The sequence below is a fragment of the Helicoverpa zea genome, chromosome 2, assembly GCF_022581195.2.
Source record: "Helicoverpa zea isolate HzStark_Cry1AcR chromosome 2, ilHelZeax1.1, whole genome shotgun sequence".
NCBI classification, from domain to species: Eukaryota; Metazoa; Arthropoda; class Insecta; order Lepidoptera; family Noctuidae; genus Helicoverpa; species Helicoverpa zea.
In genome coordinates this window covers 11,133,404-11,194,351 of record NC_061453.1, presented here as the reverse complement: position 1 = coordinate 11,194,351, position 60,948 = coordinate 11,133,404, and the positions used below count along the sequence as shown (strand labels likewise).

The 60,948-nt window shown below is 34.4% G+C and overlaps 5 protein-coding genes across 5 annotated transcripts; 4 read left to right on the top strand and 1 right to left on the bottom strand.

The window, feature by feature from the left end:
• The first annotated feature begins 830 nt into the window (after nucleotides 1–830).
• On the top strand, nucleotides 831–6,651 carry LOC124640236 (gustatory receptor for sugar taste 64a-like). The gene is made up of 9 exons (XM_047177917.1): nucleotides 831–932; nucleotides 1,215–1,401; nucleotides 1,671–1,880; nucleotides 2,106–2,210; nucleotides 2,418–2,602; nucleotides 5,035–5,198; nucleotides 5,672–5,840; nucleotides 6,124–6,213; nucleotides 6,538–6,651. The coding sequence occupies exons 1-9, from the start codon at nucleotides 861–863 to the stop codon at nucleotides 6,640–6,642; spliced, it is 1,287 nt and encodes a 428-aa protein (XP_047033873.1). The 5' UTR covers nucleotides 831–860; the 3' UTR covers nucleotides 6,643–6,651.
• A 1,584-nt stretch (nucleotides 6,652–8,235) lies between these two features.
• Nucleotides 8,236–12,487, top strand: LOC124644954 (gustatory receptor for sugar taste 64a-like). Its single transcript, XM_047184652.1, has 9 exons — nucleotides 8,236–8,307; nucleotides 8,688–8,874; nucleotides 9,244–9,456; nucleotides 9,825–9,929; nucleotides 10,142–10,326; nucleotides 10,601–10,764; nucleotides 11,146–11,314; nucleotides 11,803–11,892; nucleotides 12,394–12,487. Exons 1-9 carry the CDS (start codon nucleotides 8,236–8,238, stop codon nucleotides 12,484–12,486), a joined length of 1,278 nt encoding a protein of 425 aa, XP_047040608.1. The 3' UTR covers nucleotide 12,487.
• A 1,344-nt stretch (nucleotides 12,488–13,831) lies between these two features.
• On the top strand, nucleotides 13,832–22,274 carry LOC124644943 (gustatory receptor for sugar taste 64a-like). Its single transcript, XM_047184642.1, has 9 exons — nucleotides 13,832–13,971; nucleotides 14,361–14,544; nucleotides 15,475–15,684; nucleotides 16,636–16,740; nucleotides 17,601–17,785; nucleotides 18,907–19,076; nucleotides 20,919–21,084; nucleotides 21,706–21,795; nucleotides 22,221–22,274. The coding sequence occupies exons 1-9, from the start codon at nucleotides 13,927–13,929 to the stop codon at nucleotides 22,272–22,274; spliced, it is 1,209 nt and encodes a 402-aa protein (XP_047040598.1). The 5' UTR covers nucleotides 13,832–13,926.
• Nucleotides 22,275–26,992: 4,718 nt separating this feature from the next.
• LOC124640254 (gustatory receptor for sugar taste 64e-like) lies at nucleotides 26,993–42,978 on the bottom strand. Its single transcript, XM_047177939.1, has 12 exons — nucleotides 42,915–42,978; nucleotides 39,802–39,965; nucleotides 37,985–38,141; nucleotides 36,493–36,614; nucleotides 35,997–36,176; nucleotides 35,558–35,706; nucleotides 35,117–35,239; nucleotides 34,550–34,704; nucleotides 33,938–33,991; nucleotides 31,945–32,107; nucleotides 30,357–30,446; nucleotides 26,993–27,116 (listed from the first exon to the last, which is right to left on the bottom strand). The coding sequence occupies exons 2-12, from the start codon at nucleotides 39,956–39,958 to the stop codon at nucleotides 27,018–27,020; spliced, it is 1,449 nt and encodes a 482-aa protein (XP_047033895.1). The 5' UTR covers nucleotides 39,959–39,965; nucleotides 42,915–42,978; the 3' UTR covers nucleotides 26,993–27,017.
• Nucleotides 42,979–46,149: 3,171 nt separating this feature from the next.
• On the top strand, nucleotides 46,150–49,692 carry LOC124640225 (gustatory receptor for sugar taste 64f-like). The gene is made up of 10 exons (XM_047177906.1): nucleotides 46,150–46,292; nucleotides 46,606–46,724; nucleotides 46,881–47,066; nucleotides 47,500–47,660; nucleotides 47,921–48,049; nucleotides 48,251–48,402; nucleotides 48,813–48,860; nucleotides 48,948–49,110; nucleotides 49,303–49,389; nucleotides 49,464–49,692. Exons 1-10 carry the CDS (start codon nucleotides 46,150–46,152, stop codon nucleotides 49,578–49,580), a joined length of 1,305 nt encoding a protein of 434 aa, XP_047033862.1. The 3' UTR covers nucleotides 49,581–49,692.
• Nucleotides 49,693–60,948: the final 11,256 nt, after the last annotated feature.

Here is a 60,948-nt window from a genome sequence, read left to right as displayed (position 1 = left end):
ATTATAATACTTCTACTTCCATCCTCAAGACGAATTTTTTTAAATGAAAACGAAAAGGTCAAAATCAAAAATAGAAAAAAATAGCCTCAAATAAAATACAGTAATTTTAATCGACTGCCATAATAGTCTGAAATAAAGTTTTAATGTTATCAATTCCAATGGTTATAATATTTTAAACTCTATGAATAGAATTTACCACAACATTATTTGCATAATAACATGTACAATGCTGAAATTCCAACAATTCCTGTAGTAAATTCAAATTGTGTTTGAAATCATTAAATTGTTATTGTCGATTCCCAATGATTGATAACAATGAGTTGGACGATCGGATCGCGTGTTGTTTTGCAAATAATATGAAGCCAGTATAATTTGACCCGTTTATTTTTGTTGCTTTTGAATTACTTTGAATGCTTATTTTGTCACAAAAATTGTGAAAACCGAATATTTGGTGACGTACCTACGTTTCGTGAAATCATGCATAAATGACAAATAGTTGGTTGGGGTTTTCAAAAATCGACGCCAATAATAAAGATCTTTAATATGATATAATTTAGGTAAAGGCAATTCGTGCAACGAACTGCTAAAATTGAAATGATAGAGGAAAACACAATTTTCGCAACAAAGCAATAATCATGTCTATTTTATAGGTACCACAGATATACACACAAAGTCATATAAAAACAAACACCCTGTTACAGAGCTCAATAAAAAATGGTCGTTATAAACCTTTCGCAAATAGAGAAAACCGTTTATCTACAATCAGACAGCGGTTTTTTCACACGATATCTAAACAGCTCTATTGAAATAAACTTACTGATATGAGTACGTTAAGTGATTTGTAATTTATACTTTTTAAAATGTCAAGTCGAGGGTTCGGACAATTTCTTCGGGATGGAAATCTACTTCTGCCTGAACAACCAAATCATGACGTAAGTATAGTCTATTTAATTCATCTCGAAGGACAAAAATACTGGCACCAATTATTAGGACTTATTTCCACATCATTCTCACTGCACTTATCACAAATTCTTACTTGTGTTTGGCGTAGTACGTCTTCCCCTTCCATATTTCTCGATCTGATGTTATCTCACGAGTGAAATTATTTCAAAGCTTCCACCAAGATCCAAAATGGACAAAACTTTTAGAGACCTAACATCTATTATGTAGGCGCCTTTGATGATAAAGCTTTTAATAATTTCACTTTTACTTAGGACTTTCTAACAGTCATGGAAAAGGTGTTCAAATGGTCTTGTCTAATCGGAGTGCTGGGTTCCAAGCGACACATCAACTATGCCTGGAGTGGATTCATACTCTTAGTGCTACTATTCATGGAGAGTCAAGCTATATGGAAGGTCATAAAAGCACTCGCTGGATGGGCTATCGATACTGCTGGACAAAGTAAGTTGGTTTACATACCTAAGCGCCTGGATACAAATGCAATTCGTACGAGAATTTCAGAAGAGTTAATGATTTAATATTCAAACTTTGAATTGACGAAGGAGTTCAAGAACATGATTTAGATATGATCATGAGAAGACTGTTTTAGGAGAAGAAGTACTGAAATTTAAACAAACCTAGAATTTACCCGTAGTGAGAACATTTAAAGCATCCAATATCATACATTTTTTGTTCCCACTTATCTATTATTTCCTCTTGATGATTTACAGGGAGCGTCACAGCCCGTTTAGCAGGGACCATCTTCTACACCATAGCAATTTTATCCCTGGTCTTGTCATCAAGGCTGTACAGATCTTGGGGAGAGCTATCAGCGTTATGGGCCAGGGTTGAGAGGATCATGGCTGTCAAAGCCCCGCCTGATAAGACCTTGAAGAGAAGAATGTATTTCTTCTTAGGATTTATGACCGTGTGTTCATTGTGTGAGTGTCTACTTATAATTGTCTTCTTGAAATCAGCTTTGTTGATATTTTGTACGTAATTATGATAGTAAACATATTAATCGTTATCTCAAATACTATCATTTATGTAGTCAAGAGGGAATTTGGTTTTCTTTTTTTCTAGAATAACCTTTGTGACAACGATATAATGTTTACTTGTTCTCTTTTAGATAATGTATCTGATTTCACAATTGATTTCTTTTCCAGTGGAACATCTTATGAGTGTTGTTTCTGCAATAGGACTGGACTGTCCGCCAGCTTTGATAATAAAGAGATACGTTTTGATATCACATGGATTTATGATATTAAGACGTAAGTACATTCCACGCTAGATATCCCGGCTTGATAGGCGGGTCAAAAGAAAATACATCAAATGTGTCAATAAAATCTGTATTATTAAAAGTAGTTTAAAGAAGTCAATCCGCGAGGGCAAACAATTAGTGCAATGCCTATTATTTTTGAATGGTATAGAATATCTATTTAAGAAGAAAATAAACGCATTTATCATAAAAATTTCAGATGAGTACTCCGACTGGTACGCCCTGCCTCTAATCTTCATGAGCACATTAGCTTCTCTGCTATGGAACTTCCAAGACGTACTAATAGTACTGATCAGTATGGGTCTAACCTCAAGATATAGCAGACTAAACCAGTGCTTGGCGAAAATCTGTGCACTAGAGAGGAAGCAGATGGATTCTGATAAAGTAAGATATGGATTTGTTACTTCTTCAAAAATACCGTAGCAGTTGTCAGTATTGTCTTAAAAAAAAGTCGAAGGATTGAGGGATGTAAAGATGAATCGGGAAGACTAGAAGTTTCCAGGGGGCCCGAAGCGGGACAGTTCAGGCCAGGGAAAAACAACAAGTTAGAGAAGAGCGTTTTTAGATGGGGATAATAATTTGACAGCTAGAAATTTGATCTGATAGATAACTTTAGGTTAGGAGTACTTATATTTTTTGTTCACACTCTGTCAAAAATAATAAACGTAGTCAACTCTTGTGTACAACTTCATCCATTTTCTTCCAATCACGGCTGTCGATCACGGATCACTACGTAATTGTACAATGTACATATGGTTTTAGTCGTGTTCTCAATAATTCAATTTAAATGTCTATATCAAGCCCACCTTCAATATTAATCAATTAATTTCCGTGTTCACTAGACCTTTCTACATAGTGGTTTTGATGGCGAAACTATTTGAGTAATCTATTTTAAGATCAATAACCTTTGACTAGACTTGTGACATTTATTGAGCCATGAAGTTAATTGTTAAGCTTAAAATAATGTACCTATATTTATTAACATACTACCTATTCCCGCGGTTACACCCGTCTGTAGGAACTATTCCCCACATCCAGAAAAAAGGTTATGTATATTTACTTATTTACGGGAAATCATCAAATGACTCCTCCCGCTGTGGGTTAGCAGCGGTGAGGGAGTATCAGACTCTTAGTGGGAAACTATATGTTTTCCAAATGGCTCATTTCGTGCAGCCTTTATGTTGTAAATGAAAAAACACAGAAAAGTCACAATTATAGTTTAAAATATTTATTTTCTCATAAAAAGAATACCTACAATTCAAAAGGGCTATGAGAAAACCAGATGATTTGTATAAAATATATAAAACGAGCATGCATTTTCTTATACCAGGTACACACCATAATCCCCGATCACCAGTACTTCAAATAAAGCTGTCTGAATTTATTCCATGGCTTCCAGTAATAAATGCCGGTACTTATCAACATGGGGGTGAGGAGGGGGGGTGTAATGGACCTCTTCGTGACAAATACATCATTGAGCCAGGCTCTTTGCATTTCTGAACAGATGTTCTGGGGGTTCTATGTAGATGATTTGCTTTGTGAAGTTGATTCCTGAATGTTTTTTTTTCTATCTTCATTATGTTTTTTTTTGTCAGTATCTTGCTCTCATGACACCTATCAAAGTTTGTTGCTGTGCTATCCATAGCTATAGATGCATGAAAACTTCTCCATAAATATGTTAAGCTGCATTATTTAACACTGTTTTGTTTTTATTTAATCTGATATCTCTTTAATTCTAACAGGTCTATCAAATAAATATATTCCATGTCTGTTCACTATATAGTTTTGCAATCTCAAATTGATATTACATTTCAAAATAAATTAAGTTTTAATTCAATATCAACAGACACAATTCATCAATAATAATTACAACAGCTTATAGGTATCAAAACAAATCCATCTTGAAATCTCACGTGGACTGTTATATTGAAACTTATGGGGCTCAAGGGAAATCAGGGTAACCGCGACTAGATCGAACTAGAACTAGTTCTTCATACGTGTTTCTAGGTACTATTGGGTAATCTTTAAGACTATTTTCACCTTAAGAGAATCCTTACAAAAGTAATGAGCGAAATCCTTACTAATATTATAAGTGCCATAAGAATGTCCATTGTGCTTTTACAATACTACTGAACGCATTTATATACAATTTTTAACACAGATAGTATAGGGGATCAAAAAGAAAATAGGCTACTTTTTATCCGGATATCTTCCCGTATCCGGAGTTCACTCAGGACGCGAAGAGAATCGGGGGAATTCGAGAACTCCCCTTCAAGTTGAAGTATTTTATAATCATCATCATCCTCCGAGCCTTTTCCCAACTATGTTGGGGTCGGCTTCCAGTCTAACCAGATTCAGCTGAGTACCAGTGCTTTTACGAGAAGCGACTGCCTACCTGACCTCCTCAACCCAGTTACCCGGGCAACCCGGTACCCCTTGGTTAGACTGGTGTCAGACTTACTGGCTTCTGACTACCCGTAACGACTGCCAAGGATGTTCAATGACAGCCGGGGCCTACAGTTTAACGTGCCATCCGAGATACAGTCATTGGTGTCTAAGATATACTTAGAAAGTACATCCAAACTTAAAAAAGTTGCATTGGTACTTGCCTGACCTGGAATCGAACCCGCGCCCTCATGCTCGAGAGGTTGGTTCTTTGCCCACTAGGCCACCACGACTTGGAGTATTTTATAATGTTGTCCATAAATTAATCATGGGCCATATCTAATAGTGTTTAAACCGTTTTTCATCTGCCCTCATCCCGCATCCTGGCTTGTTTATTTTTTTCCAAACTTCACACTTTTCCTTTGTTTCAGAAAAACGAAGCAACAAAAGTATACGCATGGCGCAAATTAAGAGAAGCCTACGTGAAACAAGCTATGTTAGTTCGCAAAGTGGACGATGCCATCGGCGGCATCATTATACTGTCATGCTTTTGCAACTTTTACTTTATATGTTTGCAGTTATTTTTGGGAATTACGTAAGTTACTTTCCAGCCAATTTTCAGATTTTTAAGATAAACAGACAATAGTTTGCTAAGCGATTTATGAAATTGGTGACATATATTTTAAATAAAAAGTAGCCTTGTGCAAAATGTACAGCGGCTAACTATAAAGATTAAGCTAATAACGAAGTGCAACACACAGACAGACAGCCATAGTCTTAAAAAAAAAATTACTTGCTGCCACTTCCAATCATCTTAAATAATTCAAACTATCGAAAAGTACGAAACTTCGGAAAAGCTCTTCTCAGAGTGCTAAAACACAAGTTTTTCAGGAAAGACAGAACAGTTTCGTTCGTTCCCCTAACAGAGCTAATAGGTAAATCAGTTGTGAAGGTCAAATTGACTGTCGCTCCATGTAGCATCACTGGTACGCAGCTTTATCCAGTTAGACAGAAGACGAACAAAGGCCACTTTTTAATACCCCATACCTTCTGCATTTTTGTCCACAGTCAGAGCAAAGCCAGCGAGCCTATCAGGACAGCCTACTACTTCATGTCATTAGGCTGGATTTGCTTCAGAGTCATCTGCGTTGTGCTAGCTGCCTCCGACATCAACGTCCACTCCCGATTAGCTCTCAAACACATCTATACTCACGACAGTCATAGTTACAATATTGAGGTGGGTGATGTCAATTTTTTCTCACTACAATGCAAATGGCCCAGTGCAGTGACTATGGTCAAATCCTCCCAGCTTGGTGGAGGCCTTCATCCAAAAGTTGCGCCTCATCTTCATCTTTTCGCTGTTACATCCGTTCCGAATATAATTAAGCTGATAATAATATGATGATAGCAATTTTTCATTTATTTTTTTCAGAAACTCTTTTTTTCCTGCATAAGGTTTTGGCCAGAACTCGGGCATAATAGCTTGGGATAATGCAATAACAGATTGTTTCATGTTACAGATGGGACGTCTACAGGACCAGCTGTCTAAAGACTACGTAGCTCTGAGCGGCAAGGGATTTTTCTATTTGAGCAAAAGTATTTTGCTTCAGGTCAAGTATCTCCTCTCCTATTTACTATAGTCAAGTATATTAAGTGCAACCATTTCTTTTAAAGCCAATTAATCATCATCATCATCTCAGCCATAGGACGTCCACTGCTGAACGTAGGCCTCCCCTCAATTAATCTGTAGACACAAAAAGATTACCACCTACTTTCATTACCTCTATCTTAAATCCAATCTAATTATAACCAAACTCATTTAACGAACAAATTGTTCGCTAACCTTTTCCAAAACAATTGTATCTTTGTCTTCTATTAACCATTTTCCTTTTCGGACTTACAATAATTATGTCTAATCCGATTTGTTATTACAGATGGCTGGCGCGATAATCACTTACGAACTTATGTTGATACAATTTGATGACCAGGGGACTGATGATGTTCAACTGAATTTGACTAAAAATGCTATTGGAGTATAGATTTTCAGCTTTATTGTTGTTTCATTTATTTACCCCCTTACCATTATATGTATAGGTGAGCACACTTGACAGTAGGGTTAGGTTTAGCGTTATACAAATATGTAGAATATATTATACAAATATAAAGAAGAAATTAAATAAATAAGTATGACGCCTTAGATATATTCAACGACTTTGTACTAGCTTAGTGGCTAGAGTGGCCATACTAACGTATAATTTCGTTAGCTACTATTTGCTTATCCTGGCCCGGAATTCAATTTCTAGGTTATAAAAGTTAATTAATGAAGTCTATAAAAACATGCAGAATTGTTATTTCTGTCTGTATTTACCAAAATGCGATTAAGTTAGTTGATGAAATATTTTAACATAATCTGAAGAAAAATATATTGTTTTCATAATATCATAAATGTGTTAAAATCTAAGGATTCACAACTAAGCTAAGCCAAAGAATACTAATTTACGTGATCAAACGTTCAAGAAAATCATTTTAGAAAATCTAAAAATAAAAGTCATTGCACATAGGCCGTTAAGGATATGGTGATTGGCAATATGAACACACTTTGTAGTATGAATTTCAAAGTCAAAATCATATAAAACCAATTCAAAAAATAGCATTCCAGCAGCATTTCCGTTGAAATTTAACAAACCGCATTACAAAATCCCCGATCAATATCAAATGCACACAAATCGTTCTAGAAAGTTCCAGTCATCGTGACGTATACCAGCTGTTAGTGCCATAAGTTTCGAATAAAATATTCAAAACGTCATTAAATGCACGATTTCAGGTATTTGATAAAAATAAATCCGACGATCGTATCGCGTGTTTTGTTTCGCAAATAGTGAGACCAGTGTAAATTGGTCCTTCGGGCCATATGTAAACTTTTTGATGTATATTCTTTACTGCCAAAGATAGCTTTTTTTCATGACGTCTAAAATCATCAAATAACCCCTCCCGCTATGGGTTAGCAGCGGTGAGGGAGTGTCAGACTCTTACTGACTAAAAACCGTCGTGTTCCGTCGTAGGCCTCTTATGTACCAGGGATGCGATAACTCTTTCGAACAATCCCGCAGCCCCGCCAAAGATAGCCTGACGTTAAAATTCTAAAAAATCTAAATAAGAGGAAGTATTAAATTTCGGCTTTAATTTATTCTCCGTTGACTAACACAGTTGTTAGAAATCAGAGATAGATCCTGGACTTAGTTGTGCTGTGATTTTAATTATGACGTCCAAAAACTTTGCTGTTCAAACAAAAGATTGTGGTGATTTTGGGAGATATCTAAAAATGAAGGCAAGAAAACTGTGCAACATTTAGCAGACGAACAAACATTTTCCAGAGCACCGGCAGCATATTAAGGTAAAATATTAAATCAATAACAATCAGCTTTTCATAACACAAGCTATATTTATATAACAGAGCTCAAACTAAACTGGTCGTTTATTCTAAAATTGAAACCAATAACAGCATATCTAAAATCAATTATCATTTTCATTCTAATAAGTTCTTTCCGTGTTGCCATTGAACTGAGCTAATAGATTTATGAGCATACTTTAAATTCATTTCATGTATTTATGTACAAACTTTGCATTGAAAAATGTCGAGCAAGGAATTCAAACAATTTTTGCGCCAAAACAAATTGCTTTTACCTCAGCAACCGATTCATGATGTAAGTTTTGTTTTTCTAAGTTATTTGTTAGGAATTCATTTATTAATACCTACTGCAATGGACATCATATACATTGCCTATTAAAACTTTAATTTGATCAAAATTATTTTGTACTAACCCTTCTCTTCTATTATTCTTCCTTTGATAGTGATTTCGATAACATAATACTCAGTATTTCCATAACCCTGGCAGGGCTGCGGGGTTGTTCGAAAGAGTTACCGCAGTCTGGATACATAAAGGGTTTCAGAAATAACATGATGGGTTTTAGTCAGTAGGAATGTGACGCTCCTTCACGCTGCTAACCCATAGCGGTTTTCCCATAAAATAAACTTAGGTATTATTCTATTTACAATTCATCATTATTATTTTTGTCTACACAGGACTTCTTAGACGTTATAGAAAAGGTGTTCCACTGGTCTTGCTTCTACGGTGTATTCGGATCCAGGAGGTTCATTAGCTTAATATGGAGCACTCTGATACTGGGTTCTTTGGTCATCATCGAAGTCTTGGCTATCTGGAAGGTTATAAGAGCACTCGCTGGCGTTGCTAGAGATATGAGTGGGCATCGTGAGTATTCTGTATACATATTTACCTACTCGGATTAGTAAGAAATTAAACTTATAATAAACTATGCTCTGATGATAAGAAGACTTAAGATGACTGCAGTGTTAGTGTTGTGCTTTTGGAAGCAAGCTGCCGATATTTCGAACGGAAACCATTCCATATAAAATACATAAAAACTAGTTGTGCAGGTGCAGTTGACAGTTAGCTTCCAAATCTTTAGTTCAAGTTCCAAAGCACCAAAATAAATATTTGTAAGGAATAGTGCCCAGGTAAATAATGTCTCGTCTAGTTTATTATATGAAAGTTATATCAAAATATTTTTGATACGATCGAAGAACGTTAACTTAAAATTAACTCAACATATTTTTTTAGGAAGCGTAACAGCCCGCCTAGCAGGAACCATCTTCTATTCCATTTCAATACTATCCCTGGTGCTGATCTCAAAACTTTACTACAATTGGAGAACTGATATAGCTGGAGTATGGGGTAAAGTGGAACGCTCTGTTGGTGTTAAAATTCCGGTGGATAAGACATTGAAATGTCGCATGTCTTTTGTCGCTGGTCTTATGACGTTCTGTTCATTCTGTAAGTAATTTTAAAACTGCGTATGAATTGATTATTCTTCTAGCCTACTTGAAATCTACAAGTTTATTTACACACAAATCTTAGGTATTAAACGTGAGCGGTGAGTCCGTATAGTATAATGTGTAAACTACAGGAAATATGCCAATTTCGTGGTTGTGGCCGGTGGCCGGAGGCCAGTATGCAGCAAACCTTGAAATCGAACACAATACTTTTAATTTATCTGATTGTATAATAAACAGATAATTGGTATACAACCAGAGGGAGAACTAGTACTATATAATATTATTTTTATGAAAACTTCTTTTTTAATCACATTCTTCCCATAGTCTTGTTCGAGTTTTCTACTTTCAACTTTTTTTGTATTACAGTTGAACATGCGCTGAGCATACTAGCATCAGTAGGATTTGACTGTCCGCCATCTTTGATACTCAAGCGATATGTTCTAGTTTCACATGGATTCATTTTTATGGGACGTAAGTACTGTTTGTTTGTTGATGTACTTTTTCGCACATTGAAGATATCATTTGTTGTCTATCACACGCAGCCAGCTCAGCTATCAAAGGTATTAAAACAGCATTTTTTTTACAAGCCCAATATGCCTATAATATTAACTTTTGCTTTTTGATATTGTAGAAAGTATCTCCCAAAATACAATATATTACGCCAAAATTATTTAAAATTCCAGAGGACTATTCGGAATGGTTTGCCATGCCTCTAGTCATTATAAGTACCATAGCAACTCTTCTATGGAATTTTCAAGACCAGCTGATAGTACTCATCAGTATGGGCTTAACTTCAAGGTATAGAAGACTCAACGAATGTCTGGCCAAATTTTGTGAATTGGAAAAGCAGCATATGGATTCTGATAAGGTAAAACTATTCTTATAGAAATTAAACAAAAATAAAATGAACCTTATTTAAAGCAACAAAAGGCAAGACTAGACCATTTTTTATATATAAATAGGTAACAAAATAAAAACTGGATGCAAAAGCACTGTCATTTGCTTAAACCGTACCTACATGCAATGGCTGTCATCCATTGCCATAGTATAAAAAGGTTCTCATCAATACAAATACGAGGTAGCTGCTATATTTCTATTCCAAAATACTTTCTCTTATTGTTTTAATATGAAATATATTTCAGAAAGTGGAAGCAGTAAAAGTGTACACTTGGCGCAAGATAAGAGAAGCGTACGTGAAGCAAGCGATGCTGGTCCGCAAAATTGATGTCGCTCTCGGCGGTATTATCATCCTGTCTTGTTCCTGCAACTTCTATTTCATATGCTTGCAAATGTTTCTGGGAATTACGTAAGTGATATAGTTTATATCGGAAGATTTATCTGTAGTTGTATTTACGCTTTAGTGTAAATTATTAAAATTATGATTGAAGATACAGACATTTGACTCTTTAAGACTGTAATGGATTTTTTTAACAAGTGACCAACGTCTGTATAGCTTTGTATGTAACAACACTATGAGTATTTAATAAAACGTATTTATTATTTTTAATATAGTATCACAATATGATTCTAAATCTACTTTTATAGTGCCAGTCGCATTCCGGTCAGAAAGACTTAAATCACTTAAAATTTACTGCAAAACTTTGCCTTGATATAAATGCTAAATTCTTGTATGAATGTATATCGATGGGATTTTTATGCTTATGTTTTCTTTTCTTGCTCTTTCTAGGCAAGGGATGTCCACAGATTTTCTGACAGGGGTATATTACATGGTATCTTTAGCTTGGCTATGTATCAGAGTGTTAAGCGTGGTATTAGCTGCATCTGGTGTAAATACTCACTCAAAATTAGCGCTCAATCATCTTTATACTTATGAAACTCATTGTTATAATGTTGAGGTAAGCTGTTAATATTATTATTTGTTATCAAAACTGGTCTATTTGCCATTAATGTTACTAAAATTATTCTACACCGCTAAGATGCCACAAAATTACAAAATCCACAAATTAAATAATTAATTATGACCAAATTCATCCTCGGTGTCCAAGTTATGTTAAATTAGCATTCGTACCTTAGGACCAAAGTTTTTGTCTTGACTTGCAAATGCAAATTAATGATTGCCAATGAAGATATTCATGAGAAGTATAAGCAAGCAAACTTTTTGAGACAACTGACAGTCACCATCACTGAAGTGGGAGTTGGTACTCTAGTATCAAAACCATTTGGGTCAGTCCTAAACAATTCAAAGCTGACCAAATTACAAACAACCTTCCTAACTAGTCTTAAACTGCCCAAAAAAAACGTTGCAAATGTAGAAAACTTGAAGCTCGTTAGGCCATCCATTTGGTTCACGTAACCGCAATTAGAAGTTCATTTGTTCTTGCAGGTAGAGAGACTCCAAGACCAACTTACTAAAGATTACATCGCTCTAAGCGGGATGGGTTTCTTCCATCTAAACAAAACTATTTTGTTACAGGTATCGTTTTTGTTCTAGATTCTGATTTAGAGGAAATTGAACTTTATGTTTATGATACAGAAGTTAAAATTGATTGGAACAATTTAGATAGTGGAACTATTTTTGTTCCTGATTTCATTTTAAACAAATTTGGACTTTATGATGTTGGGATATAGTTGAAATTAGAATGGTATAATTTATTCTAGCTCGTTAGATGTTAGGCCCTAAGTCTAGTCTTTGATAAATATGTGAATTGTTTCGGTTCGGTGATTTATGAAAACGTAGGTTTTATGGCCTTTTAAGTAGCGAGCGAGTGGAATAAAAATTACTGCTATTTTCTTCATGATCAAGTTCATAAAAAATCTATTGGTTTGCATTTGTTTTTCAATATTTCACGAACTTTGTTAAGGTGACTGAACAGTATGGGCTACATATATTTAATTTGATAATTCTTACATATCGGTAACTTTAAGGTCAATAGTTTAAGTAGTTAGTGGTTCTAATATATATTTTATTTTACAGATGGCAGGAGCAATAATAACTTATGAACTTGTGCTAATTCAGTTTGATGATCAAGGCAGTGATGGGATTGCATTAAACGCTACTAACATCTGAACTGCTTGCTTTATTCACATTTCCTTTTTATCCCAATTATTATATTGAACATTTAGAAGTTACAAAATACTTTTATGACATGAAGGAAAACCTGTGTGAATTTAAAAAATAAAAGAAAAAAAAAACCGGTGATAAGATTATAAAGATAGTGTCTGTCCGTTTAGACACAAAAGGACTTCAAAAACATAAAAGTATAAATAAATTGTTTTCACATTTGACACAATAATAAAAAACAATTAACAATGTTGGTCTTTACTTTCATTTGTAATTATTTTAAAATCATTCAATTCAATTATTTTCATCTGACACGTTAATTCCTTTTTCAAATATGGGCTTTATTGATCTTTTGTTTTGTTGCTAATTACAGGATCAACCTTCTGAAATTACATACATTTTGATTTGGCGTTGGCACAGCATGTCTCCTTTTCAAATACTTTTCTGTCCCAAGTCATCTCACAAGTAATATTCTTCTCAGCCATATCATCTTTACACAGTCCATCCATTGTCTTTCTGGGCGAAATAAACTCTTCAAACATATATTTTCTATAAAACATTTAATAAACATATCATAATGGTAATAAATACCTGCCATCTATAATAACTACATTGTAAAGCACTTCATTAAAAATCCCGACCTGTGTAAACATATATTGATAACATCTACAAAACAGTAAATTATGCCTGAACAAATTGTAACCTATAATAAAGAGAAATATTCACTAAATTGCCCGTAAGTAGATGTTAAAAACAAAACACTCGACATCAAATTCATGCCATATTCGTCTGTATTACAATAGGAATAAAGGCTACATTTCTATGAATGTTCGTTGTGTAGAAAACTTTTGTTAGACATTTCAATAATTGTTCCCAACATGCGATTGAAGTGTGTAAAACAATAATTTTCATAATAAATGTGGGCTCTTTGGGACAAAGTAAAATGTGTTATTGATGATTTACAAAATGTAGAGGAATATTATGGTTCATTTTATCAGTAATGTGTGGATTTTATGGAAATTAAGCTGTGTAAACTATTTGTAGTTTTGACAAAGAGAATTGAATATGTGAGTATATTTTGCTATATATGCTTTAAATTCAGTCCATAATTATACAGGCAAACACCTGTTAACAGCAATTTTAGCCCAAATTATTAGATGCGATTTTTATAATGTGCTTAAAAATAGAACAAAATAGTTTTAACCAAAATAACAACAGCACAAAAAAAAATCCTTATAACTAATTTCTCTTAGTATTTCTTTCAGGAAGGGTTTCAACTCACTAAAGGGTGTTAAATGTAAAAACTTTTAACTGCTGCTTTACCGTCGATTCTCCAACATAAAGTTTTACTACTTCGCACTTAATAAAATACTAATAAAAAATTTAATTTTCAGCTTGACAAATTCAAATGCTGGAGGAATAAGTGACGAAATATAGTACTGTAAGATGAAAGGGAATTCGGTCAAGAATTTAAATGAAAAGAAACGTGACGTAAGATTGCTATAATTTTTTTTATTTGGTCCTAGGACACGGAATTTGTATTGTTTTATAGAAATAAAACAGCAGTCTAGGTCTCAAAGACGTAGGACTATGTAACGATATTAATAAATAGTTATTCTTAAAATCAAAAAATAAGTGAAGCAGTGATGAAAAAACACGTTACACCATACATGTAATAAATAATATGTATTTGAAATACTATAAGTTCTGTCAACTTCTTACTAGTTCGTTTTTCATAATAAGGTAATGTTGTCATCTTGGTTGGGACTTTATGTAAAAAAAAATAAATATATAGGTACCACTAGGATTTGCTCAAAGCAAAACTATTTTGTACCATGTTAATGCATCTACTTGCAAGTTCTAAATCACTCTTTTTTCAGGACTTCCTACCAACATTAAACAGTGTGTTCCTCAAGGCTCGATTCTTCGGTATATCTGGGTATGGGCTCACAATATCATTTTGTTGGAGTCTCATATTGTTCTCAATGCTGGTTGTCATGGAATCCGTGGCTATATGGAGAGTTGTGACTCTGCTTGGAGAATGGCTTATGAGTGCTTCTAATAGTAAGTATTATATTCAACTTTATATGAAATTAATCTAATAGTGAGTATTGTTTAAAATGTTTGCTTTGCTCTGCTTTGTAATTATTTACTACCTGATGGGGCAGTTGTCGACTTTGCTAGCCATTTTTGGAGGGCAGGACTGTCAAGATGAACGCCAAAAATGACGAGTTAACGTAATCATCAAGTGATTTGAGTTGCAGTATTTCTTCATGGCAAATATGAAGCCAAAGATCATCAGTACATGAGCTTTTGAAATCTATTTAATGCTTAAACTATACTAAAAAACTAGTCACTTTTCACTTTTGTGACTAAAATTATTATTCACCGAGATGCTACAAAACATTAGTTTACCCTAGTTTGAAATGCAAATCGATGCACTAACAACATTACCGGTGCATCCCGAGAGACATATAATTACGTGCTTCCTTCGCTACACGTGGTAGGTACAGCACGTGATTCCTCGTGCTATTGTTCTCGTCAGGGATTGAAGATTCCTCGTAAACCTCCTATTATCGAAGTATATTACGTAGATCGGTAAATGTATGTTTGGATCTTCGACATAAAATATGCTGAAGGCCTAAAATAAAATTGGCATGGTGAATGGAAAAAGTAATACCTAAGTCCGTCTTTTAGATGACTCTACAACAATGGACATATTTATTTATTCTAACAAAACTTTAAGCATTATTGCGATAACGGAAACTGAAATACCTTAAAAGCCAGGCGTACGTGCATACTTACACACAGTTTAGTTTTTGATCATTTCTATTAAACCTAAAATTAAAAAAACAAAACATGAGTTTAAAGCTACTAATCTAACATTATATCAGGAGACAAAGGCTGTAAAATCTATGACCATTTAAAAATCTTTACCTCACACTGACTATCAAAATTGACCCTTCCACCCTAAAACGCAAATTCCATTTTCAGATGGTCTAATCGGTCGTCTCTCCGGCGCAATATTTTACGGTAACGCATTAATTTCTCTGTTCCTATCATCGAAGTTTGTGCACTCCTGGCGGAGTCTATCAAATTACTGGTTGAGGATGGAAACCAGTACTGCTCTGGACTTCCCTCCTGATGTCAGAATAAGGAAGAGAACTATTTATATAACTGCTTTTGTGGTTTCTGTTGCTGTAGGTTTGTATATTTTTTTTTTTTTTTTTAGAGGAATTTTTATGTTAGCTAGAGCGAATAATTTTGATTTGTATATTGGTTTGACACTAGCCGGGTTTGGATTGGGTTTGGTTTTGTAAGAATATGAACTAGAAATAGCGTGACTTTTACCAAGCGCCTGTAAACTATGACTGCTTTTTGTATAGCAAAAATTAACAATGTTTCAAGTGTTTTTAACGTAGTTATTACAAGTTTAATATTAATGTCATAAACCAACTTTTTACTATCAGATTATAATTCATCAAAATAAACGCATTATTCTTAAATTAAATCATAATATATTTAAGAAATTGTTGGATTAAGCTCAAAATAGAATGCTAATTGAATTTTCTCTTGCTTAACTTTCTAGTAAGCTTACAGTTGGTATTCATTAAGCAATCTTAGAATTCCTTAGAGTGCGCTCTAAGCAAAGCCAAAGCCCAAAGTATTGACGACTTACGAAAAACTTTGGTTAGTTTACTGCAAGTTTATATTTAGCCAAGTTGACTTAAGTCTGGGGAAAGTTAAAGTAGTCTCTGCAGATCTTAATAGGCCAAAATAGGTCGTTAGGTAGCAAGTGCTTTGGTAACTTGCTTAACTTACTTTTTGTATGTGTTGTAACATGGGAGTTAAAACACGAAACGATGTTGTCATCGTTTCAACAAAAATTAAGTTTTAAAAAAATAAAGTTACAACTGTTAAGTGACAACTTTAAAAATAAAGGTAGTTATCTTTCCAGAAAGAAAGAAGAGAGGTTAGAAAGAATGAATCATGTCCAATATGGTGAATTATCCAATTTGAAAAATGTAACTTGTTTCGAAACAACCACAGAACTTGCAGAACCACACAGAAAACCATGTACCAATCTTTTTTATTTGATGGAATTCAAGATAACCGTCCATCTACATTCTGTTTTCATTTGATTTTTTATTTCAGTTGAGCATATATTGAGCATGATATCTGCTACTGGCGTTGGATTTCCTCCAGAAGAGTTCTTGTATAGATACGTCACACTGTCCCATGGATTTATTTTGAAAGCTCGTAAGTTATAAAAATAAAAGGATTAGGGGCAATTCACATCGTCGCGGTTTTCAAATAAAATAATTTACCTCCCCACGGTGACTTAAGTTAAATGTCTCTGAGTGAGGATCACTCACTTCTGCGCAGATGTAGGTCAGAGTTCAAGATTCGTGCCGATAACTATACCGGGTGTAAACCTGTTTAGCATTATAAATACGATGGCTAAATATTTCTGTCAAGTTTTCCCGTTCTTTCTCGCCTTCAGAGCCGATGTGAATAGCCCTTAAAATAGTTGCCACAATAACTGTCACATAGTCTGATTTTTGTCAGTCACGTCTTAGAAATTAGATTCTACTCTGGAACAATTTCTGTCACAGTTGAGTGACACACCCGTTACTAGAATTGCTTTATTCTTTCAATTTAATTTGTTATCTTTTTATTTCTGCTGCAATTTGATAGGTATTTTGTTATTGTTTATCCCTTGTGTAACTTGTAATTTTCTGAAAAACGTCTTTGCAGCGTTCGTTTAAGGTCCATACTCTAAAGAAGAGATATTTTCTATAAATTCATAATTTTACTCTATAAACATTAATTTACGGATCATTTACTAACAAACCATGCAACATTATACAAAGTGTCATACCTAATCACATTAAATGAAATACTTAATATACTAGTTGATATAATTATGTCGATTAACACAACGAGACCCAAGAAATTCAGATTTCTGGACAAACTGTTTTTAAAATCGCCCGGGACATTCGGATAATAATCTGGCTGACTTCTTTTATTCCAGTTCTATTCCCTATTTTCTATTTTTTCAAAAAAAAACTGTTTTATGTCTATCATAATAATCTTCGTCCGTTTTTGCCTGATTACAGAAGACTACACCATATGGAAGGCCATACCAATCTTCGTGCTCAGCAAATTGGCGACAGCTCTGTGGAACTTTCAGGACCTGATCATCATTCTGATAAGCATGGGCCTATCCTCGCGATACGATAGGCTCAATTTGTACGTGAGGCATGTCGTCTCTGTGGAGAAGCAATTTGAATCTAAACAGAGGGTATGATTTCTATTTATTTTTAGGCTAACTTTCATCAGTGTTTTCAATGAATGCACTCTCATATGGTTATTGAAAGCTCCGTACACCGAATAAAGTGTAAACCTTCCTCGATACATAGACTATTTTTCAAATTGGTTGAGTAGTTTCTGAGATTACCGTGTTCAATGAACAAACAAACTCTTCAGCTGTGTAGGTTATGTAGTTGGTGATCAAAAATATTATCACTTCTCCTTAATTTTAGTTATTGTACATTTTCCAGTAGTGATCAAAGTACCTAAGGTAAAGTACACAATCTTTTACACAAACTTATTAGTGTATCCTCACCTTAACTGCACAAAACGATAAGCAACAGGCTCACAGGTTCTCATTAACGTCTTCAGCAGAGTACAATTAGCTTTGTGTATTCTGCTACAACCGCTCTAAGGAGTGTTCTATATTGAGAACAAACTATTGCGTTATTTTGTTATTTATATACTCATTTTATTTTTGCATTTTAACATGCTCTGATAGAACTTGAACTATTCACAATTTGAACCTATCTTAATGTCGTACTATGTGTTTAGGGAATCTAGTTCCTTATTGTTTTTCTGGAAGTAAACGTCATTTTTGATGGTCAATAAACATGCTCCTACAGAACTTGAGCTTGAAGTCACTAAGTACCCATCTAACTTGCTTTAGTACCTACACAATTTAAATTACACCATATTCATATTTTAATTTAAATCTAGCATCAAAGTCGTAACTGTTTTAAGACAATCTTTGATCAGCGCTTTGAATTCAGTAGCATGCTGTAAAGAAGTCCACTGTTCAGTAAAGCTCTAACCAGATTGCCATAATGGTAAATGGTGTGGTATTGCGACATAAATTATCCAGAAGATATCCTATTAGGTTTATTCAAAATACAAGGATGACAATACAAATGGTGACTTACCACATGTTTATCTATACTTTGATTACCTACAAAGCAAAAGGATTTGTTTATTTGTTTGTTTGCTTGAATGCACTCATTAGTAATTAGGTATTATTTCCCACGGGATACTTTCGAAACTGCTGTCGGAAGCTGGTTAACCCAATGAAGTAAGAAATTGCAATTAAGTAATACTCAATCTGTTTACTTCCAGTTTGGTACTGAATTATACTTACAAATTCAAGTATGGCGTCGTTTGCGGGAAGCGTATATGCGACAATCGACACTCGTGCGCATGGTGGACCGAAATCTAGGCTCTTTGGTGTTACTGTCCAATATAAATAATTTGTACTTCATATGTTTGCAGATCTATCTTGGGATACAGTGAGTATCGAATTATATAATCCAAAGAAATTAGTAAAACTACGTAAAAGTATAGGTACCTACATACATGTTTTTTATCTTACGAAACTTTGCACTTTGTTTTTGAATGACTCGGTGACTCGACCAATACCGAAAGATTGTGAAATAAAACATCTTAGTACACAAAATTTTTAGGGATTCTTTGAATCCAAAAGGCCAAAAAATTACTTTTTATCCTAAAGTTACTTTTAAAAACTCTGTCAAGTTTCATTTATGACATCAGTTTTTATTTATATTTATTATTTGTTTCTTTCCTAAATGATTTATTTGACTGATTACAAATGAAAAATAGATGACATCGGTTCCATTGAAGAGTGAACAGAGCAAACTCGACTCTCATTACCCTAATTTAAATACTGTCTGTCTATTTATAATGAACCTGTCACTAAGATGTCATGACTAAAAGGAGACACAAAAAAAGGTTCATTAAAGAAAACTGAAGAAGACTGATAAAAGTATTTGTCCAAATATTGTTCTAAATTAGCTGAATCAAAATGCACCTTATCACCTTCCTATTAAGGCCTATTTTTCTCTAACAAAAATCTACCCAATCACGACTACTACAACCCATAAAAATAATAATATAAACTAATAACTATTACGTAATCAGTATTTCGCTGATAAGGAAATAATGAAGTCAAACTTTCTTACATAGTTAATTAAGATAACTTAATTAGGGCCACTGAAGGGCTTTAGGGCTAAACAGGACAAAATTTATAGTAGCATCTTCAGAATTCATTTTACTGACTTTTCAAAAAAGGTAAAATTTAAGTACCTACTCTTAACTGATTCTAAGTGGTCTTGGACCATAGAAGAAGGTCTTAAGGAGTAACTTTGGGCACTCTAGTTAATCTAAAGGTACTCAAAAGGGTATGGTTTTTGTTCGACCCGCACTAGACCCTAAGAATTTGATTTGTAAGAAGATTTTCAATAGGCGGTTTAGAATCTTCGAGGCTCTTGAATTAAAAGATCAGCGGTGAGACACGCTTGTCCACTTGGGTTATTTCGGGAATGAAAGAGGCCTTATAATAATTTTATAAGGATTTTATTTTGGTTTTAAAAAATGCTCACGATGTGACGTCACACTCTAAATTGAATAGGTCCATCCATCCTCCGAGCCTTTTCCCAACTATGTTGGGGTCGGCTTCCAGTCTAACCGGATTCAGCTGAGTACCAGTGCTTTACAAGAAGCGACTGCCTATCTGACCTCCTCAACCCAGTTACCCGGGCAACCCAATACCCCTTGGTTAGACTGGTGTCAGACTTACTGGCTTCTGACTACCCGTAACGACTGCCAAGGATGTTCAATGACAGCCGGGACCTACAGTTTAACGTGCCATCCGAAACACAGTCATTGGTGTCTAAGATATACTTAGAAAGTACATACAAACTTAGAAAAGATGCATTGGTACTTGCCTGACCTGGAATCGAACCCGCGCCCTCATACTCGAGAGGTTGGTTCTTTGCCCACTAGGCCACCACGACTCAGGTCATAAAAAATAAATAGGTAAAGTAAAAATAGAAGGTAAATTAAAAGTGGCTGATGATGATAACTGATGAATCGGTTTGTCTACTCATTTCAAATCGATTTTGTAATTATTACTTTTTTACGTTGTATAAAATGTAAATATCTCATTAATACCACTGAAAAAAAAATTATTAAGGAAATTATAAACCAACGAGTTCGCAGAATCCTCATATTAGTGTGGTTCAAAAAATGTAAAATATTTTTAAATACCAGACCTAGAGTTTTCATAAGTTTTATAATTAACCAATTAGATAACAACATTGTATCTTTCCCAGCAAATCCTCCGGCTCAACAATCAGTCGGTGTTACTTCTTATTTTCTCTCGGCTGGTTGATATTCCGCGCCTGCAGTGTAGTGTTGGCGGCATCAGACGTACATCTTCACTCGCAGAGAGCTCTCAAGAGTTTGCACGCGTGTCCCAGTGCCGCTTATAATGTTGAGGTAGGTATTTGTAAAGGATTTTTTGTTCAAGAATTTAGTCTAGTTTAAAAAGCTTCAGACACGGCCCACAGCGTTCCAAGCAAGGATTTCCTGAGCGACATCGACAATTTGTCCAGTACAGAAATGACGTTAAAGTCCGCGCGACAGAATTTCATCGGTCGGAATATGTCGCGCATATATGCTTGGTTTTGTTACGCATGGAAAAACCACGCGGTAAATTCACTACCTACTGTTAAAGAGCTGTAATAGGACATGACCTATAGGTATCTGAACAATGAATGATATTTTTACTGAGCTGTGCAAACTGTAGGACGTAGGTCACGGACGTAGCCTTGAGCAAGCGGACATCCGACACAACAAAATATCTGGCACGCTGGATCTCTTTCCAGCATGAACGAATCCGTTTTCAGCTTTAGTTTCATTTTATATTCTTTATAAATTGGTTTTAAATATCTGAATTACAGTTTCTTAATGGATCTGTTAACCGGTTTTCTACAAAGTACTTCTCACTCCCTGATAAAAAGATGCCTATACCTATGCAATTCTGATGTGACATCTAAATTGGTTAGATGATTTTTTAATAAAAATGTAGCAAACATTTACACTTATTCACCTTTACAGATCAAACGTCTGCAATACCAGTTGGCTCACGACTTTGTGGCTCTAACTGGCATGGGTTTCTTCTCATTACGCAGGGAGCTACTACTAGAAGTAAGTATTTACTACTTTTAAGGAAGAATAGATCTTACTAATTTACCATAAAGTTTCATTTACATAGTAAAAAACCTTTTATATATTTTCAATAAAAATGGGATTGGATGAAATGGTAATTCTCATCAACTTTTCGTCATACTGGCAGACTTCATTAGTATTTCCAATTTCTTAGATATTGACTTATTGAAAATCTGATTGATACCAAGACTACCAAACCAGAGCGGAGCAGAGAAGATTTTAAACAACTACCTAATAGAATTTCTCCAGTCAGGGATAGCTGAATGGGTAGAGACAAGATATTTGAACAACGAAATTCTATTGGTTGCTTAAAATCTTACTTTCTCTGCTCCACTTCAGTGTATTCTGGCCCTTACGATCCTATTTTTGTATAAAGATTTAATGAAAGCTTATTTTGGTTTCAGGTAGCAGCTGCTATATTAAAGTATGAATTAGTTTTAATACAGTATGATAAGTAGGAAATAAATTGAAATTCTTGAAGCCTTCGAGTGAACTGAGTTTTATTTAGCAGTAGCTTGCCTGCTGCTTTATCCGCTTCACAAATGAAATATTTTAGTCGGGATAAAGTGTAACATTTTTCAGGGAGGATAACACAGCACCACGATTTATCTAAAATATGTCTGTCTAAAATATGTACATACATGATGAACCGTTGACAAACACTTTTCAGAATTGCGGTCAAGCACATAATTCTACCAACTCATAAAGAGAAAGGCACTACGTATTCACAATTATTTTTTGTCATCCTTTATACTTTACAGCATCCAAGTCTAGTCTGCCCGTGACCATGGATCCTGTTACAGGATCTTTCGGATCCTGTCCCGTCGGGATTAATAGAATTCCTAAAAGTAATTTTATTTAAATGTCTAATATCGGCGTGAATGTCAGAAATCAATAAATCTATACCATTCCTAAATATTAGTTCAAAACGGCCATATTCCGACACCTCCATAACAGCTCAGACTGAGCTCGATTCGTCTCATGTATATTGATGGACACGCCCCTCGCTGAAAGCTTCTAAAATTGTAACCAATAACTGCCAAATACCTTGCACTCAAAACTGATATTTTGGGGTATTGCTATTTTCGAAATTTTTGACCTTCAATCGTGGATTCTTTTCGATATCGGTGCCATTAAGGAAATTGTTAAATTATCGTGAAGCAAGGATAACAAAACTAATATTGTAAGATGAAAAGATAGTTTGTTTTAAAGTTTTTAAATTAGGAACCACTAGAATTAAACAAAAATCTTTCATGTCTAAACACTTACGTCAAAATAGAGTAAAAAATAATTGCTTAGATTCCAAATCACGATGAAACATATTGTTTTCTGACACTTATGCGAATATTAGACATTTAAATAAAACTACTTTTATGGATTTTATCGCGGTTATATTCATATTATTTAATCCCGGTGTTTCGGATCCTTTACACTTTACAACATCCATGGTCACGGGCAGACGATGGAACATAATATAAATAATATTATGTTAATTGATTGTCAACTACATATTTTAATTTCAAAAAAGCCTATAACAGTTCTTTCGAAACGTCAGAGACTGTAAGACCCAAAGTTTTTCCAAGCGTAAGGTCTTATTCAAGAGAAAAAAAAATCACGTTCAACAGTTGTCCACCAAGATGAATAGAAAAAGGCTTCTATTTGATAAACGCAAGCATTATTGCGGACCTTGGGAGGGTCATTTGGACTAATCCCATCTGTGGAAGCCACGTAATGGGAAAATGATTTACTTACGAGTAGAGACTTTGATATCGTATGATATTGGATTTACAGGGTGGGACTTGGGAAGGTGGTTATTCTTTCATATAACAAACTTAGTTGCCCAGCTTTTTGTCGTCAGATCTTAAATTTATTACATGTCCCAATATTATTCTACCGTTTTCTGGATCACGTAACGTTTTTACCTGTGTTTAAAATTGCCCGCTGGTTGATTGATATAATGTTTTATTGCAAATAAACCTTACTTATCCAAAATATTCATTCACAAATACAAAATGTTCAAAATAGTCACTGTTGAAATTCACCCAAAAATAAAATCCTGAGAAATTGGTTGGTACGTTACGTTACAGGCTTTTTATCGTCCCACTACTGGGCACAGGCCTCCTCTCACATGAAGAAGGATTGAGCGTTGGTTGGTAATATTTAAGCACAATTAAACAAGGAATATTTCCTACTGAATTCCGACCCTGTAAGTCTTAGGGTAATACTCGGATCGCATCCAACAGGTCTGCAGACCGAACAAAAGAATTGGAGAGTCTTCTAATATGTTCTTATTCCATACAATCATTTATTATCGAAGGAATATTGAACGTACCTATTAGATTATAATGCCAGTACGTATTGTAATCGGGATGAGTGAAATCCGGTGATTTGACGGTTAAAGTAAGCGAATAATGTATTTATTTTTATTTCTTGGAATTGGAATCGTAAGACTATCTTTAATTTCGAAAAGACATAGACAGGCAATACGGGGTTTTCCTTCGGATGTTTGGGGCTTTTAAACATAAGAAAACTCGTATAAATAACGCTGAGTTCACATTCTTCCATCAAAAACCGGTGTCACGGCATCTAATGCGAACAAATTATAATAAATCTATTTCAACACAACAAATAAAAACCTATATTTCCCTTTAAGACTTACGATAATTGCCTCAAAAGACCTAAGAATTTAGTATCATGCCTTACGTTTACAGGCACTTATATCAATAACGACTCATAAACGCCTCGAGGAGTAGGTACGCCTCAAACGTGACTAGGTTACGTACTATCGCAGAAATCCCCAAAGGATTACATATCTTGTGCAGAAAATATTGAAACTGCCGATATTTTCAACCGCGGCCTACGTGGCGTGGGTGTTGATGAACGAAGGTGATAGTGTAAATGAAGGATTTTGGACAATCAGAAGTGTTTGTAGAGTGTTAGTTGAATGTTTGAATAGACGTGTTGAAAAGAAAGTTGCAACTTAGAATGGTATGGTGAACGTGGTTGTTCCAGCTTCGGATAATTTGTCACGATTCGCAAGTAAATGTGCAAGGTTTTATGCGATTCGATGTTGTCTATACTTTTTTTGCTTGTATGCACCGTGAAGGCTCAGAAAGTCTTAAAAGATTTGAAAAAAACTATACTTTTCCTGAATTACATGTGCTATATTTTATCCGGGTACGGAAAGAATTTCCCCTAGAACCTGGGTGGACTAGCGAGAAACAGTTATTTTCATAACAAAATTACCATACCCCAGCCTCAATACTCTAATACTGAATATAGATTTTGTCACTGGCTTTTTCAAATCTATTTGAATAAAACTAAACAACAATACAAACAAGTTACGATACAAAAAAGTGTTTCAGATTTTTAACGAGTTTCCTATTGGGTATGTGAGTGTCAGGTATTCGATACTTTTTGTTTACAACACAATGTCTGCATTGTATGCTAGCTCCAGTGCATACAATGTGAACTATTGCTGTGTATTGTACTGTTGGGTTTATTGGGGCGTTTGTATGGAAACAGGGTTCAAAACGGGGTTTAATTATTTGGAATAATTTTTAGCACTTTTGGTATCTGAATAATTTCATTTAACTACATTTCGATTGCAGTATAAGTACCATAAAATGGTAATGTAAGTATTTATTCATCATCCTCCGAGCCTTTTTCCCAACCATGTTGGGGTCGGCTTCCAGTCTAACCGGATTACGCTGAGTTCCAGTGCTTTACAATAAGCGACTGCCTATCTGACCTCAACCCAGTTACCCGGGCAACCCGATACCCCTTGGTTAGACTGGTGTCAGACTTACTGGCTTCTGACTATCCGTAACGACTGCCAAGGATGTTCAAAGACAGCCGGGACCTACAGTTTAACGTGCCATCCGAAACACAGTTATGTAAGTATGTATTGATGACTAAATTCAGTGCTTTTAAATGAATTCATCCATATACCAAATTCTCGTAGTTTAGGTATCATCCAAAATACCAACTACGATTTCCTTTTGTTATATTGGGAAGGAATTTTCGAACGGCAAATAATAATCTGGTTGTGCCCAAACTGATTAATGTTCACCCGTCTGTCACAGAAGCATTAATCAGAGACACATATTACAAAGCTTTTGTGGACGACTGTACGTGACGTCACTTGCGTTCCTAGAACTGAGTTTAGAAAGCAAACCTCTTTGCATTACTGTACTAGTTTAAACGATCATTTATGGAAAGGATAGAGTGACGAAACTATGCCTAGGCATATTAGGTTGCCCGGGTAACCGGCTCGAGGAGGTTAGATTGGCAGTCGCTCTTTGTAAAGGTTCTCAGCTGCATCGGATTAAACAGAAAGCCGATGCAGACATAGTTCGGAAAGGCTAGGCAGATGATGAAACAGTAAGGAAACTATATCAATGAATATTATAGTTGATGTTTCTTGACTTAGTATTCCGAGAAAACCTATACGACCTATATTTATCCCCACGTTAGACTAGATGCGAGCAGATTGACGACATCAGATTTTTCGCCAATCCAAATTGCGCCAACGATGTTGTCATTTGCTTTTACCCAACGGCTTTTGATTCAAACAGACTTTGACTGTGTCTTTTGATCTTTTGATCAGGATAAAACGGCTTTTACCGGCTTTTAGTTTTAATCTGTAAAATCCGGTATTTTGATTTTTTTATTTAGCCTATACATATATACAACATGTAACGTAATTAACGCACACCCTCAAACACCCTAATTAGAATATTATGTTATAATCATAATACATACACTAAATTTTTAATTTAACATGTATATGCATTGTTATTTACTAAATTAGTTATACCAATTCTTGGAGAACTTTTTGGTCATACTACTACGCATGCAAATATCGCGCCGCGGGCCGTTCGACTCGACACAACATAAGTAACGAAATTACGGAAAAAGCCGACAATACACGAAGTCTTATTACTTTGAGTTACGGTCTATTTGAATTTGTTTTGACTGTACAGGATTAATATGACAATAATTTCCGTAATTTTAATTATTTTTGGGATAAAAATTACCTATATTAAAAATGATATAAATCGATTCAGTAAACGATTCTGAACAAACTAATTTCAGGATGTGCGTTAATTAAGTTACATGTTATATATAAGTACATAATTAAACGGGTAAATAATGTCAAATAATAAAACTCATATAAATCCTCACAAACATTTATTTGTCTACTTAATAACACCACTAACGGACTCTGGCGATGCCGTTGGAGTGATTCCTGTGAACTGCATCAGCACCAACTCGTACGTTACGATGGTACCCGCAATCTGAAACAAATTACGATCATTAACAAGCTGTTTCAAGCGGCTCCAACCGCGCCACGAGAGAAATACTTACCGCACCGAAAGTCGATATAGTTAGAAAGAATGTTACTTGAGAGATGAAGGCAGATAGAAGAGTTCCTACCTACCTATGGAAGGAGATGACAAGCTGCGCCGACCATTAATAAAATTGGGATAAGGGCAGGAGAATGATGACGACCCGTATAAAAAACAGCCTATGGTGTTTCTCAGGTTCTGGACTTTATGTATACCAAATTTTATTTAAATCAGTTCAGCAGTTTAGGCGTGCGCTTTTATAATGTTAGAAAACGACATAGATACATGCATTCGTGGAATATTCCAATAGGGTTTTTTGTATTGCCTTAGGCTACAAAAAATCACGAAGAACCTTATGACATCTACACCAAAAACAGAAATATTATTATATCTCCCTAAATAAATACGCAGTAAGTTAATAAAGCCAGCAGAGTTTTGCTCTAACAACCCTTTAATCTATAGCCAGGGGCTGTCTTAATTATAATATTGTTGGTCTTCCTGCGTCGGTGGAATACAAAGGAATCTCATAATAGTAAAACCGCACGGTGGATAAGTCAATTGGGACTTTGTTAAGGTGTGTACAGATGTACCTATTTATTTAAAACATAAGTAATATGTGGAAAAGAAGATGTCCCCTATGTATAAAATGGAGAGCCTTTTTGAAATAAACCTATGAAAAGTTGCTTTGAACTTTTATAATAGGTTTTTGAGGTATAATTCTAATGAACTCCCTCTAAAATCATTACACAAACTTTATCATATTTTAACAGACTTACCAAAAAGGAGATTATCAATTCGAATATTTGTAATAATTTTCTGTACCATCCGTCCGTACCATTACATTCACCGTTACCGTACCGTCTGTACCATTACATTATTATTACCATAGGCACCTACATACATCAGTCAGTCTAGCAGGCATCCGATCAAAAAGGGAATAACTGAATTAATAAATTCTATGTGCATAAAAATCTTTGACCCAACTATTATTACCTAAGTATTTTTCTTAGCTCATTTTTATTCAAATTAGTCGCTTTGAACACCGCTAAGACAGGGCTCAGTGTAGAAGCAGCGAGGCAGCAAATCCGATGTTATTATTTAATTACCGACTCCCTTGGAGAACTGTAGACGGTAACTTTTACAATACCAATCCAAGTTATAAGCAAACTGCGGTAGTCTACGTAAAAAATATTATTTTAAAACCTTTTCGGATTCACACTGCCTGCTTATAAGTTACTCATTTTTTACAACAGATCAGCTACAGCTGTTTCCCGTGGTTTCACCCAGTTACTTCTCTCTTCTTAGTTTCTTCCCTTCATCATCGTCATCCAGATAAAATTATCCAAATAGACACATCCAAATATAGATTATGACACCCGGATTTTTTTTTTCAAATCAATGCAGTAATTTCGGATTCCTTAGAGTACAAATATGTCGATAAGGCAGCTATCTAACACTAGGACAATAAATTAAAAAAATCGGATCATCGTTTCCTGAGATTTGCGCGTTAACTACCTAGTCCTTGTGTAATAAAACTCGTTAGCTTTATAACACAAGAATAGATACGTAAACGCTTTTCATTTATAACTTGGGCCCTACAGAAAGTAACATCAGTCTTTTGTGAGTGCGGACATGCGCCGACAAGTTCATTTAATATTATTATATGAACACTAGGTGTGAAGATACGCGTATAATTTACTTAAAGTGTTAGTTGCGCCACTTCTGGCTGAGTGGCTCCTAGACTGAAATGTTGGCATTATTTCACTAGCTTATTTTAGTTTTTTGTAGTAATAATATAGAGATATTTCTGTTATTTGTAGGTTTTTTTTATTGTTTATAGAGAAGGCTTACAGACTAATAACATTTTATAATAATATTTAAAACATATTATTTATGACATACCTATGATCAATTATGACAATAATGATGCCTTGAATGAAAGTACTTTGTAGAACCATAATCAAAACATTGTTGTCTTAAAAATTCGCATAAACAATTTCCACCCACTTACAGCAATTAAAAACAATGTTCTACCAAACAGTGAACAAAACATTGAATTGCGTACCGTATTGTTAAAAAGTTTCTAAAATACACCGCCATTGAAAACAAGTGAAACTCTTGCTTTAGATATGTACGCAACAGATTGTGACGTCATCACATTGTACAGTCAACTTCTGGTCAGTGGTAACAGTTTTACAGGAAAATCGTACTTATCACTATTAAGGTACAAGACAGTTATCACTGATGCGCAGTCTACCGTACCTACTACAGTCGCATACTGACTAAGTGAGCAGCCAACTCCTCGGGATAGTCAGTACGTGCCTCGCCCGAGGCAAACCCAGGAGCTCAGGCTTGCTTACCCCAGTCTGAACGCAACAAGGCACCACATTGTAGCTTTACAGTGTCGTACTGACTGAGCGAGCAGCCCTGCGAGACATATCTTTGATCGGTCAGGTCGAAGGCATTTTATAGGTAGGCAGACCTTGGGCTGATAAATACATGTTTAAATATATTCTCTTGTAAACAGTGTGTAAAGTTACGTACCTACTAACTTTCGTACCAATTTCACTCAATAACGTATAGGCTCGATGCACGACACTCAATACTGACTGCACCGATAGCGCCGATAAAAGCTCGTCGCTCGTGTGAGTGACTTTGTTGTACAATTGTTGACAATGTTAGTAGAAAGATTCACAACTGTTTACAAAAGAATATGTCTAAACTGTGCCTCCGCCTTGCTCAATCACTACGCGACTTATAATAAACTGTTACGTGAAAAACAAAGTCGATTACATTCAACAACAAAATTGTGAAAAAAGTTTGTTTTTTTTTTGTTGCCCACTTAAGTCTGCGTTGACCGACGTCAAACATTTACGTAATCGTGTTTCATAAGTTGAAGATTTAATAGGCTTTGAAACCGTGCAAAATGGTCATGACGTAACGTGAAAAATGTTGGAAACTTTAAAACATTATTTTTGGATTATACAGCAACAACAATTAAGTTAGCCATGATATTTAAAATGGCTTAAAGTACAATTTTTCCAGCGGTTTTTCCACTGAGAACTACCTATTCCGCCTACAGAGATCCCCGATACATTGGCTCTTACACTGAAATAATTTTTTCACACCGATCCAGTAGTTCCTGAAAACAGCGAGTTCTAACAAAGAAAATTAATATAGTTTTCTCACCGTCAATACAAGTCCTCTCTTGACGTGGAAGAATTGAAGGCCGCTCAACGCCACCGTGTCCCCATGTATCTGATCAAGGAACCTCTCCACCTGTAAACAAACATTGCTAACTTTAATACCAATACAAGTAAACAACCTCAGAAAGTCAAGTAGCTTCATTAAAACAAATAAACTACCCATAAAGGTGCTCATAAATTCACTATTGGTGTTTGCTTCTTGACTTTAATACAAGAGCCTTCCTTTAAAAGTAGGTGTCCATACTTGTATGATTGAAGTCTTGAGTACATTATGTCTTGCTAGGAAAGATAGCTGGGATTATTCGTAAGTGTTATAGCGCTCCAAGTACACAAAGCTTCAGAAAGAATAGAGATAGGTTCTCATCAGTAACTGTCTGAAACTCCCTCCCGCTGCATCCACAATGTGAGGAGTCATAATAATGATGACCCATTTCCAAATAATGAAAACAGTCTACAATTATGTAATTATTGACAATGAAACTTCTGCTTTTCCTTCCTAATGAGATAATCTTCTTACTTAGTTTGTCAGTTAGTACAAGTTTCGTAAATACATGTTTACTAACAGAACTTTTCTATTGCGGAAGAATTTGCCAAAAGTAAACATGTTGGTCGACTTTGATAAAAGTTTTAATTGACCCCGAAAAAGGTAAAGTTTTTCAGTACCAAAATATTTAGCTTATTTTTCCGTGGACCAAACTGTGTATTAGATATAAAATATCAGTACAGACTTGATCGACGTCGTCGACCGTTCCTATTAACGACACTTTTTACACTTATTTGTGTTAGGATCGTATTTTCGAAAAGCGCTATAATAAAACTCTGGAGTAGATATGTACGTCAATTTCGTAAGGTTTAGAAATTGTTCCGATAATAATTCATAAAAATATTTCTTAAAACAAATAGTCTGCAAATTCTTTGTTATTTTCATTATTGAAGGTATTTTTTCACAATTACTTCTAAACATATTTTACTGAAAATGCTGTATTGTATTAAATTGGACCACTGGTCTATAAAGAGAACATATGTTACGCAGCATTACCAGTTTTCATTAGGTAAGTGAACGAGTGTTCTGTCTATGGCTAACAAAAGACTATCTCGTAACAAAGGCCTATTTTGAGGATGACTGTAGCATATGTCTGCTTTGGAAGGTCACTTATGAAAACTTTGCTAGGTTTGTATGCGTTAGGCTTCTATGTTAACCGTTCTCTCTGCTCCTACGCGCGGATATCGCGTGGAAAATGGAAACTTTACACAACAACCCCACAAAACCGCGCGGATCATTGTGACATCAAATAGAATTCAATTTTCAAAAGGTTTGGAAATTGAAACCACACATCGCCCGCGAAGGGTAATAGAGATTAAGCGTAGCTTTGTAATGAGGAGGTTGAAACAAGCGTCCGCTTGGAGAACCGTTATGAAATTCACTTTACCGCCAGCCACCGCACTCCACCGCGGTACGCCTTATGGTATGTGAATCCTCTAAATACTGTACTATCCTCCACAATTAATACTTGCAATACTCATCTCTTCTATTACTTACACATTCAACATCAGCACTTAACCACACTTACCTCAACACAATAGTTGGCAGAAGACACATCATACAGTGAGTAGGCTGGCTCCAAGCTAGCTGCATGAACCTTGGCTGCAGTGAGGGAGACAGCCAGAGACCTGATCACCAGGAAAGAGAAGGAGAACACGAAGTATATCGAGTGTTCGTAGCCGTAGAAGAATCTGGAATATTTTTTGGTATACAGAGTGTGTCGTTCATAATCACATTAAATCCTATCACATATACTTTATGATATTCTATGGCGAATTGTAAAAAAATTACCTAATCCATTCCGTGGTTTAACCACAGGAGTCATTTTTCGTTTTTATAATTTACAACATCATGTGTAAAGCAGAGATAAAGTTAGGAGTATCGAATGTTTTGCTCAGTTGACAGCTGTCAGTTTTCAAGGGAGAATTTCAGTTGTTTGTAATGACTGACTTTTATATATGGTGTTCTAATTTTCGCACATTTTTATTCTATTTACTTTGTTTGAAAAATTCATTTTTTTATTTTTACGTATATTTCTGTTAATCGACATATATTTACCAGTATATTAACGCATTTCATTTAATGTGATTATGAACGACACACCCGATATAATAATGATGACTTTTGATTAGGTGCCAATTTGAATCTTCTTGAATTTTATTTTCTTAAATTGGCATCTACATAGGTATTGTTGTTATACAACTATAACAACTGGGGACATTGTTCCACCACTTCTTCTTCCCAGCAAAAACACATAGGAAGTGGTGAAGGGCGGGCGTTTTGGGTCTTTCGTCATCTCAACACACTTAACTCACCACGAATGTGTTCAGTTGGTGAAACTCAAAATTTTAACATTTATCATGTCGTCAACTCGACACGTCAAGATTTTGATGTGTGTTCAGTTGGTGAAACTTAAATTATTCACTTTTATGTTTTCACCAACTCAACACGTTTTATAATTTAACCCGATTTCAAATAAAAAGTACAGTCAACAAATGAATGTATTCATTTTCTGTGTCACAAACATCATCGGCCACTGAACGTCAGCTTAGCAAACGCAAACATGGACTCCCAAACTACTTAGTACAAGTACTAGGAAATCATAAGTGCATTGAAGCCAGATGCATTAGCAACTTTTAATAATTTTCTACAATAAAATAATGGTATTGAAATCGAATCATTGTTTGTCACAAGTACTAGGGTAACACAGTTCTGTTACAGATAGACAACAGAAGATTTAATTTTTATTGACCTCTGTAGTTATTATTTACCTTAGTCTAAGTTAAATGATTGTGATATTATTACGATTGCGATTATGAACCTGACAAGCAAACGGAATGGCAGTAGTAAATGACTTTTGATTTTTGATTTTGGTATAAAAAATTATACAAATTTTAGTTCTTGTCAAATAACTTTGCTTCTACGTTGGTTTCTAGTTCCTTCTTCATCTTCAGGGTGATATCTTAGTTTCCCACTGCGGAGTTCAGGAACATTTGGTCCACCTTGCAGTATTTAACTAGCTAACATCTTCGGTTCGGCAAAGTTGTTTTACAGTTTTCTTAATAAATTGTAATATTGAGGGTTTATACAAGGATTCAAAAGTTAATTTCATGTGAAATTAAATTCCTAATATACATACAGCTTTGGGCTCAAAAAAGCGCATAAAATACCTCATAACCTTTATTATTAAAATCTGAGCGCTCCGTATACGTCAGGCGAAACAAAAGAACAAAACACGACCGTGTATTCTATATAATATTATATTTTACACGCACAATTTTGACTCTTACTATACTTATAGTCACAGTAACCACAATGTTTTAGAGTATTTTAGCAGACTAGCTACTGGATTTAGCGAGGCTAGTTTTTTATGCTCGTATTGGTCTACTAAACGGCAAAAGGTGTAACTATGAAGTAATCTGTGCCAGTCGTAGTCAAAACTACAGGAGCGCTTAATCCACTATTCGGAAGACACACTTACTGTATGTAACATGTAATTATATAGGTATTTATACATTCACCTTCGATCTGCTCCAATTTCTGGCTTGCATCTCTGAGACGCCTTTATACCTCCTCTGTGAAAAAAGGGTAAGAAATGAAACATCTATGATTTATACTTCTTTAGGCAGTTTCCACAGGATAATAAAGATTTTTTTCCAGTATCCGAGAAACAGTCCATTAAATAAACGTTAACTGTATTATTACAAAAAAAGTTGATGATTGACACGAGATGTTTAACACGTGTACAAAAACCGAATCCAGAATTTTCTTAACTTTGTCTCAATTTTCATGTTTATTAATCTGTGTTCTTTTTTTCTCTGAACATTTGACTCCCTAAACGCTGGAAACAATGGACATTCAATAGTAGGTATTAATGACCTCGTTGGCGCAGTGGTCACTATACTGGACTGCCGAACCAGAGGTCTCGGGTTCAAAGTCAAATGTTTTTATTTCCAATAGGCACTTGCTGGGCTTTGCTTTGCTCAATAGTTGCACGGTTCCAAAACTTTGGTCTCCCATGTTCGATTTCCGGTACAGTTGATATTTCTGATGAGCATGGTTGTTACATATGTACAAGTAAATTTTTTGGGGAACCAACCGTGTGTGAAAAGTGTCCCAATACTTATACTCACGCGAGTGTATGCAGTAGTTGAGAGCATACAAAGAACAGGTTGCTAGCGAAAGATATGAAGACCACGCCTCCGATGATCTTGTCCACCTGCCGGACTAAGTGCACTGATCTGTTGTAGTCTTCTCGCATTGTGCGCCAGAATGACGATGGGGAATTCTGGGAAAGAATTTCAATTTCAAACTGATAACCAAAAGCAGCGTAAGACAACATCATCATCTTCCGAGCCTTTTCTCAACTATGTTGGGGTCGGCTTCCAGTCTAACGGAATGTAGCTGAGTAGGTACTAGCGTGTTAGCGTACGGCGTAAGACAACAAAGGTAAGATATTATAACAATAACCGCGGGTAGACCCTCGTTGGAAGCCGCTTCCTTCCCCATTGCTTTCTGTGAATCTGATCTCTCTCCGATCGCGTCGGACTGCCATCCATAAGTCAAATCCATAGGTCTAGAAAAGTCTTAAGCAATGCTGAATGAAGACTGCTCACTCCAGGTTTATATGTTGCTAATCCTCTCGATAATTATAAAATAGTTATAATAAAAATATACCTACAATGGACACAATAATATACCTTATCTTTAGCAGCAATAATCCTTTGATTGACTTGTTCGAGCCTCGCGGTCAAGTACATACTCATGCACATGACGAATACATCGGCAAAGTTCCAGTTAAATGTGCATTGTAGGTTAGAAAACTGAAAAAAAAACCCTTTGTAATTATTATGAATGCTAAAGTAACATGGAATGTCTGTCACCTTTTCAAGTCAGTATTATGATCTGACTAGCCGTTTTCCCGCGGTTTTACCCGCGTTCCGTGGGACCTACTACCTTTTACCGGTATAAAATATAGCCTATGTTACTCGGGAAGATTGTGGCTTTTCAACAGACCCCAAAAAAACAACCAAAAAATATTTGGTCTTTATTATATTAGTACCTATAGATGAATTAAAGGTATACAGGCAAAAATAAAATTCGCTACTGTGAAAGCTTTAGAAAAAGTATGTATAACTTACATGAGCCATACCTCCTGCGAAGTCACTGTACGGTATGAAACCAAAGAGCCACTGAAAACTGTGTTTCATGAAGCTCTCATACACAGGAGTATCAGGAAAGCAGTCCAAGGCTATGGATATTCCATGCAGTTCTGAAAATAAGTGCTCCACTGAAAGTAAAAAAATAATTTGTTATTGATTTTACTTCAGTCCATTATTTTTCATGAAAATTCAAATTTATATATTTTTTATAGTGGGAATTGGCATTGTATATTTAGAAGCTTTTAATTTTTATAGAAAAATAAATATAACTATTTTTTTCACTGGGACAATTGTAATGATTCTGGGGCTTCTATATTTTTCTCAGCAAAACCATTTTTTCAAACATAGATTTCCAATAAATATTTGGAAGTCATCAAAATATATACATATAGTATATTTTTACAAAATAAAAACTTACTCAACGCCAAGAACAGTATCGAAAAACAAGCAATATTGAACTTCTTTCCTAATTTGTTGTCTGTATTAGGATCTACACTCTCCACTTTTGCAATATGCATGCATAGCTTCGGCCAATTTGTTGCAATGCGGAAAAATAGTATCGTTGTTGTGAAGCCAAAACAGTAGAATATGAGTGCAGCTGAAAACAAAAATAATCAGCAGTACTAGGTCTTAACTATCATCGTTTGGTTACTAATCAATTCATCATCATCATATTTTCACTGTCCTCTTCTTCCCTACTCCTCTATCTCACAATATTCTTTGACTTCCATCAACTGTCGTACTATTAAGTGACGGATTATTTCAAATAAACAGGTATAATTTTTGGAAGCCGAGTAACATAATACAACTATATTTTTTTAGCTGTCAAAAATACATTTAGGTATCGACAGCTCCATTTCCATACTCACGTTCTTTAAATAAATTAAAAACAAAATGAATTACATAATACTCACTTGCTGTATCTACTGTAGATGAAGTTTCTTTGAACAAACTTAGAAATAATACAAACGCCATGATGAACTGACCGATCAGAGATAAAAACGTGAATAGGCAACGCCCTGATAGTAATTTGAATCTGAAACAAATAATTATTAAGTTATATAGTAGTTATTTAATACCTACTACATCTCTCAACAAATAATTTTACCCCTGCAAAGCCAGCCATTTAATGTCTCGTGTGTACATACGGTAAAGATGTCATTTTGACTATCGCAAATAGGAGCCAACTTCGAGGAGCTAGAAGTTGAATGATAAGAACTAAATTCTTACTTGAAACAATATGAAAGAAGTAAACAATATTTTGTTTTAAGTTGCCTATGTATAGTATCCTACCAAGATTTATACGACCATTTCGCAGTGTCCTATAACAATCCAAACGACACTATAACTCTATGAATCTGTCAGTCGTTTAAATTCTACTACACCATAAACTTTAGTATAAAAAACTCGTGAAAATATGAATAGTTTTTAAAGGAATTTAAAATAAATGGATGGGTTTAGTCAGCATTCTATCTGTTATTGCTTCAAAATTGATCAATCAAGCAGAGCAATTTCTAAATTGCAATCGTCTATAAAAACCAATTTAATCATAAATATTGGATATTAATAGAAGTAAAAAACACGTTGTTTACAGAATTCAACATAATTCACAACATTACGTTATCATTGGCTCAAAAAAAAACCTTTACACGTTATTCTCCTAATCTTTATTTAAATTAAAAGAAGCATCTCATTACAAAGACACATTAAAGCTACATTTAAAAATAAATGCACAAAGAAATTCATTATCAACTAACTGGGTGCTACATTATTCTTTGCGTTCACGTCATTATTACAAAAATAAATTTAAAGTAAAATATTCATGCACTCGTGATTGCGATTGTACCATCAAAGAGCTGATGAACCAATTCTGCACTCGAAAAATAAAGATGGCCTCCATTACTTTTTTAAAATTCCACTCTCAATTTCTTGTCCAAATATAAGTTTGTATTATTCATAGAACCACAAGCCTAAGTGGTAAGAGTAGACAAATAAAGTACCTAAATATTTTTACATTTTAGTAGTAATGCATTCATATGCATTTTAAATATTTACTTTCAATATGAATAGTTTATTGTTCGATTTAACAAACATTTTATTCTAGCCAACACGAAAAAAGGATTCTGTGTTCTGTTTCAATTGAAAGTATCTTGTAAACTTCGAGTAATAAATTTACCCATACATTGCAAACTAAAAGTTTGTCGGCAAATAATATTTGGGCTCATAAATCGGTATGAAGATTAATTTATCCGGTATCAGACCGACAGAAAAGTTCGATAGGAACCAAGACTTTCTTTAAAAAAAATGTTTGCCAACCATCGGGTCAACTGTTTGGTCGGTCGGTCTACTGTTTATGCAGTATGGGTACTCTCAAACAACAATTTTAGAACTTGCTCTCTTACTTACCTCAATTTCGAAGCATCTTTCTCTCTGATACCCTGGACTGGGTTCAGGCCAAAACACTGGCCTATAGTCAAGGTCACCTTCATGGCTGTTTGGAAGGTTGTACATGGTTTCTCTTTTTCAGCCATCACTTGATCCTGATAGCGGACATGTACTGGGTCTGAAAAAATATATTTTTTTATTGAATGTTCTCCTTAAATAGTAGGTAATTAAACAACATGGATGTAAAAAATGGTTCGAGAGGAGAACCAAGACAGTTACATACCTACTTCTCTCTTACATTAGAACATTTCATAGTCCTAATGCTAAAAACAAAATTTGATTTAGGTACCTACGATAAACTTAAAAAAAAACTAAATCATATTTTTTTTTTTTTAAAGGAGCTTCATTTTACTTAGAATCATACGTATCAATGTAATCATCCATTACTCTATAAATTTTGCTTTGTCATCTATTTATTATCTGATCAACGAGTGACGCCGCATCGCCATAACGTAAAGCAGTAAAAAATACGCTACTTCCTTAACTCATTGATCTTCTTTAGTCCAGCTACCTTCGACATTTATCGACACAAGCTACTACTAAATTAAGATTGCTCATTAACTAAATCAGGTGCATCCGATGTTCTATTGCCAAAAGAACTCTATTCTACTTGTTTGTTTATTCCTTGCTTTGATACTTACTCTCTCGGGAACAATAGATCTTTGTACTAAACCCTGGATTACGACAAACGGGATAAGAACTAGCTTGAAGTTAACTAATTATGGAACAAAGTTTTGTTTGGGAGACAATTAATAATATTCGGTGGTGTACAAGTTTGGTAGAATTGCTGTTTGGCTGTGTGGTTTAATGACTAAAGTAGGTAGGTTTTAGTGTCTTGATGTTGCTAGTTGAGAGGAATTTGAATGAAGATTTTTACTACCTATGTGAGTGTGATTATATGTATTATATTTATTTATTAATATTTGCTGATTATTTAAAAGCTTTTTAACCCACTTCCCAAAAAGGAGGTTCTCAATTTAGCCGGTATGTTTCAAAATTAAAAATATTTTACGAATTGATCGTTTCAAAGAAGGATTAGTCAAAGGTGAATTATTTTCTACATCTCAAAATTTAATGTTGGTATGGTATGTGAGCGGGTATATCTTAGGCACTTTTCTTTAAGTGGTAGGTAGCAAAATGTTTATCCAAAATGGTTTAGTCTTAGTCAAAATGTTAAGGGGTAAAGTTTTCAGGTAAGTCCCATTACATCGTTTAATACTCTTGTTGTCGTCTTGAAGCAAAAGTTTTTATTACGGAAATAAAGTAAATTGAATGTTTTCGTTCCGTAAAAAGACCAAAAGTTTTAATAACTGAATTAAAAATGTTTTACAAACCACCATTGTAAATATTTATAAGAAAATGCATAAATTCCAAAGCATTGATTTTATTTTCTTATGTGTGGTCTGTTTTTCCGGCCACCTTAGTAAAATTTCATCAACTAGACAGAAGGAGCGTTATCAAGTAAAATAGCATTCGATTCTATCGTATAGAAAACGGGCACGAATTTCTCTAACTTAATGACGAACATTTGAAATACACTACAGTGGGAATCAATGAATGCAGGTTATAAAATCTTTCTAAGATCCAAGATTGTCGATGCACCATACGGAATTATAGTTTCAGTTATCAGAAACGATTTCAATCCCATTATTTTTTTTTTCAGTTTGGTCTGAACACCTTTATCCATTAATATTTCCTCAGAAATCATACCCAAAAACCGGTCATAGGATTTTTTTACGAAGTTTACAACAATCTAAAAAAATAAAATTTGTACTTACAATTCCAATCATTTTTATACTTCTTAAACTTTTCCAAAGAATACAAATCCATGTTACGATTCGGTGCCAACCGCTCCCATGTTCTGAAGAGATAATTCACGGTGTTCACACTGCCAACACTGATGTTGGAAATAACGTTGTTCCATCCATTTTGCATTAGGGTTCTGTAGGATTTAATTATTATTTATTGTGGATTATTGAGTTACAAGTGGTTATATCATTATCATGGACTACTATTGAGTGCGAGCTTTAATTGTTGTTGTATAGGGTGTTTTCGTTCTTATTCGCTTTTACAGTTCGAAGCAAGTCTTCTATGCTAATATTATAATCCTGAAGAGTTTGTTTATTACTTGAATGCGCTAATCCCAGAAACTCTTATTCCGATAAAAAAAATACCGTCATAAGTGGTACTACGGTATGATGGGCGAAACTCGCTGACGGAAGCTAGAAATATGGACTATATTAGTGCTAGAAATTGTCATAGTTTGCAAAAAAAATCAATAACTTAATTCTCTAACTTTAAACATCAATTTATCAACCATCAAATAAAGGTAATTCAAAAGCAAGATATTCATACTTTTTACTCTCTGAATTTCTCAACATAACAAAGAACATAATAATGTCTATTGTTTATCTAAAACAAATCTTAATCACGACCTTTGATCTAGACTATAAAGCTCTTAAATCAAGAAAGTCTCTCAAAGGAATGATATTGTCAAGAGTCGGGCACTTTACTTCATCATCTTAGCCGTTTATACTCATATTTTCCTTAAAAACACTTCAATTATACTGAACAAAAACAAAGAAAATTGGCAACTAATAAACATGTACATACTTGTACCTACTTGAAAAAAATATCTACAAAGGCCCAGGAATAAAAAATACTGGTTCTTTGGCCCGTGATTTAATAAAGGTAAAATAATACAGCCTGTATAAAGAGAAAAACACTTGAGCTTTACAATTTCCTAGTAAGTGATTGATAGGTATTGTTTTTCTCTTTAATAATTGCGTAGAAACATGTAAAAGGTGTAATGTATTTGTAATACAAACAGTGAGGTCGACTTGCATAGAGGTAAGTTTGTTTTCATAATGTGAACTCATTTCAATCTTACTGAATTAAGTTTAGAATTTGCAATAAATAAAGTGTTATATATTCTACCGGGATTTTGCTTTTTCTGGTAATGTACATAACTTTTCGATATTTACTACTAGGAATCAATGCTGAAAGTGAACTATCGATCAGTCTAATACATTTTTTTTATTAAATTACAACATTGTCACAGTTATACTACAGTTATAGGCATATAAATGAATTAATATGACAAGAGTTCCCCCAAAAACTATCAAAAATTACAAACTTTTACCTGGTTCGCCCATTTGAAAAACTAATTTAAAATGTCGTGCAAATAAATTGCGACACAAAAAAAAAACAATAATTTGCCTACACTTGATATAAAAAGCGATCGTGTCAGATAAAACTATAAGCAATTAAATCGGTTATTGCGATAGTTTTTTGTTCCAAAACTATTATTTATTTAAAGCTATCGAACATTAATGGTTTTTAAATGTTTGGCAAATATAAAATGCTGTAGTTCTTTTTTTGTTGTATTTTTTGTATCAGAGAATGTCATGTTTCGATTTAATTTATTTTTGTTTTGATGATCAAATAAAATGGATTTAAATGATGAACATTTTAAATAACGAAACGGAATTCACCAATTTTTTTTTACCTTTTCATAACTTGTAGGTACATATATTTTGAACTTTTCCTAAACTGCTTTCAGGTCATAGAAGAAGCAAAAAATATTTCTGAAATTACAGAGAATGAACAAACATGATAAAGATTGAGTCTGACTATTTCTTAAAGATTATTTTTTTTTACATTTATAAAATGATTACCTATGCCTCTTATACTTATTTTGATACTCATTTCAATTTCAATTTTAGGATTAACCTCCTAAGGTACTTAATTGAGTCATAAAGAAGAATTTAGACGGTACTTAATTTTTTACAACTTACTACAAATTGTCGAGTCTTGCCTTAAAACTAGATAAATAGGCTGAAGAGTATTTGTTTACTTGGACACGCTAAACTGAAGAACTGCCGGTTCGATCTGAAAAACTCTTTCAGTATTATATAGCCCATTTATCGAGGGAACTTGACCTACTTTGTTATCAGGGTGTGAGAAGTAGGTAGTTCCAACGGGACGTAGGTGGAACTGTTGGCGGAAGCTAGGGTTAGGATAAATTCTCTCAAAGTAAAGCTACCGTGAAGCTCACTTCAGCTCATTTCTCAATTTCAGTCTCGTTACTTCACACATCCATCTCTTCACATAACCTTTGTTACATAGTATACAACACACAATATTTTCCAATCTACACACCTTTGTGGCATGAAAAATCACTAAGATATCAAATAGGATAGCAGAAAAGAGTTTGCTATATACCAGGATATATGGTACCAGGAACCACTGGGATGATTTAATAAATATTTCACTGTAGGATAGCCCTATATATCCATATATAGAAAGGCTATAGGCTGGTTATAGGGGAGATTTTTCTACGAGGTATCAATAAAACAACTGGAATAAGCTAGCTCATTCTATATTATGATGTAGCAATTAATAAAAACTGAAAGCAACGCCCATTCTTTTACTATCACTAATAAGAAAATTTGGTATCGAACTGCAGCAGAGACAGTCTTGAATAAAACTTTAACTGATCCAACCTATTTTTGGGGAATCATCAAATGATCCCTCTGACTGAAGAGTAGTAAGAAAAAAAACATGTCAAGTAAACCTAGACTATAGAGTCTGAAATCAACATCCCGCTTACCTACCAATCCTTTCCTGTATGAGAGAAGGCCTGTGCTTAGCAGCGGGGCGATAAACAAAAGGCTGATGATAACACTAAAGACAAGTCAAACTCTTCTTGACATTAAAAATAAATAAAATTCATGTTTTTTTGAAAGCCTTTTGGGCATACTCCCAATGGACAGCGATCAGGAAGAATTTTTGACGCAATTTTAGTTATAGATAGTGTAAACCTCTTGTTTACATATTTTTTATAAACTTGTAAATAAGTCTCTATATATAATTATAAAACTATAGATACCTGAAATGGCAGCAGGCAGCCGCAATAACATCGACTCGATAACTGACCTACAATCTGTGGTTATCGATAGCTACTGAAATGACATGTTGATGCCCGTCTATAATTTGTTTTGATACTGCACGTGTCACTTGAATAAACTTTGTATTACATGGAAAGGGCAGATTATTTACTGCACATAAATGATAAATATTTTGATGTAGCGTTTTAAGAAAACATCTGATACTAGGTAGTAACATGTTAAACTTCTTGTTAGTTCCACAGTCTAGTCTAGTTAGTTGTTATTAGTAGGCATCACCATGACTTACATTCATTTTACGGCTTAAGTGCAGCTTAAATTTCATAAATGTTTAGCAATTTAGAACTTCTATTCAAAGCTATAAGTATGTTATCTTGGTGTAAGATGATTGGCAATATTATTTGGAAGAAGCAATAAAAAATTATGTAACGTGGATATTCAGATTAAAAAAAATGGAATTGTCTATAAATTCCGTTTATATAATAATTAAGGGTAAAGTTCAAGTCAAAAAATTATACCGAAAACTATTCCTAAAATTAAATTTGAATCCACTTATATCACAAAGCGTTATTACAAACGGGCAAACCGCCAAGAGAGACAGCACAATTTATCAACAGCATCATTCATTTCAACAACAAAAGTACCTACTTCTGTACGTACTATGTTGGTTCTGAAACTAAATTGCCTTGAAGAACTTTTCAAATTGTATTCGGGGGAAATTGGTCTTGTACGGTAACTGACGCCTGTGAACTACTGTGAAGGCTCTTCCGTAGCAAAATGGGCTGCAAACTGAGATATTTTTATTATAGAACCATATTCCGTCTAGCTTTGTTTAGACGTAAGATCCTCCGTAGTCTGCAGACTTTTAGTCGGCCATAAATTGATCTGGCCTGGCTCTCAATACGGAGATACAAGATTAGTAGTGCGCACATTACGAACAGGTATCGTCTGACTAAAAAAAATGATTAGATATTAGTCTGTAATTTGCGGAGGCTTGCAGGCCCATTTTGCACCAAAAAAATGCCAAATCTCTCGATGTGTATGTATTATACTTATCATACTTTGTAGAGCAAATATGGTATTTGTAACATCAATGTAGCTTCATAGTCAGATACAACTCATATGTTATAAAATCAACATAAATGAATAATATTCTCCAACAAATAGAGTAGATTACAAAAGTTTTTAGCAGCAATAAAATATTTTATACTTATCTCGCACTTGACCCCAATTCTAACGACTGAAATAATATTTCATAGTGACCATTTGCCAAATTGTATGTCGTAAACCATATTGTTGGGATGCAAGTTCCACTTTATTGTGTTGGAATTTTGTTTCATAATCATTCACTGAATCTAAAAGGCTATGTAACACAAACGAATTACAAAAAAAGATTTGTCACTTAAACTAAAGATCCTCCAACTAATCTATTTTTCTAATCGGGTAAGTCGCAGGTTTAATCTCTTTATAACTAAAGGGCCCAAGTATCTGAGTTTTATCAAATCCGCCTGACGGCTTCTGACGTGAAACAACCTAATCATTTATGGATAGTTAATAAACAAACTGACACAAATAAATCAAAAACAAGAAAGATATTGATGATGAACGAGACAGTCACGATGATTCCGAAAAAAAGATCCGATATTCTTACCATAAATACTACAAAGGAACAAAACGATAGTGATGATCACAAATATCAAGAACGGGTAGAAACATAGGGATCATATTATGACAACAACAATAATAATATACTTACACATTATCAAATCCAAAACAAAACACTAACGAACGTTTATTTGTTAACTGCCGAACTGTTAACCCAAAACTAACAAAACCAGTTAAACTCCAAACCCAAGTATTTACCCGTTGATAGTTAAAACATTTACTTGTATGTTATTTTGGTGACGAATTTCCTAATTTGTTATTTCAGTAAATCTTTGATTTGTAGCTATCGGATCAACAGTTGTAATGTCAAGAGTAAATGGATTAAGTAACACATCGGTCACGTCATTTGCTACTGAATTATTTAACATGTAAAGTCTGGAATAACAAATACATTTTATGTTTGTATCAATATACTAGCTTCCGTCTACGGTTTCACCCGCATCCCATGGGAAATTATACGCACACTCCAATGGCCTATTACAGCCTTCTTCGATAAATGGGCTATTTAACAGTAGGATATTTTTCAAATGGGACTATTGGGTCCTGATACGATTACGTCATGTAATTGGGAGAAGACACTGGCTCTTGTAATACAGGTAATACACCTAGCACAGGAGTCAGGGCTTCACTATTCTTGTAAACGCCTTTTTATGTCAATAAAGATTATACTAGAGCATTCAAACAAACAAACATACTTCAGCTTTATGAATATTAGTATAGATCGAAGACTTGTCACAAATATTATGATAAGTTCTACATGAGTTAGAAAGAGTAGAAGTACATCACTGAAAACAATTGCTGGATAGTCGTTTACTTTCAATCACTGTCTTGTGAAAATTATACTTAGACAACTCCTATTTAGCTAAGGTGAGTTTCAAATTTCAACCTCTTACTTACAAACCTCAATTGCACATATCCTTAACTCCTATGATTTTCATCACCAAATTCCCAAAAAACAATTTATTTTATTTCTAGCAGTTAGCAGTTTCTAGTTAGCACAGCTTAATCTATAACGCAGTCCTAATGCCTTAACCGAGGCGTATAATACCCAAATCATTTTAGAAGGCTTAGGTAATATATTTTTATCGCCAGACCCTACGCCGGTTACAAATCACCGGGGCCTTATCGGTGCCTCGATAGAGTACAAGGGTCCAAGAGAGTATAATAATAGTGTAACCTGCCAGGTACTTGAGTGTATTGGAGATAAAATAGAAGGGGTTTTGAAAGAAGCAACTGAAAAGATAGTTGTGTATGCTCAAATAATGTTGAAGTTTTAGTACCATTTTTGAAAATGGAAATACAAAATTGTTTTAAGTTTCTGAGATTTTTGGGTGTACCAAAGAGCGCTTTTACTTTTTACGAGAAGCCTTTAGCTAAAATTACATGCTGTGGAACCTACACCTACTTCCTTAGTACAACTCTCTTTTAATCAAATTACACCACCGACCCTGTGCAGTTTTTTGTATAGTTACTGACTTCAGTGACTTCTGAACCAGTCTCGTGATTAAATGAAATACATAGTACTCGAAATCAAACTGACTTCTTACAGCAACAATGAAAGTCCATGAACTGACTATGAGAAGACCCAACAAGCGTTGTGGTTTACATGTGTGCTTACGTCACGCGATGCGTCTAGCCAGGTGGACTGGGTTCTTTCCTCTTCAGGGTCTTGGACAAGCCTACGCTGATGGCACCAGGTATTTTGAGAGCTAGATCTTTTGTACTCTATTTTTTCAAATGTTCCTGATAACATACAAATACAACATACAATGCATTATAATTGCCTCTAGTTATCCTTCTATGAATCATCATCACCACCCAAGTATTTTTACAAATATTTATGTTGGGAGCCACCCCGCTCCCTCACTTACCTAATTGCAGAGTACCAATGTTCTGACTTCATCAATCCAGGTACCTAGGCATAGGCTACCCGATACCTTAGTTTAGGCTCTTCTATAATTTTGCCAGAAGATTGTAATTTCTTTTTTCAATTTTGTGTATGGTTTTTAGGTACAAAATTGTGTCTTTATACTTCATTTACAATTTCGCCACCTTATTTGGACAACTCGTGATGTCTTGCTTCGCTATTCTACTCTTCTTTCAAACTGAAGTTACTCTGAATTCTATATGTAAGTATATTGTGTAAACTTTTCATCTCTATTGCAAGATTTCATAATACATAAATAAAAAGCAAAGAGCGATGACTTAGAAATGACGACTGCGACTTATAAAATTAATTATAGATTCGAATTTAACCTTTTACCTAATAAACCAACATTTTTCAGCAAACGTCATATTTTACGTGACGTCACTAATTTCGGCGGTATTATTTCTGAAGTTAGCGAAACAATGGCCGAGGTTGATGGCGAGGGCAACTGAAACCGAGCAGGGGTTAACTGAACTGAAGTTGCAAAACAAAGTCATTGTTAAATGCTGCGTGATCGCTTACGTTGCTATGGCACTGGCTTTGGGTAAGAAATGAGTTACTTTTTATATAAAGAATAGGAAAGTAAAGCCGAAAATACAAGGTCCGCTTGAAGCAGGGGCGACAGCTTCAAGCTATCGACTTATCGACTGCAGAGTTCTATGGACGCACATTACACAAACCGCTCGAGCAGTTGCAACTGATTTGGGTGGTCGACAGCTTGAAGCTGTCGCACCTGATTGCATCAAGCTGTCCGTGTATTGCCGGCCTAAGTCTATCAGTAATAGACATTTTTGTGGATTAACCTGCAAGAATATTAGTGAATGATCTTGCCTTCTCTGTGGATGTCAGAAGCATTAATTGGGCTATTATAGTGATATCTAATAATTTTAGCTAAGTTCACACAATGTTTAAAACTACAGTAGCTGCGTTAATATTTCCCGTGTTCCTTCTTAAAAGAGTTATTTTTATTCTTTCAGTGGAACACATCCTCTGCACGAGTTTCAACTTGACATTTGTCATGCATTGCCTCAAAGAAGCTGGGATTACCACCAATGTGATGGAGAACTATGTGATGCACAGGATGCCATATGTCTTCAAATACGTACCTTACAGCCTTTTCTGGGCTTTCTTATTTGAGGTTAAGTATCATGGAGAAATGAGAAATCAAAATGTCTATCCTCCGTGTCCAGTATACATTTATTTATGTCACCCGCTTTTTGCTTTATTTCTGAACTATTTTCATACAAAAATGACATCTTTACTATACTTCCTTATACCTCTACTTCTGCTTTCGCTTTTGAAGTTATAGCGATCTTTAAAATTGATTTTAATATTATGTTCTTCTTCTTCTTCCAGATTATTCCGTGTAATAATTTTAAGTCTTTCTATATGTTTCAGTACCTGTGTCTTCAGTCTACCTTCGTTTGGAGCTTCAATGATGTCCTGATCACCTGTTTCAGTATTTACATTACAGCTTATTTTCGGAATTTGAATCAAGTTGTTACTGCTAATTCTAAAAAAGACAAGGTGTATATGAAGTTTCCTTATTATTCCTTACTAAGCCTCCGCTAACACTTTTCTTATTTCCCGTGGAAACTACTTGCAGTTACAATATTTTTCTGGTGTACGAGCTACATTAAATTATTTTTTTTTATCAAAATCTTTTCAGCCTTCTTTAATAATACTAGTGTAATGTTACTCGGTTTTGAGTCTCTCTTTTATTTACAGGATAATATGATACCTTGGTCCACTCTCAGGGTGCACTACTCCAAGTTAGTGAGACTGGTAAAAGAAATTGACAATCACATCAGTTCCTTTATTTTGCTGGCGTTCTTTACTGACCTTTTCTACATCTGCTTGCAGCTATTTAACTCTTTGCAGTAAGTTTTTAAATTAAATTCAATTTTAAATAATAAATTAATTTAATAAATTTAGGGTTTTATATATATACAACATGTAACTAGAATAACTAAACAATATATTTACATTAATTGAAAATAAAATAAAATAAACTTATATATATATATATACAACTTAAAACTAACACAGTGCATCAAAAAATTTAATACATTTTATAATTTCATATAAAAAATTAATAATTTAATATTTTAATTTTAAAATTTAAAAGGTACACAAACGTAGTCTTCAGGAGCTGCTAAGGGAAAAACTGCTGAACTTCAATAAGAAATTTTCAAAAAAAAATATATATACTAAGCTGGTACTAGACCACAAAATATATATTTGGGAAAAAATTTACCCCAATTCTAACTAAAGTTTATTTTTCTTTCAGTCGAAATTACGTCAGCTTCAAATTTTGCAATGAACAACAGACCAAACAGTAAGTTTTAGCAACACACACATAAAAGTTTACTGACATAGATAACAAAAGACAATCTCAAGAATCGACACACACATTTTTTTTCAGAGCTCTAACGTCGCCCTCATACCTCCTTTACTACTTATATTCGTTTATATTCCTGGTACTCCGAGCCACGATGCTATCACTCTTCGCTTCTAACGTACACTGTGCTGCTTTAGAACCTGTGCACGCCGTGTATGATGTGCCTTCTACACTTTATGATAATGAGGTGAGAATTAAAAAGTCATAATAGTAGGGATTAAAAAAAAGTTTTTTTTTTCTCTATAAAGCTTCAGAGAAAAATGGGTCGCGTATCACATTACTAGTAAACTATCCCTCCAACTAAGCAACATATTTTTGTATTTAGCCTGGGTTAACATCAAAAAACATCAAAAATCCTCTTTTTATATGCATTTTTCAGGTTCGTCGATTTCAGTTGCAACTTCATCATACTAAAGTAGGATTGACCGGAAAGTTCTTTTATGTCACAAGGAATATGGTTCTGAAAGTAAGTATTCAAACGATACCCTGGTCTACTTCAAAATAACAAACTTTTAATATTATGTATTTTTATAATTTCAGGTAATCGGCACAATAATAACTTACGAAATAGTTTTGTTGCAGTACACCATAACGCCAAACCCTTATTATAATGGGACAAAGGTTATATTGAATATTTCTTCACACAGTTACAGTTAAAAATTTTCAGCCTTACTACAAAAACATAATCATCTGTTGAACACTTGTCTAAAAAAAGTGTGACTGCAAAACGGACCTTGTACTTAATAAAGGAAAGTCAAAGTTGAAAACATTCTGTAATTATTTATTTTATTATAATATAGTGTTAATTATCCTTACATAAGAGAACACGTAAATATTGGTCCTGCGCCTGATCTCTTTCCAGTCGTCCCATCGGGCTATGAGAGTGAAGGAATAGAGTATGCAGCCGTCAAGGCAGGCATTCTGTTAGGACGACATTATCTTATATTAATCCAGCTGAAAAGTATAGATTTGTCATATTTACTACCACTGTTTAACTATGCATACAAAGCCAAAGACCAGTATCATATAATATTTGTTCACAATTTGTTCGTAAGCGATCATGAAATTGTTGTCACCAAGTGTAATTGCTGGCATACCATGTCACAGAGTAACGAACGTTATGCTGGAGTGACTAACTTGAGGTGCATCTTGATTTTAATCAACCAAGTACCAGGTACAGTCAACCATATTGTGAAATGAATGTAAATAAAATATGTATTTTGGGGTAATTATTTCGTGTATATTAGACATATCAGACAACCTTTCTTTGTAGAAAAGTAAAATTTACCTGGTTAGGTAATTTAAATGGTAAATTAAATGGTCAAATATTACTTAATTCTCATTTAGTTGTAACATTTTATTTGTCACTTCCTAAGTCGGTTTCAATACCTAATCATATATTATGATGATGTGAAGCTTTTTCAAGCACTTTATTATTTCATTTTTTGTATGTCATACAAAAATAAATTACTGTCCGTTTAAACTTTGCTTATAATATATTTTATATGTATTAGGTGTCTTAAATATGTTACTTATATGTATTTCAATGTTGAAGTAAGCGTATGCCATATAAAACTTCAGCTTTAGTTGTCGACTGTACAAGCCGCAGGTGAGAGCAATTTCACATTCTGAGACGTGAGATATTCTATGAAACTAGTAGAAATTACACATAGTGCTGTCTACTTGCTTAATGAGTTTTAAAACGACAATTAATTCTTTCAGAAGATCGATTATTCATTTTGTTAATAAAGTATTGAAATTCGTAAGTCATCGAAAATTACTTACGAATCACTGATACAAAATTAATGGTGAATTGCAACATTTAACTATAACGATAACCACGCCATAACCAGCCGTGTACTTGTCGCCCATTGGTCAGTTATTTGACAACTGAAAATGGTTTGGTTATAGTCATAGTTCAAAGGTGCATCTCACCGTAAGCATCTCAGTTATTATATATATAGGTAACCTTATTTAATGGTAACAAGCTATATCATGGAAATACCCCTTTTTCGCCTTACAAATAAGAAGAAAGAACAGCAGAAATTACGTAAATTATGTCATTACATACAAAGCAAGAATAACTAGATTATTTATGAACATGTTTTATTACCTCTTATTCTTCATTTACAGCATACATTAAAGCTCATATATTTTATGCGACATTCTTCTTTATAGCAATTGCTTAATAAAATACAATTTTTCATAGACTTCTTGTGAGTTTATAGTCAACAGTTAATGTCGCAAATAAGTTTGCAGTTACAATGTTACGCTAGGAAGCAGACGTTCTCAATCGGTGTTCAATAAAAAATTTCATCGTTAAAATATTGTCCATAAACAAACAAAGACGTGTACTAAATTGTATTTTTATTCATGATATTTCCTATGTAATATCTAAGAGAAAAAAATCTCTGATAATAATTTGTTTTCGTAGCAGCGAGCTTGCGAGCCGACCGCAGGTTACACGAACTGTAATCGGAAAATTACAAGCTTGTATAGCGGAGATTACATTCCACCATCCAAATACCATCCTGAAAAAAGCCATAAGCTTTGAAAACTAGTTAAATAGGCACTAGATATTAGTTAACATATAGATAAAAAATATCCAGGTACATCAGTTTTCTTATTAAGAAAATAAAACTACATGAAACAGCTACTGTTAAATAAATCACAACATATGAGAAGCTTGCGCGCCCCTGCTATTCTGAAGCACGTAAAAATGCAGTTAAAACGCTCCCATTGTTATCTACTAACTAATTCGTCTTCACGCTACTTTTACTTTAAAGGGTGTGCAGAGATAGAGGCTATTACACATTGTTGATAGTCTGCAGAGCACTCAGTCTTAGTGGTCAAGATGTATTAAAGTGGTGGGAAAGATGGAATGAGGTGTAGGTTTTATGAAATGTAACTGGCAGTTAATTTAATAGAATTATATTATGATTTATTACAGTGATATAGCTGTTCATAATGTAAAGAACTTACGTGTAATGTGAATCTATACTGCTGTTATAAAGCTGAAGAGTTCGTTTTTTATTTGAATGGACTAATCTAAGGAACTACTGAACTATTATTTCGGTGTCTATTTATCGAAGAAGCGTATTTATCTAGATATAGCTACAATGCTATTAAATAATAATAGCTACTAAAAGATAAAGCTACAATGCGATAATGCTATTAAATATTCGCTATGCTATTAAATAGGGAAAGGATATCTATGTAACAACATTGTAAGCAAGAGCAAGGTTGTAATTATAATGAACATAAATAACATCTAAAACAAAACCAATCAATTAGTTGATACGATCAAAACCAATATCAACTGTTGATAGAATCATCATTATTGAACTTGAATATAATCATTATTTACAGGCTTATCAGCAAGCCTAATATTAAAAGTCGATCAATCAGAATAGAGACAACCATCAATGTTGACTTTCAGGTTAAAAATAATGGAATTTGACATTTTATAAATAAGTTAATCAACTTTGTATGGTAATATTGAAAGCCTTTTTAACTTATTTAATGTTTTTTACGAGGCAGAAAGTATGTATGCAGTAATAATTTATAATGTATGTTACTAGATTATTACCAGCGACGCGAGAAAACCATCTCATACAGTTCAAAATAACCTAAAATAACCTGCCAAATGTCCTAATCTGTAAGGCTTAAGTTAAGCAAGAAAGTTTATTTTAACTTTTTAAAATTAATGTAAATATTTCAATTCAATAATTAAATATTGCAAAAAAAAATAAAAAATACTACAGATAAAAAAATAGCAAAAAAGTGTTACAACCAAAGTATGTTGTCACAATAAGAAACAAAAATCAAGTAGGCACTAAAGATGTCAGAATTTCATCTTTAGTGTTACCTTTTTTGTAACAAATAGGTAAGTATCTCAATAATAATTAAAGTCAAGCTAAATGCAATACAACCCAGGCATCCACAGAAGCAATTAACAAAGTCAGAAAATACTCGTCAAAAAGCTATGCGTATGAAATTCCCCTTTCGAGTCTCGTCGCAAATGACTACGGAAATGATGCGACGGCAATCTCCATCACACTAATATAATAAAATTGTAATTCTGACGAGGTAGCTATATTTAATTTTTTAGCTGTTTTATGTACGGGAAATGAAGATTTTTGATGAATTTGTACGGGAGTGGTGTTGTGTGAGTAAGTTTTGTAATGTGAGTGGTAGGTGTTTTTGAGAAATGATTTATCCGTATTAAGCTAAGCGTCCACTTGTCGGTATCGTACGCAACGGACGCAACGCACGCAACGGATCGTAGTATTATTTATATAGAAACTCAAACAAGATGTGCGATGCGTACGATGCGGACAGGTGGACACACTTGTTTGAGTTTCTATATAAATAATACTACGATCCGTTGCGTGCGATGCGTCCGTTGCGTACGATACCGACAAGTGGACGCTTAGCTTTAGAGTAAGAAATCAGTCATTTGATTCAGATTTTTTAATACTTAGTGGATTTAAGATTCAATGGAAAAGTTCATCTGATTTAATTGTATTTTATACTATACTTATTATAATCTATAGAAAACATTTTTTGTTTGTACCTTAAAGGCTCCAAAACTAACAAAACCATTTTGAAAAATTATTTCATCGTTATGAAGCTGCACTACTACCAAATAACATTTACGCTAGGCTACATTTTATGCCGACACGGGCAGTACTTTCCTCAGGACACTGATGAAACTCAGCGGGAAATCAGCTAGTAGGCAATAAAACTCCACACATTTCTTTTAGAATACTCGTAATACATAAGACGCAACATAACAATTGCCATGATTGTCATTTATTACATAAGGAAATCGCATGAACATCACAAGATTTGATATATCGATATGTTTGCCGCCAACAAAAGAATATAAATTATGACTGACTTGATGCGCACATGTTTTGCTCTTTTCCTTACATATGTAAATGTTGCTTTGGAGTTTTTTTCCACCACTTCTTCTTCCCAGCAAAAACTACATGGGAGGTGGTGAAGGGCGGGCTTTGAGAAGCTGTCTTTAGTAAAGTTGACCTTCAAAATGCTGCTAATTTGCTGCCTACTTTGAATAAATTACTTTTTTATCTTTCTATTCTTGCGTAAAGCAATATACATATGTAGGTGCTACTTTCTTATATAGGTACTTAATGATGATGGTAGCGTCTGCCGATTTAGCATCACAAAATATTTTCACTGCCCACTAGGAACAACTTACCTTAACTAAAAATTCATATCTACCGCCAACATCAAAAGGCACGCCGATTACATCAATGTGAACTGACGTCTAAAGTTCGGACTTAATTTACATTTCAATATCAAACAGCACAGTTTATGCAAATTTTAGACCCCAGACCCGAATGGACCCCAAATAGACCTCGAATATTGCTACGGACTCGCAAGTCACGTAATGACACTTCTAGTTTGTAAAGCAACGGACCCCGTAATTTATATGTTTTGTTTAAAATTTACATTTGTTTAAAAGTTTAAAATATATATTTCAGTAGTTTGAAGTGGTATGACTGACTGTATTTTATGAGTTTAATAGTGATACCAGTTTTAACAGTACCTACATATTTATAAATGTGGCTAACACTGGGTTTCCATCATCTGCCCAGCCATCCCAACTATGTTGGGGTTGGCTCCAGTCTAACCGGATACAGCTGAGTACCAGTGTTTTACCCTTGTGTTGCTCCTTAGCAACTCTGCCGTCGTTATTAAGAAAGGCACAACTAACATTTTACAAATGTTGAGAAAATCGAGTTTAAAATATTTTTTGAATTTTGTTAAAAAAAAAAAGTCTAAATGTGTTTTTTGAAATTGTTAAAATGTAAAAAAATGTGTTTTTTTGGTATGTACACAACGTGTGCGTTCGCGCAGCGGAATGTTGTTGAATTTAAAGATTTTAATTATGCAGATTATTTTTCCGACCCAAATATCGACCAATAGAATTGCACCATTCGACGTCACGTGGTACAACCTACATGGTATTATACTGAAAATTTTTTGAATATTTTCTCTGGTCGTTGCTACGTCAAACTGACAGGTTGTGGCCGACATTTGGGACGGAAAAATAATCTCCCGAATACCATACGAGCTTCATAATTCTCTTTGAAGCTCTATCATTTGAAGCTCTTGTGGTATTATAAGTGATAATTAGTGTAAGACGTCCTATAATTGTGTATGGTAAATAAAAATTTGTGTATGCAGCCATTGTGGAGAAATTCACCAAAAACAGATTCCGCTGGGCGAACGTTGGCGAACGTTGTCCTGGCGGAACTTTTTTTAATCCATAGACTTTAGAAGAAAAGAGATGTGTCCGAAAATTAGTGTGTATTTGTGTATAATTGATTATGTATGAATGAAATCAGTGCATGCATAAACTTCGGAGAAATTCAAGTTTCCGCTACGCGAACGTTTGGCCATTAGCTAGTTTTCATATAAAGCGCTTACATAGAGAGCTGTAGATTTTTACAAACGTTGTTTTGAATTTGTTTATATTTGTTTAAAAAACAGATTTAGAAAAAGTCGTAGGGTTTAAAAGATAAAAATATAAACGTAAAATACACTTATTAGGTCTTAGTTCTTAAAGTATGCAGTTTGGGGTCTAGATTTTCACGTTTACACAAACCTTGTAAGTGTCTCCAACATGTTGCCAAGTATCAATGATGTTCCGTTAGTAATTAAAAAGTTATAGGATATTTTACCATGAATAGATCACTGTTTACAAAGCAGTCGAATATCACGACGTTCTAAAGGAATTGCATGGTAAAATGTATGCCAATAATTAGTTTAATCATTCAACTATTCACTTGCAAAATTTCATGTCATTAAATTCAGTAATTAAAGAAAGACAATTATAATACTGACGGAGCATCGAAAACCTACATAATCCGACCAAGTTCGGATAGCTACAAAAAAGCGGCCGTGCCATATGTCTAAGAAACGTTCTTAACTTGGAAGGTTAGTATATTTATTAATATGGTACAGTTGCGTACACAAGCTTTAGGCAAAAATAAAACAATTGCATTTCTTGAATGAAAAATATTTTTTTTAATAATAACGCCACTATCTACGACATTTTAGTTAAAATACGTAACGTTTATTAACGTTATTTTTAATCACGTAGTTAAGTAATTTATGTAAGTAACAATAATAAAAATATTTTTGTACACGGATATTTAAATAGAGAAGTACTTGTTAATTGAAGATTTATTTTTATCGTAGATAGTGGCATTATTATTAAAAAAATATTTTTCAATCAAGAAATACAATTGTTTTATTTTTTCCTAACGCTTGTGTACGCAACTGTACCATATTAATAAATACTAACCTACCAAGTTAAGAACGTTGCTTAGACATATGTCACGGCCGCTTTTTTGTAGCTATCCGAACTTGGTCGGATTATGTAGGGTTTCGATGCTCCGTCAGTATTATAATTGTCTTTCTTTAATTACTGAATTTAATGACATGAAATTTTGCAAGTGAATAGTTGAATGATTAAACTAATTATTGGCATACATTTTACCATGCAATTCCTTTAGAACGTCGTGATATTCGACTGCTTTGTAAACAGTGATCTATTCATGGTAAAATATCCTATAACTTTTTAATTACTAACGGAACATCATTGATACTTGGCAACATGTTGGAGACACTTACAAGGTTTGTGTAAACGTGAAAATCTAGACCCCAAACTGCATACTTTAAGAACTAAGACCTAATAAGTGTATTTTACGTTTATATTTTTATCTTTTAAACCCTACGACTTTTTCTAAATCTGTTTTTTAAACAAATATAAACAAATTCAAAACAACGTATGTAAAAATCTACAGCTCTCTATGTAAGCGCTTTATATGAAAACTAGCTAATGGCCAAACGTTCGCGTAGCGGAAACTTGAATTTCTCCGAAGTTTATGCATGCACTGATTTCATTCATACATAATCAATTATACACAAATACACACTAATTTTTGGACACATCTCTTTTCTTCTAACGTCTATGGATTAAAAAAAGTTCCGCCAGGACAACGTTCGCCAACGTTCGCCCAGCGGAATCTGTTTTTGGTGAATTTCTCCACAATGGCTGCATACACAAATTTTTATTTACCATACACAATTATAGGACGTCTTACACTAATTATCTGCATAATTAAAATCTTTAAATTCAACAACATTCCGCTGCGCGAACGCACACGTACACAACGATAGCAATATTATATTTTAATTTAAATGGATATATTTAATAATTAGCATTATTCTTTTTAACTTAACATAAAAAATAACAAGAAAGGAGCAATGTTATGTTGAAAAGGCACATATAACCAAATATGCCTTTTCATAGTTAAATTTTTAGTAAAATATACGATGAAAAGGCATATTTTCTTTATTGTGTCTTTTCATTGTAATTTTTTAAAATGAATATATAGGTGCAGAAAATATTAGAATGAATTCATAACGCTGATGTGCCTTTTTTATATAACATTTATTAGCGTAGGGGTAAATAGAAAGGGCATAACTGCCAGTTGTGACTTTTCTTTCTACATTAATTGCCAAAATGTTCGTTCCATTAAATAATTTGATAGTAAAAAGGTAAAATAAAAGTCACATCATACAATATGCCTTTTTATTGTAATAAAACTTAAAAAGTGATGTAGTTGTGCCCTTTAAGCTTATGCTATCTCTGTTTATTTTGCAGCTAAAAATCCACAAAAAATCAGGCAGATAGGCCTTTTTTTCCTGATTCCGAATATGTATATAACTCATTTTGACAAAAAATGTTAGTTGTGCCCTTTTTCGGTAGCACGGCAAAACTGCCTATCTAACCTCCTCAACCCAGTTACCCGGACAACCCAATACTCCTAAGTAAAACTGGTATGAGACTTACTGGCTACTGACTACCCATAACGACTGCATGTTAAAAAAATGGTCTTTTGAAAAAACATATTGTAAAAGACGCCATGTTTTTTTTCTGAAATTCATCTCACAAACAAAAACATGTAATATTATCAATATAAATATTAGCTAAAATATAAACAGAATTTGATACGATCGGGAAACACTTTTTCTGTCTATAGACTTTATCCTTTATTAAAGCCTACATCCTATCCTTGTACCACAGCCTAAAAGATTTTCCCACAAAATTTTGATATACTGCATTTTTTTCTGTCAAAATAAAAGTGACGTTTTTACTCTGTGGTATTAATGTAGGGTTCGAAAAATAAAGAATTTTTGCGTATTGTTTTTATTTTGTCGCAAAAGCGATGTTCAGTTTGCACAAGATCATGTATATTTTCGCTGAATAAGGCCTGTTATTGAGTGTATCAGATATACCTACATTGTACGTAGTACATACATTTCTGTACGTATCTTAAGTAGGTACGTACCTATTTGTGTCTATATTTTACTACTGCCTTCGACCTTCTGTTAGAACTAAGTACTCCGTGCTCCTGGATAAAAGGTGTAGCCTATAGACGTACTATTAATGTTTAAATCGCTGAAGTTGTTACTGATATTGGAGCGTTTAAGCTAAATGTTCAGTTTTATAAATATTACATACAGATGTTACTATTTGTTACTTAGGTTAACTGGCTCTTCCCAGGATATTTATTATGTTTGCAATTAGTTTGAAGTTATTTTGGCTATTAACCGTCAAATCCGTAGCGGACCCCAATCGGGGTCTGAACATCAATGTCACCGTAAGCTCGGTTTAGACCCCAATTGGGGTCTGCGAATCAGTCATACACTTTCCTAATTATTTACGCTCATATTTATTTTCTTTCCAATCAAACCACATTTGTGAGTACTAAATAAAATAACTAAATAAATTTAAATTATTATTACGCATTCAAACTTTTCATATTTAGCATCCCGTTAGAAATATACCTTTTTAAAATCCAATCGTAATTACCGGGAATTCTGATCGAACTCGCCATGTTTGTTTACATTAGTTGTTTTTTTAAATTTGAAGACGCATAGACAAGATGGCGACGGTGATAGAAGTTTTGCATCGAATGATCCGATTCGTTAAAATAAAGAATCGATTTAATAATTTTATATTATTTGATATTATAATATTACTAAATTGCACTTTTGTATACTTACCATAATCTGAAAATAAATTAGGAAAAGTAAAATGACTTAATTTATTTTGAAAAAAATGCTAGCAAATCAGTGGTAGAAAATACGTTGTAGCCGGAATAAAAAAAATCTTCGGTTTTTAGGGTTTCTGAAGACGGCAAATGAAGACTTATTCTTCGGGTGTTTTATGTGCAGGATTCCTGTAGATCTGCCAAACTTAATGGCGATTCGTTACTTCCAACTTTTTAACTGAGCGGCAAAGCTATTTGACGAGAGCCGTAGTTAGGTGTAGTTATCGCAAAATTTTATGATGATTTTATTGTTTGAAGGGGCAAATAGTTCGCTGTTCATCGAAAGCTGGTCCAAGATGGAAAGATGGCCGCCGCCGACTTATTTTTAACCGACTTCCCAAAAAGCGGAGGTTCTCAATTCGACCGTTTTTTTTTGTATGTTTGTTACGCGATTACTCAGCCATTTATTTATCGATTTTGATGATTCTTTTTTTGTTTGATAGCGTGTACTTCCGAGGTGGTCCCATTATCATTAGGTCAGGATCTGATGATGGAACCTTGAGAAATCGAGGGCGACTTTCGAAAGTTGCAGAAATACATAGGTTGAAATCTTATCACTCAGGTGTTTGCCTGGTAGCACTATTCAACAGTGAAGGCTTTGAGCTGACCTGATGGTGGAGACCAGTGAAGGTCGAGGGAACTCGACAACTGAATATTTAAACTTTCTCGTGTTTGTGCTTATATTATTCGTATTTACGAGGCCTCTGCAACAGTGAAGGAGATGGAGACGAGAGAAGTACGGTTGTCGAGTTCCCTCGACCTTCTCTGGTCTCCATCATCAGGTCAGCTCCAAACCTTTACTGTCTCATAGTGTTATCAGATATACATCTGAGTGTCAAGTTATAACCTTATCTATGCTTACAATTTTCGAGAGCTGCCCTCGATTTCTCAAGGTTTCCATCATCAGATCCTGGACCTAATAACAAATATGGGGAATATACCCTTTCGACCAATAACAAACATCCAAATTGAGAACCACCTCCTTTTTGGGATTCGGTTAAAAATATTTGGTGACTTTAAAATCAATCAATTATTATGTCTTTAACCGACCACGGGACTACAGAGTCCCGGATTTTTGGAAGGCGAACGTGGGGCCGAAGCCAACACGCTGAAGCCCTTTTGAGACAACTTTAATGAAATGGTGACACAAAACCGACGATTATCCCTGTATACACTATAGAAATGTACCCAAGGACAATGCCCGGTTCTGTGCTAAACTATTGCTAACTATGGATGAAAACTACTTGGGCTATTGTGATGGGATGCTAGTGGACTAGGAATGGGGAAACTACGGGAACTATGGCACCTGCCGATAACAATGTAATAAATACACGTAAAAATGGCAGGTGGAGACTCGCCAACTCACTTACTGGGCCCCCGGGAATCAGTCGCTAAATCGCAACAAGAGGGCAACAGGTACATGAGCGGCTGAAGGGTGAGGATACCTCGGCGGACTTTAAACGCAGATCACGCGCTCCCTGTGGGTCCAGCATCACCGGCCCACTCGCCACTTACCACGAAGCACCTACCCTCCGAGCGGGCTGCTAACCCTACTCTAGCGACTCCACTCTGACCGGCCGGTGAAGGCAAGCCAAGAGGCGGGAGACCTCTCCCCCGTCATGCTTCACTCCGGCAAGCCGGAGATGGGGGACAGTATACTCTCCCTGGAGCACTCGGATATATAGCCCCGCGGGGTCGCTACTCCCCGTCATCCGCCTCAGATGCCCTGCGGGGCAAATCAATCAATTATTATTATTGTTTCTCATCATCAAATAAGTACATACCTTTGGTAGTTACAAATTGCATTATATTTCAGAACACCCGCATACCCTCCGCCGAAACAAAAATGTTAGAATTGTTGAGAA

What these genes read in the sequence shown, in the direction of transcription:
- LOC124644954 (XM_047184652.1), top strand. Translation starts at nt 8,236, where the DNA reads ATGTCGAGCAAGGAATTCAAACAATTTTTGCGCCAAAACAAATTGCTT. An exon ending in CTCAGCAACCGATTCATGAT is followed by an intron (nt 8,308 to 8,687) that starts GTAAGTTTTGTT and finishes TTGTCTACACAG; the next exon opens with GACTTCTTAGACGTTATAGA. An exon ending in CAAATGTTTCTGGGAATTAC is followed by an intron (nt 10,765 to 11,145) that starts GTAAGTGATATA and finishes TGCTCTTTCTAG; the next exon opens with GCAAGGGATGTCCACAGATT.
- LOC124640225 (XM_047177906.1), top strand. Translation starts at nt 46,150, where the DNA reads ATGAAAGTCCATGAACTGACTATGAGAAGACCCAACAAGCGTTGTGGT. An exon ending in TGCTATGGCACTGGCTTTGG is followed by an intron (nt 47,067 to 47,499) that starts GTAAGAAATGAG and finishes TTATTCTTTCAG; the next exon opens with TGGAACACATCCTCTGCACG. An exon ending in CTACACTTTATGATAATGAG is followed by an intron (nt 49,111 to 49,302) that starts GTGAGAATTAAA and finishes TGCATTTTTCAG; the next exon opens with GTTCGTCGATTTCAGTTGCA.
- LOC124644943 (XM_047184642.1), top strand. Translation starts at nt 13,927, where the DNA reads ATGAAAGGGAATTCGGTCAAGAATTTAAATGAAAAGAAACGTGAC. An exon ending in GCTTATGAGTGCTTCTAATA is followed by an intron (nt 14,545 to 15,474) that starts GTAAGTATTATA and finishes TTCCATTTTCAG; the next exon opens with ATGGTCTAATCGGTCGTCTC. An exon ending in TGTGGTTTCTGTTGCTGTAG is followed by an intron (nt 15,685 to 16,635) that starts GTTTGTATATTT and finishes TTTTTATTTCAG; the next exon opens with TTGAGCATATATTGAGCATG.
- LOC124640254 (XM_047177939.1), bottom strand. Translation starts at nt 39,958, where the DNA reads ATGCAAAATGGATGGAACAACGTTATTTCCAACATCAGTGTTGGCAGT. An exon ending in AAAGATGCTTCGAAATTGAG is followed by an intron (nt 36,615 to 37,984) that starts GTAAGTAAGAGA and finishes TATTTGTTTCAG; the next exon opens with ATTCAAATTACTATCAGGGC. An exon ending in GATACTGTTCTTGGCGTTGA is followed by an intron (nt 35,707 to 35,996) that starts GTAAGTTTTTAT and finishes TTTTACTTTCAG; the next exon opens with TGGAGCACTTATTTTCAGAA.
- LOC124640236 (XM_047177917.1), top strand. Translation starts at nt 861, where the DNA reads ATGTCAAGTCGAGGGTTCGGACAATTTCTTCGGGATGGAAATCTACTT. An exon ending in CTGAACAACCAAATCATGAC is followed by an intron (nt 933 to 1,214) that starts GTAAGTATAGTC and finishes ACTTTTACTTAG; the next exon opens with GACTTTCTAACAGTCATGGA. An exon ending in GCAAAAGTATTTTGCTTCAG is followed by an intron (nt 6,214 to 6,537) that starts GTCAAGTATCTC and finishes TTGTTATTACAG; the next exon opens with ATGGCTGGCGCGATAATCAC.